Below are 72,089 nucleotides of genomic sequence, written 5' to 3'. Positions count from 1 at the left end.
TTTCGTAAAATAGATATTTGTCTACTGCCGCGCACCGTAATTACACTTTGGGTGCGCCACAGTTTCCACGGAGATCCACGTAACACAACAGCGAGTGGAAATGGAGGAGCTACTGAACGTGATGATGTCATGTGACTGAGAAAAGCCTAAAAACTTACTGGTCCTCCTGTTTTTTCAATTTCAGTCCGAATGCAGGAGTTTTATCACTGATTAGAAGTTTAAAATATTTTTCACAGAAACTAATCCCGTCCGACTAGGGCCTTAGATGGTGAGACAGAGTGAAACTTCAGACTGGACGAGTCACCCCATCCTACTCTGCTTGTGTAACAGTGGTATAACAGTGCGATTGTGTTGTATTGTGTTGTTTCTGCAGTTGGAGGGGGTGCAGATGGAGGTCCGGGAGAGTAATGAAGCTCTGCGGGGGGCTCAGAACGAGCTCAGCGAGAGGCAGCGTTTCCTGCAGACTCTGGAGGTGGAACTGGAGAGCCTCCACAAGCAGGTGGGAACCATCAGGTTGAGTTTTTAAATGTACCTGAACTTCTAGAGCTCGTGGTCAGCAGCTCCTATAGAGTTACCGCTCAGCGCTCTCAGCACACTTAGCGTACTCACGAATTAACAGGGGAATTTAAAACGCTGCCCTTTTCCACGATCGGCCCGAACAAGTCCCCGAGTGTCCCCAGCTGCGTCCTACTTTACCAGTTTAAAGTGGAAAGAGAGTGCGCTCATTTAGTTCCTGCCCAGCTGAAAGAGCTGGGTCAAGCTGAAGAATGTGAAAGTGCAGCAGCTACAGCAGCCTGACTCTGAGCGAGGTGATAGTGCTCAGTGAGAGTACTGAATAATCCCTCAGTATCGCCTCTATCGGCCTCTGGATCAGCCTCTGTATCTGTAGCTGCAGTCTTTCCCAGGAGGGCTTGAGTTTCACCGCAGACACAAATCTGGCTCTCAGGATCTGGAGCTGTCCGTCCTGAACCCCGCCGGCTGAGTCCTGTTCTCCTGATTACAGTAAACAGATCAGGCTGCTGTAAATAACAGAAGAGAGCAGAATATGTACAGATCTGCCTCAATAACACTTTCAGTCCTGCACTGTAACTATATTTGGGCAAGAGGTTATGATCATTTACTTTTTTCATTAATCTTAATTGATTAAATTAAGTTTTATGACTGTAACTAGAGTTTATGAAATTCTATTTAAAGTCTTTTAACTTTTTTTGGCTTTTATATTAGTGTACATTTAGAGTTTAATAAAATTAAATCTGTGCGTTGTATCTTTTAACAAAAAATTTTTAATTATTACAATTATAAGCATAGCATCTTCACAACTGGTCCTGTAGGAGCACAATTATGACTATCATGAACAGCCCTGTCATGGGTGGTCCTGTAGTAGCATCTTCGTGATTAGTCCTTTAGTAGCAGCTTATTGATTGGTTCTGCAGTAGCATCTTCTTAGCTGTTCCTGTGGTAGCATCTTAATGATTGGTCCTGTAGTAGAACTTTCATGGCTGGTCCTGTAGCAGCATTTCAATAGTTGCTCCTGTAGTAGTATCTTCATGATTGGCTTTGTAATAGCACCATCATGAATAGTCCTGTAGTACCACTTTCATAGCTGACCCTGTAATAGCACCATCATGATTGGTCCTGTAGTGGCATCATCATGACCAGTATTGTAGTATCATCTTCTTGACCACCAGTCCTGTAGTAGCATCTTCATCACTGGTCTTATAGTAGCATCTTCATGACCAGTCCTGTAGAAGCATCTTCATCACTGATCCTACAGTAGCATAATAGCATCTTCATAACTGGTGCTGTAGTAGCACTTTCATGTGTGTTCCTGTAGTAAGATCATTACGGCCAGTCCTGTAGTGGCAACTTCATGACCAGTCCTGTAGCAGCATCTTCATAGCTGGTCCTGTAGAAACATTTCCATAGCTGGTCCTGTAGTAGCATTCCTATAACTAGTCCTATAGAAACATTTCAATAGCTGCTCCTGTAGAAACATTTCCATGGCTGGTCCTGTAGCAGCATCTTCATGACCAGTCCTGTAGTAGCATCTTAATTGTTGGTCCTATAGTAGCATCTTAATGATTGGTCCTATAAGAGCATCATCATGGTGTATCCTGTAGTAGCATCTTCATTGCTGGTCTTGTAAAAGCATCTTGATGACCAATCCTGTAGTAGCATTTTCATAGCTGGTCCTGTAGTAGCATCTTCATGACCAATACTTTAGTATCATCTTCATCACTGGTCCTGTAGTAGCATCCTCGTGGCTGGTTCTAAAAGAGCACCATTATGTCTAGTCCCGTAGAAGCAAAATTCTGATTATTCTTGTAGTAAAATCATCATGGCTCATCCTGAAATAGCATTATCTCGAATCATCCTGTAGTAGCATCATGACTGGTCCTGCAGTAAGACAATCATGTGGCATCGTCATGACTGATTCTCTAAAAGCATCATCATGGCCGTCCTGTAGTAGCACCATTATGGTGAGTCTTGTATCCACCATCATAACTCGTCCTGTAGTAGCACCTTTAACCCTGGTACTTCGGGAACTGACCCTGTCCTGCTGTCTGTCCTGCAGGTGGCGGCTCTGGAGGGTAATCTTGGTGAGACGGGTCAGAAGTACGCCCTGGAGATGGAGCGTCTGCAGGCCACCCTCAACCAGCTGGAGGAGGACCTGTCTCAGCTGCGGCTGGACATGCAGCGCAACAAGACCGACTACGAGCAGCTGCTGCGCATCAAACAGAACCTGGAGCTGGAGATCGCCACCTACAGGAGACTGCTGGAGGGGGAGGAGAGGTCAGTCCAGAGTTTTCAGAGTTTTTTTTTGTTTTATTCACTGATTTGTCCACTTTATTAGAAACCCATACCTTGCTGGTGCACAGTTTGAGACTGTAGCACATGTGCTAATGATGCACATGCACATTATCTAGTCCTTTACACATGGTCATTTTTTAATCATGCACCAATACACCAGTGTCAACTTGCTCTTATAGCCTACAACATTGCTGCCAGGCAGAAAATCCCTACATAAAATATATCTAAGATATATACATAAGAAATGGTAGCCCATGGGGAAATGACTACACACTGACAGCGATTATCAGTAAGTCATCTAGTAATAAGTGAATGAATCTATAAATATGGGTTTCTAATAAACGTGAGTGTATATACTATACAGCTCTGGAAAAAATGAAGATACCACTTTAGTTTTTTTCATATTTATAGGTTTATGTTTGAGAAAAATGAACATTGTTGTTTTATTTTATAAACATTTCTCCCAAATTCCAAATAAAAATATTGTCATTTAGAGCATTTATCTGCAGAAAATGAGAAATGTATAAAACAACAAAAAAGATGCAGAGCTTCCAGACCTCAAATAATGCAAAGAAACCAAGTTCATATTCATAAAGTTTTAAGAGTTCAGAAATCAATATTTGGTGGAATAACCCTGGTGGTTTTTAATCTCCTCCACTTACACACTGCTTTTGGATAACTCTATGACACTCCTGGTGCAAAAATTCAAGAAGTTTCAGTTCAGTTTGGTTTGATGGCTTGTGATCATCCATCTCCCTCTTGATTATATTCCAGAGGTTTTCAATTTGGTAAAATAAAAGAAACTCATCATTTTATGTGCTCTCTTATTTTTTTCTCCAGAGCTGTACATTTATTTAGCAAATATCAGTTATCAAACATGTGAAACGTATACATTTATTTAACTTTTTTCACTTTTGCAGTGTTAAGGAAATCCCACCACCCCCAAAGAGTGAGTATGGTTTGATGTATAAACACCCATATCAACAGATTTGCAGATTTTGCAGTGATGAATATGATAACTATTATTATAGTTGCAAAAATAGTTGCACCCAGAAGGAAGTGTCAGACTGTAATGCTATTCAGAAGCACCTGGACATGACATAGCATCTGTAGTGTCCACTGGTTGCCGGACCTTATTAACCCTCCTGTTATTTGTCAGAAACTGGGTAATTTCCTGGGTAAATTTGACCTGGTGCATGTTTAATTATACAATTAATATCCAAAATATTAATTATCCAAAATAATAATTATTAAAAAAAATCCAAACAAGCAGTGTGAATATTTTATTACTAACTACACTGCTAATTATCCTATGAATATTTAGTACAATGGTGTTTCTTACCTCTAAAAGTTTATGGTTTAATCAGAATAATCACTTGTTTTTCAAAAAAGAAAAAAACATGTACAAACTTTTTTTAATGTTTCACTACTTTACTACTTTTGAAAAACCAACATATTATACATAATAGCTTTACATAACATTAATTTTCATTTTAGTTTTTGTTTATTGCAGGGGGTCATATGTTGATTACACTAATTAAGACAAGCAAAAGAAGTTTTGTACTGAAAAAATACTTTTAACTATTTTTCCTAGAGCTTGAAACTTTTAAACCCGTAACATAACAGGAGGGTTAAATTAACATTGGGCTGTCAAGAAACCAAGAGTGGTCATTTTTCACCAAGACAAAAGTGGGACTCATTGCTGAAGATGACCTGGTGTCTTCTGTGTCACTCTGTAACAGTCTGGCACAACTTCCCACCAAGTTTCATTTCTGCCGGTTGATTTCTTCTTGGTGCAACTATTATTTAATTTTTTTTGAGAATGAGTGTACATTACAAAAACAACCGTACAACTATACAAAGCTCTCACATGAAGCTAACACACTGTTAGCTAATGCAACAAGCAGTGGGCATGGTAGAGCTGATGATGTAATGTACTTAAACTGCATTACTTTTCACTTAGATAAGCTTTGTGAGTTTAATGAATGGCCTATCTCTCACGCTTTAGACCCACCCTGCTTCCTCTACACCGCTACACCATGAAATACACACTGCACTGACCAGTGATTCATACTGGAATCCAACTGAACTGAAGCATAAAAGAAAAGCTGACTGGATGGTTTAAATAGGTTGTAATGATTGATCTGGTCTGTTGGATGCAGTATGAATTATTTTATTACAGTGTATATAGAGAGATTTCTCCGGGTCCTCAGGCTGATTGACCTTTATGCTGTAAAGCAGGGCTGTGGCTGTAAACTAATAAACTAATGGCAGATTAAACTCTGCTAACAGAGCAACACCTCCCACAACACTGCAGCACAGCCCTGGCAACGCAACGCTGCATGTGTGTGTGTGTGTGTGTGTGTGTGTGTGTGTTTGCATGTGCATGCTGGTGTGAGGAAAATCACAAATAAAAAATGAATAAAAAAATCTTATTCCCTCTCTCTTTCCTTCATACACTCTATATCTCTTTATATATCTTCCTCCTTCTTGTTCTATCTATCTATCTATCTATCTATCTATCTATCTATCTATCTATACTATCTATACATGTTATAAAATTTCTATATTTCTCACTCTTTCATATTCCATATATCACTATATCTATCTTTCTCTCCTTAATATTCCCTATATCTCTCTATCTCTCTTCTTCTAATTCCATATCTCTCTCTCCTTCATGTTGCCTCTCTTTTCCCTATATATATATTCCCTACTTCTTTATCTTCTTGTCATATTCTCTATATCTCTCTATCTCTCTTTCCTTTATATTCCTCACATCTCTCTATCTATATCTCTCCTTCCTTTTTTATCTATCTATCTCAATCTGTCTCTCTCTCCTTCATTCTCTATATCTCTCTTTCCTTTATATTCCTCATATCTCTCTATCTCTCTTTCCTTTATATTCCTTATGTCTCTCTATCTGTATCTATCCTTCCTTTTTTATCTATCTAATTCTATCTGTCTCTTTCTCTCCTTCGTTCTCCATATCTTTATATCTCTTTTATTGTTCCTATATCTCTATCTCTCTCTCATGTGTTCTTTATTCTCCCTAAATATCTCTCTCATGTATGTATCTATCTACATTGAAACTCATTGCTGTGTTTATTACAGCTAAATCATACAGTAAATACATTTTAAATTATGTATAAAATTATTACTGAAGAACACAGTTCCCTATGAGTTCAGCTGCCACCTGTATGTTTAACCCTAACATTTGAAGAAAAAAAACGTGTGGTTTCCCAAGAATTTACTGCTGTGTTGTAAAAAAGCAACACTTTGTTAGAGTTGAACCTCTATTTTGGGTAAATATTACCTAAATTGACCAAAAAACTAAAATCACACATAAACTATTGGCCGCTGACATCTTTAATTTGTGTAGTGGCCGTAGGTTATTATAGTTATTTGGGCTTACATTTATACATGTAAATTCCTGGGGACAGAAATAGTACCCAGCACTGGCATAAAGTTATCCAAAAGCAGTGTGTAAGACTGGTGGAGGAGAACATGATGCCAAGATGCATGAAAAAAACTGTGATTTAAAACCAGAATTATCCCACCAAATATTGATTTCTGAACTCTTAAAACTTGATGAATATGAACTTGTTTTCTTTGCATTATTTGAGATCTGAAAGCTCTGACTCTTTTTTTTTGTTTATTATTTCAGCCATTTCTCATTTTCTGCAAATAAATGCTCTAAATTACAATACATCTCTCTGTCTCATTTATTCTCCCTATATCTCTCTCTACCTCTCCTTCGTTCTCCATCAATCTCATTTATCTCTCATTCGTTCTATATCTCTCACACTTTCACTCTTTTTTCTCCTCTCTTTATTTCTCACTACACACACTCATCTCTTTCAATTTTGCTCATTTTTGCTCTCGTCCTCTCTCTCACTTGTTAACTCTCTCTGTCTTTTTCTCCCTCCCTCCTTCTATCTGTCCATCTCTCAGAGGAGCCTGACGTCCGCACCAGGAAGATTGTGAAAGTGGTCACTCAGACCATGATCAATGGGAAGGTTGTGGACGAGTCCAGTGAGGTCGAGCAGATTGAGGAGACCAAGAAGTAAAATCGGAGCGTTTCAGCGCAGAAAGAAAGCCCCCATTGTCCGTTAGGGACCACACTAGCCCCGGGCCCCTGAGTTACTCTCAGATTTCTGTTTCACCGCTGAAGCCTTTCAGACAGATCAGCTTTCTGCTCCTTTTCTCAAGCTGCACAAAAAGGCCACATTTCCACACAGCGGCCGGAGGCGGGCGATCAGCGCCGCGCTGGAGAGAACTCCTCCCTTTGTTCCTCTTTAGCGGCTTTATCAAAAGGAACATCTTGGCTTTTCTCTTCATGTTTACAGTATTGTTTTCCTGTAGAAACTGGGGGCGATGAATGTAGTCATTCTGTAAACGTCTGCTTTTTGAATAAATGATTGGTAGTTTAGAGGATGTCAATGAAAAAACCAATAAAGTAATTTAGTCAAAATAAACATTTGTGAGTATTTTTATTTAAACCATCATGTTCATTTTGATAAAAGGGCCAGTCCTCCGAATGGGAGCCACCAAATTAGCTTGTTGTAACTTTTCCAAATTAAACTTATTTTTTTATCGTTTTTCAACTCTGAATCTAATAACACACAAATTTAACTTTTAATAACATGTACTGGTCAATCTCATCATTTTTTACTGTCTGGGGATGGTTAATAAAATAAAAAGGTCAATTTGAAATATAAAATATTACACACAGACTTTCAATGCAATGAAAAAATATTAAATATCTTAGTTAATTAAATGTTTTTTGCTATATAGATTTTATAGCAGAATATAGCAGAGTCTTCTTTTCTGGCATTACAGACAGAAAACAGCATTCTTACATTTCTTCCTTCACTGGAACATTTGTCACTGGTTAATTTATTTGTAAGTTTGGAACAAAACAAAACAAACAAAAAGTAATTTTACAAGGAGTTGTCATGAAAGGGTGCAGGGAAGTCGTGGAGGCAGACGTAAACACAGATAAGAAATAAATAATTTATTAAATAAATAACAAAGATAAACAAAGAAACAAATAAAACACGTAACAAAGATAATAAACCAAAATAAACGAGGGAGACTAGAGAACATAAACAAACTAGAGATAATCATAATAATAAACAAACAGGAAATATATACAAGGAGCTAAACTTAGAAATAAACACAAAGCAGGGGTATATACAGGGAGCTAGGGAACACAGAGCTAAACAAGAAACTAGAAAAAAACAAACAAGAAATAAACAGAGGTAAACACTGAGCAAATAAACGACTAGAGAGAAGAGAGAAGAGGAAAGACAAAACATCAGGGGAAGGTGAAAAGACAGACGAAGGACAAGTGACAGGAGGGCTATTTATAATAACATGAAACACACTAGAAGTGGAAACACCTGGGGAAAGGGGCGGAGCTACAAATGAGACACGTGGTGGAAAACTACTGAGACAGGAGACACAGAGGGGCACAGGTCACGTAGGGAAAACACACAGAGACATGAGACAAGACCAGGACGTGACAGGAGTGCTCATATTTTTGTATTCTGCATCTGACAGTGTTACAAAAGTTTGTCCTGTTGGAGCAGCCTGCTCAATTTTATCATAATCATTAAAACAAATACAGAGACTCATAAAACAAGTAACAGGATGAACAAAAGGCTTGAAACAACATTTGCATCACTGAAACTGAATTTCATAATGAAAGATTTCATCTCTAAAGGGCATCAATATTCATGTGAACCTCTCTCAGCTTGTTCTTCTCTGGACCGGTAGTTGTAATCTGTAATTAGCAGCACTTGTGTGTACAGTTGTGTACAGATGTTAGAAGGTGCTGATGATTTCTGCCCTGTATTAACAGGCTTAATCCAATAATTTAACAAATCCCTCCAAAAATTCTAGATCCTTACAGACAGCGGTGATACACACTAATATTATGCAACATTCCTCGAGCTAAAGGGTAATTATTCACTTCTTACCTAAATACAGTACCAGTCAAAAACTTGGACACACTTCTTCTCATGCAATGTCTTTTTTTTCTTTAATGATTTTTTCCATCGGAAATTTTATATATTTATACATATTTAATCTGAATATATTTTCTACTATAGATTCTTCTATAAAAGTATCAGATGTATCTTTGAGTTCAGATCTGCAGACTCTTGGTATTTCAATCTCAGTGTCTTCATGAGGGAGAGTCACCTGGAATAGTTTCTTCAGCGTCTTAAAGGAAGGAGTTCCTGGAGGTGCTGAACAATAGTTACTGCTTTTCCTTCATGCTGTGAAGCGCCAGCTCATCCCAATTAAATCACCTCAAATCACCATCTCAGTTCATCAGGTTTAGATCAGGGGATTAATGTGGAGGTATAACACTTTTTACTGTTTACTATGTAATTCCATATGTGTCCCTTAATGGTTTTCATCTCTTTAATAGTAGTGTTCAGTTTCTGCTACGGAACTAATGTGAAATTTAACTAATGTGAGTGTCAAACCGGAGGTCAAGATAAGTCAGGTAGTTTTATTGTCAATACTGCATATATATACATGACATACAGAGAATTGAAACTATGTGCTGATTGCTGAAAACATGAGTTCACTGAGCTCATGTTTGTAGAAGCAGTCCCAGCATGCCTAGCTGAGATGGGAATTGGCCTAAGATGTTTGTTCCAAATCATCGGATACTGAGTATACTGTGAGAATTGCATGTGGCAAGTCCCCGGATGCTTTCTGTACATACATCTATTGATGCATCATCAGTGATGTTCCTGTATTCATAGGGCATTTCGGGTCTTTCAACATCATACACCCTCCCCTAGGTGACCCAGCTGGGTTGATCAGACTGCAGTTTGTGTCCATAAGGCTAGCTAGCTACCACTGCTCCATGGTTCTCCACTCTTGAGCCACAGCCATCTTGAGGCCCTCTCTGCCGCATCGGTGGTCTTGCGGATGGCTCTCCTGTTTTTTCTCTCCCACAATGTCTAATCTGCTTAAGGCTCTGGTCAGAGAACATGCTGCAAAACCTCTGCAACCAACCTCTACTGGGAGGCACCTCACCCTCCATCCAGCCTGCTGACAGTCACTAAGCAGTCCAGCGTATTTTAAGAGCTTCCTCTCAAATGCTTCTTTCAAGCGGCATGACTTGCTTGGTCGACTCAGACACAAGGACAATATCTGGTCGAAGGGTGCTAACAGCGATGTGGCTGGGAAATTTTAGCTGTCGTTCAAGGTCCACCAGCAAACTGCTTTGCCCACTCAAGTCCAATGCTAATGGCTTCAGCAATGCTCTTAAGGACTTGATCATGCCTCCACCGGTATCGCCCTTCTCCAAGTGCCGTAGTGCAGCAGCTGAGGATATGCTCTTGGGTGCCTCTCTTGGAGCACAAGGGACATGCTGGTGTTTCTGCTATGCCCCATGTGTGCAGGTTAAATGGGCTTGGCAGCACATCATATACTGCCTGAATGAGGAACTTGATGCGGTGAGGCTCGGCTTGCCCGGATGCTAAGTATAATTTGGGAATTGGCCTAAGGTGCATGTGGCAAATCCCCGGATGCTGAGTATAATATGGGAATTAGCCCATATAATATGGGAATTAGCCAAATCCCCAAATACATTCTGCCCAATTCAACTCGATTAGCCAGTGACTGGAACATGAGTTATATTGATATATAATTTGGATGCAAGAGCAAATACTTTTAGCAATACATTGTGCATGTTTCTTACATTTTGTCAAATTTAATAATGAAGAGACCAATAATAATGCTATCTAGTAAAGCTTGTTGTTTTCCCGACAGCAGTAAAACACAGAATGATTGTTTGGAAGAAGAGTGATGACTTTTTCTCCGCAAATTCTTCACTCTTCTTTTCCTGAGCAGCTGTTTTTCCAGACGCTGCAATGACGGGTCTGAGACTGGGAATAATGGCCCGCCTGGGCAGAGCGCTTTAAACTGGCGGGGTCTCCTTCACTTCCGTATACTTTAGCCAGACGTCTCTTTACCTTTACAGCAGGGCAGGTACAGGTATGGTATGTTTGAGGGCGGAGATGCTAATTAGTGGCTGGGCTGTAAGTTAAACAGCTGAGAGGGGAGGTTGCGTCTGTTTTTCTTTTTGTGTTTGTGTGGGAAAAGCTTCTGAGTGAAAACCTGAGACACCTGAGCAGAAATTTTACTGTTAGAGAGCAGCAGTAAATAATAAATAGCAGGAAATGCCAACATATTAACACTTACTCTATATTTAAGTGTAACTGTTAAGATTTTAAAAAGACAGTCTGTCGATTTTGGCAATTCAAGGATTTAGAGACCTAACTGCAGCTCTGCAAAAAAAAAAAAAAGAATAAATAAAAGAGCACTTAAAAAAATCAAAGTTTCTTTAATTTTACCAAATTGAAAATGGATGGATGGATGATCACAATTACATAAAACCAAGCTGAACCGGTTGAATTTTTGCACCAGGCATGTAAAGAATAAAGTTATCCAAAAGCAGTGTGTAAGACTGGTGGAGGAGAACATGCCTAGATGCATGAAAACTGTTATTCCACCAAATATTAATTTCTGAACTCTTAAAACTTTACGAATATGAACTTGTTTTCTTTGCATTATTTGAGGTCTGAAAGCTCTGCATCTTTTTTTTTTGTTTATTATTTCAGCCATTTCTCATTTTCTGCAAATAAATGCTCTAAATGACAATATTTTTATTTGGATTTTGGGAGAAATGTTGTCTGTAGTTTATAGAATAAAACAACAATGTTCATTTTACTGAAACATAAACCATTAAATAGCAAAATCAGAGAAACTGTTTCAGAAACTGAAGTGGACTGTAAATGGAAAATACATTAAGCTAAGATAATGTAATAGCTGTTATTTGTTGGTGATTTCGCTGAAAAATCTGCAATTGGGGGCCACAAATCAGATAGCTTGGAGCTTAGAGCTGCATGTGTCAACACCCCGGCTGTAGAGTATAATACGACAATCAGTCTAAGCCTGAGGCACATGTTGCAAATCCCCGATTGCTGGGTATAATATAGAAATTGGCCTGATCTGCATGTGGCAAATCCCTGGTTGCTGAGTTTTATTAGGAAATTTGCCTAAAACACATGTTGCAGCACCCCGGTTGCTGAGTATAGTACATTCTGCCAAATTCCGCATGCGGATGCAAAGTCTCCGCAAATCCTTTCATGCGTCAGCTAAACTCGGGCTGATTTTTAATGCTATCTACACATAAACACACAAAACACAGTGGAAGGACTAAGTGGTATAGGGCAAGGGGATAAATGTGTGGGTTTGGGCCGGAGAGTCAGTAGAAGTGAAGATAGCCAACACCCCTCATACCAAACACTCCAGCAGTCTAGACGACACTGAAACTCCTGGATAAATATTGTTCTCCTGAAGCTCTAAGCCTTTAAACATCACGCTGACTCCACTGTCTCAGTGTTTTCTCAGCCCACAGCCGTCGTCTTACAAAAGTTCAGTCCACCCACAGCCAGGATCAGCACGGACACGTACCGCACACGCAAACGCAACTTAAAGAAATGCGCTTCAGTATCACACGCAGATTTTACTGCAGAACAGATGTTTGGAAATGCACTGACTCAGCGTTAATCTGAAGGAAGTGACTCATCTGTGTTTATTATTATATATGTATGTATAACGGATTAGAGTAATTCATTTGTTAAGGGGGTCATTATCAGTATGTCTCCTTCTTATTTACAAAATATTACTGCTTTCAGTTTCTGTTTGCTATAGCATCCTGTAGCATCTGTTTTTTTTTATTCCACCTGACAGAATATAAATGCTGCACTGTTTAAGGTGGAACAAGAATATAGCTATACCTAGCTAAAGCTAATTTATTTGTTAAGGGGAACATTATCAGTATAATGCTTGATTTTGTGTTGCTCTAAAACTGTTTTAAATTCATATAAATTTACATTATAACACTTTCACACTGTAAGACCGGATAAGTTGAATTTACTTAAAAAATTAAGGAAATTGGTTGCCTTAAAAAGTTAAGTAATGGGTAATGAAAACTTAAGTTAGCATAACTTAGCTTAACAAACAAAAAAAGTTTATGTAATATTTTTATTTTTGTTAAACTGTAAGACCGGACAAGTTGAGTTTACTTAACTTTTTTAAGGCAGCCGGTTTCCTCAATATTTTTAAGTAATGGAAAATGAAAACTTGAGTTAGCATAAATTAAAACATTTATTACAACTAAAGGAGAACTCGATTTATTTCTATTTAATTCTAAGGTAGCCCAGGGGGAATCACTACACACTGATTGTGAGTGTTAGTCAGAAACTGTTGGACACACCCAGTATGCAAATAGATTGTGACAGAAGCCAATGGAAAAGAAGCTGTAAATGACAACAGACTAAACTCAGTTATTATAAGTTGGTTCAACTCAAAGATCTCAGTTTGAATAGTACAGTATATGTGCCCACAAATGTTCAACTAACTCAAAATAGTTGAGTATTGTTTAGAAATATCCAATTTTATGTAAAACAGATTTAAATCATTTGAGTTCAAACAACGAATGGGTTTTCAGTGTAGAATAATGTTAACCATCAATTCATAGAACTTTCTGAAATATCAAAGAAAATATAATATAATTTCACTTAATTTCTTTTCTTATGTTTCTCCGCTTGCAGTGACAGGATGGACTCATGCATGACTGAAAATAAAACATGAAAATATAAAGTGATTAGGCTGAAAAAGTGAAGTGTTATAAATATGATAAATCCAAATAGTTCAAATAAAGAAAGAATGGGTACATTTTTCACTTTGATTTTGATAATGAGCCATTATAATAGTAATAAAATTTACACTAAATAAATCAATGAGGCATGGTCAGATTAATTAAGCTTACAATTATGTTGGTGTTAGTCAAACTAAAAGAAATACAATTAATATTAGATCATAAATAGATAATAAAGATAATAAAGATAATTCTTGCATAAAGTGCATGTTCTTTGGTTAATTTTGTTATTTTTAATGCAAAAATATATTTTATGTATGTTTTAACCAGAATTAACAATTATAATACAAAAAATAACTGAATTATGGTGAAACTTGTCTTTTTGTTACAAAGCATTTAATGAATATAAATTCCACAAAGCTGAATCAAGGTTAGAGATCTTCTCTCTTACTACACTGTGTTACGCTTGCTGCTGGTAAACATGTTTTTTTTTTATATTAATCCCCGTGTGAACAGAGAACGATGGCTGAGTCAACACCACAAACTTGTGATTCGAGGACTGTGGCAGAAGCATGTATGTGGAGGATGTTTGTGATTAAATCAGGCTCTCCTATTGGATGCCTGAGTATTACTGGAAGGTACAGATCAATAGTGTGGGGAGGGTGGACAAAGCTGGGCAATATAACTATTTTTCATCATATCGTGATACATTTTCTTAATGTATCAACAATATGCTATTTTAGGCATATTGAGAATATAGTTAATGCTTAAATAACACTGACCAAACAGCAAATTTCATAAGAGAAAGGACCCTATTTTAGCGATTTATAGCACACCAGTCAATTGCAGAAATGTTGGGTGTCTTTAGTATCATAGGAGAGCAAAAACGGTAACACTTTCTATGAATGTCATCTCTATAAGACTCTATAAACATATTCATAACTCATTATAAAACATTCATAAAGCATTATAAACATGGCTATACATATTTATAAAACTCTATAATTCATCATAGCCATGTTTATAATGCATCATGAACTGTGATTATAATGCATTAATAGCTGTGTTTATAACATGTTATACGTCAATACCAAGAAACTCAGTCCCAGCTTGTAGACTTGTATCATGACTAAAACAGCTTCCAACTTATAAACACACCATCAATAATCCTATAAATATATTTTTAACCACTCATGAATTATACTTGTCTTTAATATAATATTATAGTCAATTATAATGTATTATAACAGGTCTTTGTACACTCTAAGTAAAGTGACATACATTTTCATTGCAGGACTGGATTGTTAACGATAAATATATATTATTTTAACATGTATATCATAAGCATAGCATATAATGTATTATAATCACAAGTCATAATGCTTAATAAACATGGCTATAGTGGGTTATGCATTTTAATAAATATTTATAGAAAGTGTTACCGCAAAAACTACGCCTTGTTCAGCTCAAAATGTGCAAGTCAAACACTTATTCTCTTAATTAATTATGGGTGTGGTTCATTTTGGGCGTAACGTGAAATAAACCAATCAGTCTGTCATTTGCTCATTATTACCTTTAAGAGGCAGGTGAGCTCTGACTTTGGCACGTTCATATCTTAACAGCGCGGCGCTTTTGTGCGTCTCAGTAGAGAATACTGACCTGTGATGAAACCACGGCTCATTTAAGGAAACAGTAATGTTATTTTATTCTTCATTTTGTTTATTGTTGAGGTAAAAGTTGGGTTTGAGCTCTGCAGTGCGTCCGTGTATAATGAGTGATGGTGTACACAGGGGGCTGGGAGCTCCTATAGGACTGCTGTCAGGGTTTTAATCAGTCAGTGGAGCTCCTGTTTTTTCTGCCACTAAAATAAAAACCTGCCAGAAATGTACCTGAACACACCTCACTTCCAGACCACCACGCCCATCAGTGTAGATATATTCCTGAACTTTAAATGACGCTATTTTAACTGTTGGCTCTTGATGGGGGTGTAAGATAGCAATGAGCATCACGACGCGCCTTGCGCAGGGTTTAGGATACTACTCAAAGTGTTATTAATCTGTGAACTGTTGTTTTTAAGGATAGTGTATATCAAGATATACATTATGCATCTTGAAAATGTTTTTTTTTTTTTTTTTTTTTTTTAGGAACAGTACAGCCTTTAGCAAAAATCTGTCTAGTTCATACTTAAAATGCATTTTAACATATTTATGCAAATCAGGGTATCTGTCACGCCCTGCTCTGTTTCCCTGTGCTTTGTCTGTTTCCCAGTGTGTTTCCCCAGTATTTTTCCGTCACGTGTCTGCAATTTGTAGCTCCGCCCCCTCGTTACCTGTCTTCCCAGGTGTTCACTGTTTCCTGTTTGTATAAATAGCCCTCTTTGTCTGTGTTTATTCGTCGGTCTTTGCACCTTCCTCTGTCTTTCCACGTTTTTGCTATAGTTATTTCTACGTTCCTAGGTTATTTGTATTTATACTCTCTTGTTTATTTTCTAGTTACCTGTTTATCACGTATATTTCCTTGTTTATTTTGTTTATTTCCCTTGTATATTTCCCTAGCCCTGTTTAGTTATTTATTTGTCTAGTTTAGCTCTTTGTTATTTCCCCTGTTTGTTTATGTATAAAAAATGTCCTCGTTTACTCCTTATTTGTTTGTTTGTTTGTTTATTTGTTATTTAATAAATCTGTTTGTCTTACCCGCTTTTCTGTCCGCCTCCCATCTGCTCCTTCGTTACAGTATCTGCAGGTATCTTAAAATTAAATTCAACTTCATAAGCTGTTACCACTTTAAGACAAAATTAAGACCACTTATACAATGACAAAACGCATGGCAAAAGCACACAACACTGAAATTAAATTAAACTCACTGACTTTACAGTAAACTTTTAATTCCTGCAATTTTTCAACAAATCAATAAAAATGATTTTCGTACACTAAAAATATCAGGTCCAGTGCAAAATTGTAGTTTTCTGACCCCCAAGCCTGTAGTCTACAGTTTCCCCATGCACACAGTTCTACTCTAGAATTACAGAGATACTGTATATCTAAAATTACAATATACACTCAGACAGACCGTGTGAGTACAGAAGAGTTTAGATAGAACAAAGGCGCCACCGTCTGTTCAGACCTTAAATTACAGCCAGTTTCCCTTTAATTCACCACTTTTTTTTGCATTTTCAGTAAAGAGTGAGGTTTATATTCACTCTGTAGAGCTGGAAGTTTCACCTGCAGCATTAACGTCCATGTATTTATATTATTGTTCCAGAGAGTAGCTCATCTGTTATTGTTTTGCTTCATATTCTAGAATAAACTAAAAAAAACAAGCATTTCTGAGTGTGTATCATAAATATTTGTGTCTTTACAACTTAATGCTCATCTGATTTTTAAACTCTACTTGTCTTTTATACTGGGGGAAAAAAGAGACAGAGAGAGTTTTATTACTAAATGCGAGTTTTATTACTGAAAGCAGAGATATGCAGAGAAGTGAAATTCAGATTCCAGTATTTTGATCTCTCCCCATTTAAACAGGTAAGAAACTTGTCAAAAATACTGTATTTCAAATGACACATTAATAATTATAAAATTTACACTACATAAATTAATTGATATGACCAAATTAACTGAGTTCAAAATTATGTTGGTGTTACTTAAACAAGAAAACCCTAATAATATTAAATAATAAATAGATAATAAAGATAATATTCAATAACAAATATATGTTACAGTTAAAAATCTTGTAATTCTTGCTAAAAGTTATGTATAGGAATCAATATGTATCACTATATATTTAGTGGATTTTTCAATACAGAATCAAATAAAATCATAATTAAATTATGGTGACATTTAATTATTTCTTACAACCCATTAATGAAATATAAGTTCCACATAAGATGAATGTTAGAGATCCTGGTCCAGCATTATTGTTATATCATAAAATGCCATGAAAAACTTCAGAAGACTAGAAAAGTACACTGAATTGAATAATAATAATAAAATAATAATAATAAACTTTATTTTTTAAAGCACTTTAAAATGCAGCTCAAAGTGCTGTGCATACTGGGAGAATAAAATCTGAATAAAAAGGCAAAAAAGGAAAAGAAAAGAAACAGTAAAAGTAAAGTAAAATTTAACAATTAAGATAAGACAATAGAAAATAGCAAAAAATAAAAAAATATTAAAACTGTAAAAAGGGCATATAAAATAATAATATAAATTAAATTACAAAAGGATGTAACTGTAATATATTAGAATATGGAAGTAAACGGAAATGAATGGTACTAAACTTACCTGCTTTTTGTTTGTTGGTTTGTTTGTTTTTACAGTTGTTTGCTACAGTAAACAGGTTTTAGGCAGTAGAGATGCTAACATTACAGCTACTGTGATGTTTTAAAGATGTTATAACTGGAGTTTTAAAGCTTTAACATTATGTCTACAGTGCTGAATTTGATATTGAGGAAATTAGTATATGTTTAGTATTTGATAGTAATAATATAGTAAAATAATAATAATAATAAGCATTTATTACTAGGATTTTCCTCAAATACTTTAAATTAACCCATTTATTTTGTCTGTCAGGCTGCAATTCAGTACATCACCACACGATGGCGCCTCCTTCCTGTATTATATTACCTAATTCACTGTTACTGTCCTTCAGACTAATTAAATAAATCATATTCTTACAGATTATTCACTTAATCACCGTACTTTTGATTACAAAAGTATACATTTTTAAATAAATAAGCCATTCCAGTGACTTATTTTTATACGTGATGCACAAATGTGGAATTCTGGGCCGATGTAGATACTGTATATGGTGAGCTGTTTTAAATGAGTTTATCATATTTTTATTGCTTATTTTTTATTCTTATGTTTTTTTTATATTTTGATTCTAATGTTGTTATTTCATTATTATTATTCATTTTGTCATTTTTTATCCTTTTATTTTACTTTTACTATTATTGTCTTTTTCTTCATTTTATATTCATTTCATAAATTACATATAAATATATATTAAAATGATTAAGCTGAGAAAATATAATTTCTGTTTAGTCTGAAGTCATAAAAATATAAATCTAAAAAAAAGTTTTAAAAAATATTATTATTTATTTTTATTGTTATAAAAACTAATTATTTTTTGAGGGCCAAAATGTACAATATTCTTAGAATAACCCTGATGCAAAACGTTGCTTTAATTGTATTAAATTATGGCATAATTATTTTTTATTAACATTAATTTGAGCGCATTTTGGTGATTTGTTGGTTTACGCAATGCTGAAATTGACCGGGACTCGCTGCGTGTGTGTAAGCGCGCGCTCTGCCCCCACGCCTCAAAAAGCGGCTCGTTCCGGCTTCGCCTCCTCACGCCTGCGTATCCTTACTCCGCCCAACAAAATAGAACCTCGGGAAACACCCCAAAAAACTTAATGAAACGACCTTTGATTGGTAGTTTTGATTATTTCGCCATATATTGTTCCTTTATAATCAAAACCTGATGCTCTTTAAAGATTCTGCGGCGCGTAGCGTGTGTGTGTGTGCGCGGGCGGAGGGATACTGGTTTAGGCGCTTCTCCGCTTCACGAGCCAACGGGAGCGGCGCGCGGAGGGAGCGCGTGCAGAAGTCAGCGAGCGGACTGAGCGCGCGCGCCTGCAGCGTCTGCAGCGGGTGCACTGTGTTTGTGTGTGTCTGCAGGAATTCCTTTGATCTAAGAAGTGGATATAGAGTAACTGTGCACATCATGATATGATGAAGATGATGGTGATGAGGCTCATGAAGATAATGAGGATGAGTCACTACTGTCACTGTGTTTAGGGGTAAGTGAAAGTTCTCAGTGATAGTGCTGCTGGTGGTCCTGAAGATGAGTGCACACTGGGCTGTGCACTAATATTAATAATGTAGGACTGACTTAAATTAGTGAGTGCACGTGCATGCAGGCCTATGTATATGTGTGTATTTATGTATATTAGTGGTTTCAGGCATGAAAAATTGTGATTAGTCGCGATTAATCACACTTTTTCTCTATTTAAGACTTAAGCTTTTTATAGTGGATGATGAAATGTCAATAAAATAATCACTACTACATTAGCAAATGAGCTCAGTCACTTTAAAAAAAGAATTGTATTAATCATGGCAATATTCTGTGATTAATCCCAATTAATCATGATAAATCAAACTTCTCCTCTTCTTAAAACTTAAGCTTTTAATCATGGATGTTGAAATGTGAATACAATAAATAATATTTCGTTGGCAAGTGGGCTTAGTCACTTAAAAAAAATTGTATTAATCAAAACAATATTCTGTCATTAATAATAATTAATCGTGATTAATTACACTTTTCCTCTTCTTTAAACTTAAGCTTTTAATAATGGATGTTTAAATGTAAATAAAATAAACAAGAATAGGTTGGTAACATGGAATTATATTTATAGTAATGAGCTCAGTCACTTACAAAAATAGTAATTGTAATAATCACAACAATATTCTGTGATTAATTGCGATTAATCACACATTTCTTATGCTTTTTTGTTTATTTATATCTTTTTAACCTTAAACAAAAATTCCAGCTGAGTTTAAAAAATAAATACTTTAATGCATAAATATGCAAAATTAGGAAGGATTAAAAAGCAGCAAAAGACATTTTAATATAAATAAAAAGTAATCTACCTTCTGAACTAAACTTCTGAGCAGTATCTAACTTGTTTTAAAAGTTTCAAGAAGTGGTTGTAAAACTTCTTTGCCTAGTTAAAGTATGAAGAATTAGATTGTACTGCTCTGTGGATCTGAATAAACATCTGTTTGTCGGTAAATGTGAAAAGTGTTGACCAGAGCTTTGTGGGCACATCATGTTCCACTTTTAAAAAGTATTTGTTCCCCAGAGGACGGTCTGCAGGTTCTGAAAGGAAAAAAGCTAAAAAAATAAAAAATAAAAATAAAAAACTTCATTCATATTTCACAGGCACTGTATTTTACATAAAGTGAATCATAATAAGTAAAGGAGGAAATGCCCTTTCATAGCAAAACCTCTCCCAGTGTACTGAGTTTTCTTTCACTTTCACATTCTTAATTATTTTCTGACAGATTTCAGTGGTTCTATAAACATGATGAAGGTAGAATTTCAGTTTTAGGAACTAAAAAAAATCCACAAATCCACAAATGATGTTTTTAGCATGCATTTCAGCTATTTGTTCAGATATTATTCAGATATTTGTTAAAATCTCACTAAATCCTGGTTTTAGGGCCTTAACTCTTTGTGTAGAGGAGTACAGGACAAAATTAAATTAAATACGTTTTATTATTTTTTTTTGTGTCAAGCTCAGACTTTTAAAATCCTGCCAGTAGAAAGCTTTAATTTGATGGTTTTAGCTGTAAAAAAAAGGTAAAAGAATATCTGGCAAGCAAAAGTATTTATTCATAATAGCAAGCAGGCAGGTAGAGTCAGAACTTGCAGGTTTAATTAGTTAATTAGTTTTATTACCAAATAAATAGTTATATATTATATATTATTTTTTCATTATATGGAAAAAAATGATGAGCATTACCGGTACTTTTTACTCTTGGTATCACTTTTACTCAGACTAGTTGTTAGCCACCTCTTAACATAGCTGTTTTTAGCTAAGGAATAATACAGTACTGCTGTGGTTAATTATTGCTAAATTAATAACCAAAATTGCACTGCTGACGTAAATGTATGATTGAATAAGGGTATGCTATACCTTATCGTACGCAATAATATTGTCAACATTTTTTAACAAGGTGAATAATATTATACCCTGAAATATGGTGTCATATCACCCACCCCTAATTATCACATCAGGGTTCTACTTTTTACTGTTTTATCAAAAGAAAAAAAAATCCCATTATATATCTACTAGAGACAGATTATATCTGAGCAGTTCTCTGTTAGGACTCTGTTAAGTTAGTTCTCTGTTAGGACTTGATTTTTTTAGTTTTACATAAGTTCATTTGTTTTTTGTGAATGTGCCAAAATAGTAGCACATTAATAGCAGACTAAGGTGCTGGCACTATGATCGGGAGATCGCTGGTTCGAGTCCTGTTCATGCAGCTTGCCATCAGCTGATGTATCAGAACCGAGTCACTGCACTTTCCTCTGAGTTGTAGCGCTGTGATGCTCTAAAAGAGCTCAAAAAGAGGCGGAGTCTGACTTCACATGTGTCAGAGGAGGCGTGTGCTAGTCTTCTTTACCCTCCTGGTGTTGGAGCATCACTAGTGATAGGGGTAGTCCTAATGAGTGGGTTGGATAATTGGCCTTGTAAATTGGGGAAAATTGGGATAGAAAAAAGAAAGTTTAATAAAAAGTGTACAATTTTATAAAACCGGTAAAACTTATTTTAGCTATTTAGTATTTGGCTTTCTGACAAATGTTTCATTTTCTTTGATTTGGGTTTTGGACAAAAAAAATAATTTAGTTGCATCCCAACTTGAAAGTCTGCCTCAGACAAACACACACACACACACACACATGGCCTAAGAATTTGAGTGATGGTTTGCCCTTTTGAAGGGTGGGATTCTCAGCAGTTCATGTGGGGCAAAGATAATTACCAGCAACCTGAGAAAGCTTATTCTGAGCTGTAAGGAAAATATAAACAGTGTAAGAAAGTTTACCCAGAGCTTCAGAGCAGAGCAGAGGATAGCCTGTATAACATTCAGTTACTTAACATTTGTAAACATTTACTTTACAATCTGAAAATATATGTCTAAAATACACTATATGTTCAAAAGTGTTGGGACACTTGCTCATTTATTAAAATAGTTTATCCTGTTTTGTTTAAGCAACTGTCTCTGCTGTCTGGGGAGAAAGATTTCTACTATATTTTGATATCCAGTAGGTCTCTGAGTAGTTTATGATGCTAAAACTCTTCCTCAGCCTCCATTGTCTGCAGCAGCTAGCAAAGGAAAATATTCAGAAAAACGAGTCGATCAGGAAAAGCACTGTGTCTACATCAACCCATGAATTAGTATTCATGGCCCCGCCCACCTCTGTTCTGGACCGGCAACAGGCAGAGCTGAAGCCCCCTGGGGTGGATTTTTACTCTCTGGACCTGGACTACCCACCTCTGAGTGTCAGTAACTATAGGTTTAAATAGGATCTCCGGTGGATTTGGCGTTATACAGAGACTCTAAGACTGGGTCAGTGTCTGAACTGCACTTAGCAGGACATTATTACACATGTTGTAAAGTAACATATGACATGGCAAAGACTGTTAATAGTGTAAAAATGTTTTTATTTTAAAACGTTTCTAACTGTTGTTCATCTTGCTGCCTCCTGGTGTCGCAGTTCTGTTAGCCAATCACAGGCGATTTGTTTGCATGTGTGAATATTCATGACCAAGAGCCAAAATCCTATTGTTTTCCTCACCCACTCCTCTACTGCACTAAAGCAGAGTTATTCCAGATCACCGGTTCTCACAAAAAACAGCTCACACGGAATTCATTCATACTAGAGACACAACTTAACATTTTTAAATGAATGAAAAAGAGATTTTTTAACAGTTTTCTGCTTGAGTTAATGGTGATATATATGGCAGGCCTGACGGGTGCAGTGTATATTTGTGTGTACATTGGTTAGTCAGTGTGTGTTAGAGTCGGGGGTGTTGGGGGGCTACAGGGACAGCATGTTCCTACACTGTGGTCACGATCCGATTGCAATCCACCTAAAGAGCCAATCTGAAAATGCAGAGACCCCCACTCCGGCACCCGGTACCCTCAGCATTCCCGGGGCTCAGGTTCTCCACCGGCCAGGGGGTGAAGCTGTCAGCAGGGGGGGGGTGTCTGTCTCGGTATATGTCATGCTTTCTCTGCGTCATCTTGAGGCATAAATATAGGTGTGTGTATTAACCATTTAAGATCTTCATATAAGCAGTTATATCTGTTTTTCATTTCATTAATGTTGGGATTTATCTGTATAGTTTATTAGTTAAACTCCGGTTTGAATCACGGCCCAATTCTGGGACAAATAATTGGCTCACATGTGCCAACACCCCGGTTGCTGAGTATAATATGGAATCGGCCTGTGCCACATGTGTCAACAGCCCCATTTGTCAACTATAAGATGGGCATTGCATCCTGGTTGCAGAGTATAATACATGTGTTTTATACATAGAGTATAATACATGTGTATAATCAGTTAACCCGAGCCACTTTTTCCAACACCCCAGTCCCTAAGTATAATCTGGCAATTGGAATCTAGGCCCAATTCTGGCCCAAATAACTGGCTCACGTGCGCCAACACCCCGGTTGCTGAGTATAATATGGATTCAGCCCTCTGTCAACAGCCCCATTTTTCAACTATAAAATGGGTATCAGCCCAAGCCACATGTGACAATATCCTGGGTTGCCGAGAATATTATGGCATATGGAATATTTTGCTGAGTATAATATGGATTCAGCCTGGGCCACCCATTTGTCAACTATAAATATGGGAATTGGTCCCCATATTGTTGCCAGCACCCTGGATGCAGAGTAAAATACAGCGGCAAACCCGTGGCACTTGTTTCAACACCCCAGTTCCTGAGTGTTATATAGCAATTGATCTGAGCCAAATGTGACAATACCCCGGTTGCTGAGTATAATACGTCAGTCAGTTCTGCATTGGCCTATATTGAGTCTCGTACAATCCTGCCATACATCAGCTGAGCTTTGCTGCAGAAAGCATATTAAAAGTATATAAATATATAAAAAGATAGCTGACAAACCCACAGACTCCACCACTTTTTTCTTTGACACATATATACAGTATATTGTCCTACTCTTAAACTCAATGGATTTGATAACTACCTGCTCCTGCTCCTTAACATGACACTGAAATTCAGTGATGGCACCTACTTAACATTACAGGTGTTAATTGAACGCTGTAGGTGTTAATTTATCAATATCTGTGTTAATGCATCACTGCAGGTGTTAATTTAATATAGGGATGTTGTTGCCCCCAATCCCAGGCCAGTAATACAGCTTAAGTACTGAGCTGTGGAGCAGTGGAGACATTCACTCCAACAAAAGCAGGATACATTCCTTTTAACAGCCTCAATTTCATAAAAAAAAAACAATGTAATAAGTTTGTGTCCCAATACATTTTTCTATATAGTGTAGTTTTATCATTTTTTCATGAAGAATGAACCAATAGAAATGTTTAAAAATTACTTAAAATTAGTTTTTTTTTTCACTTTGCTTTCTATTAGAAGCTAAAAAGATTTATCAACATTTTGGAAATACATGAGTTGCAATTAAAGCCAGTGTATATTTGCACATTTTTTCACAGATTTCTACATACAGTATGTCTCCTCACTGCATTTAGTTCACCATGCTTTAAGCTGCATGCACCGCGGTCACAAGACAATGTACTATCACTTCCTGTTTGTTTGCCGGCACTGCATTTCTGAGTGGTTTGTTGTTTTTGCTCTTTTTCCATTGCATCCTCTGGTATCTACAGTAATACTGCCTTCATCAGCAGTGTGGCTTCAGACTGTACACAAGTACATTTAAAAATGTAGAATATCATTGAGATGAAAGTTTATTTTTATGTTAGTTATTCAGTTCACAATTTGGAACTTAAATTTCAAACTTGGATTTCATTTTCCAGCAGGAATTGGCACACTGCCAAAAGTACCACTTGGTTTTATGTAATATTCAAATTTTCTGATTTGGATACAGATTTTCTGGTTGTTTTTCATTGGCTGTAATCATAATCATCAACAATAAAAGAAATAAACACCTAAAATAGAATACTCTGTGTGTAATACATAGGCCTGTCATCATAAGATCACAGTCATATGAAAAAGTTTGGGCACTCCTATTAATCTTAATCATTTTTAGTTCTAAATATTTGGTTGTTTGTAACAGCCATTTCAGTTTGATATATCTAATAACTGATGGACACAGTAATATTTCAGGATTGAAATGAGGTTTATTGTACTAACAGAAAATGTGCAATATGCATTAAACCAAAATTTGACTGGTGCAAAAGTATGGGCACCCTTATCATTTTATTGATTTGAATATTCCTAACTACTTTTTACTGACTTACTGAAGCACAAAATTAGTTTAGTTTAGAAGTAGAACTTCATAGCCAGGTGTATCCAATCATGAGAAAAGGTATTTAAGGTGGCCAATTGCAAGTTGTTCTCCTATTTGAATCTCCTCTGAAGAGTGGCATCATGGGCTCATCAAAACAACTCTCAAATGATCTAAAAACAAAGATTGTTCAACATAGTTGTTCAGGGGAAGGATACAAAAAGTTGTCTCAGAGATTTAACCTGTCAGTTTCCACTGTGAGGAACATAGTAAGGAAATGGAAGACCACAGGGACAGTTCTTGTTAAGCCCAGAAGTGGCAGGCCAAGAAAAATATCAGAAAGGCAGAGAAGAAGAATGGTGAGAACAGTCAAGGACAATCCACAGACCACCTCCAAAGAGCTGCAGCATCATCTTGCTGCAGATGGTGTCACTGTGCATCGGTCAACAATACAGCGCACTTTGCACAAGGAGAAGCTGTATGGGAGAGTGATGCGAAAGAAGCCATTTCTGCAAGCACGCCACAGAGTCGCCTGAGGTGTGCTTTTGCAGAAATGGCTTCTTTCGCATCACTCTCCCATACAGCTTCTCCTTGTGCAAAGTGCGCTGTATTGTTGACCGATGCACAGTACAGTACAATACTTTCTGTATCCTTCCCCTGAACAACTATGTTGAACAATCTTTGTTTTTAGATCATTTGAGAGTTGTTTTGATGAGCCCATGATGCCACTCTTCAGAGGAGATTCAAATAGGAGAACAAATTGCAATTGGCCACCTCAAATACCTTTTCTCATGATTGGATACACCTGGCTATGAAGTTTAAAGCTCAATGAGGTTACCAAACCAATTTTGTGCTTCAGTAAGTCAGTAAAAAGTAGTTAGGAGTATTCAAATCAATAAAATGATAAGGGTGCCCATACTTTTGCACCGGTCAAATTTTGGTTTAATGCATATTGCACATTTTCTGTTAGTACAATAAACCTCATTTCAATCCTGAAATATTACTGTGTCCATCAGTTATTAGATATATCAAACTGAAATGGCTGTTACAAACAACCAAATATTTAGAACTAAAAATGATTAAGATTAATAGGGGTGCCCAAACTTTTTCATATGATTGTAATTGCAATATTATTGTGCATATCTATCTGAAAGATCCTGAAAAGACTTTGCAAATTGTCTTTAGATGTAAGTGTGAGATGATAGATGTCAGTGTTAGACTTTAGTTTACATTTCTTTCTTTTAAAAGTCTTTTCCACATTCTCTACTGCAGAGATTTTTAATTGGGGAATGGGTTGCATTCCCCAAGGGGGTCCTGATCTAGTCCTAAGTGCGTCACAAGTCTGATGATAATTAAGGGTGTTTTTCTGTACAATGTGCAGAGAATCAGATCTGAACTTTATCCAGCGTTGCCCTTTCTCTAAATCAGGTTACTGCGTTACTGTGTGTGTGTGTGTGTGTGTGTGTGTGTGTGTGAAGTGTGTCCACACATTCAAGCTTGCTGAAAAATTGACAACTTTTTGGAAGGTGTAACGAAAAAAATCATCTTTATGCAGAAAAGTGATAAATGGAATTGCATAGTCGATTCAAGGCTCAAAAAAGGTTGTGTGTGAAAACAAACCAGACCAGAATCGGTCCTGGTTCTGGTCCACAGTACCTCCAGGTAGTCTTCTGGGCTCTGCTGAAATTAATTCACGGTAAGTCGACTGACGAGTCACTGAGTAGGAAAAGCTTTGTTGAGCTATGTTTAGAAGTTTACGCCATTCGTTATTTGGAGTTCTTCATTCTCGTGTAGACAGTTGGCAAATATTTTTAGTAACAGCTGGAATTCATGCATTTCCACAGAATTAATTTTGCAATATCTATTCATTCATGCTGGACAATCGACTTACCATGACATAATTTCCTCAGGGTTATGTGTGTATGAACATTGTTTTTAATAAATTGTCTGTGCACTTTCAAAGTTCTGAGTGTCTTGTTTTAAATGTCAGGGCTCTCAGAATTTTACCAGTGAAGCCAAAGCATTTTAAGCAATGTGTTAAACATAAGCTGTTATATGTGCTGTATTTCACATTTACATTTACGGCATACAACTGACTCTCTTTCTATTACAGCCAATGTAGTGTTAGGAGTCTTGCCCAAGGAGTCATATTGGTGTAGCGCAGCATGGTCATGCAGACCGGAGCCGTTTCTCAATAAGGAGTAAAAAAGTTTGGACTCCTGTACTTGGCCATAACAGACTTTAAACGTACTTGAATATGTCACCCGGGAATGGTGGGCCACTTGACAAAAAGTTCATATTTGCATATTTGTTATCATGTTTCACTACAAGCCAAGTATATACAGGGGTTGGACTATAAAACTGAAACCCCTGTCATTTTAGTGTGGGAGGTTTCATGGCTAATTTGGAGCAACCTGGTGGCCAATCTTCATTAATTGCACATTGCACCAGTAAGAGCAGAGTGTGAAGGTTCAATTAGCAGGGTAAGAGCACAGTTCTGCTCTAAATATTGCAATGCACACAACATTATGGGTGACATACCAGAGTTCAAAAGAGGACAAATTGTTGGTGCACGTCTTGCTGGTGCATCTGTGACCAAGACAGCAAGTCTTTGTGATGTATCAAGAGCCACGGTATCCAGGGTAATGTCAGCATACCAGCAAGAAAGACCAACCACATTACACTGTGGACGCTGTAAGAGGAAGCTGTCTGAAAGGGATGTTCGGGTTGTTTTTGGATTGTATCTAAAAAACATAAAACCACGGCTGCCCAAGTCACGGCAGAATTCATAGTGCACCTCAACTCTCCTGTTTCCACCAGAACTGTCCGTCACCACAATACATTATTGTGCTCTAAAACTAGGTGTTTCAGTTTAATTGTTCAACCCCTGTATATATATATTTTTTTCTCTCTTTATCCTGGTTAATGTTCCTCTGTCAGCCTATAGGGGTCAGTATGGAGCCCTGCACTCAGCCCCACTCTAACCCAGAAGAAGCAGCTGGCCTTTAGTTAGTGAGCACGCTGGGGTCACATGTGTGTAAGAGTGGATAAGAGAGTGTGAAAGTGAGTGTGAGTGGGTGAATCCTCCTGATGTTAATTTTAGCAGCAGCGGGGATAAACATGCGTGTGTCCGGTGTTGCGGGTCTGCGGTGCGGCGGCGTGACGGTGAGTTTCCCCTCAGGATGCGGTTAAATTCACCCAGAGAGCAGAATAGCTATAAGAAAACACCGGCAGCTAACTTTTACTGTAATTATTCGGTCCACCTTAAATCCTGCTGTTCAACAGATAGGCGCGTGAGTGCGGCTGAGGTGCGGTACTAGTGTAAAATTTAAGGTGGAACGCAGTATTCGAAAAAGAGGCTTGTATTGACCAGCAGGCCTGACCCAGTGAATTATTTTCGTTTTTTTTTTTTTTTTGCTTTTAAATTGCGTTTAATGTAGTTTTAAGATTTAATTCGTTCTGGATTATAAATATTTTATTACTTTTATTATTTAGCTGTGTCCAGTTGCTTCTTATGTTACTTACCACGTTAAGAACACGTGGTCATTCATTCATTAATATAATCATACTTTTGCTTTATATATACAGTTTAGTTTTTTCATATTTTTCTCTCGAGTTTTCTTGCTTTCGTTTTTTCTTTTTTCTTTCTCTATATTCGCATTTTCTCAATTTTTATTCTACTATTAGTGTTCATTTGACTTATATGCTCTTAGGAGCCACGTGCTCATCTTTTATACACTTATCCTTTTTTCCTTTTTCTTTAGTCCTAGTTTTGTAATTTTATAGCTTTTCCCTTCTATTCCACTTGTCTTTTTAATCTCTTTACTCTTTGAAACCTGTTATAAGTGAGTTTGTAGGTATGCTAACCTATTTTTTTATATTTCTTGTTTTCTTATGATGCACAAGATCATGCAATAATAGCTTTTAGCTAGAGATGTAGACATTTAGTGCACTAATTTTATGTTTAGTATAAAGCCTTTTGAGGTTTAGCTTAGCTAACTGAGCCTAGCCACGTGGCACAAGGCCTGTGCTGATCCAGCCTCCCAGTCTAGTAAAACAACTAATTATAATATCGCTTGAAATCAATGACAAAAAAGAACGTTTCCAAAATGGTGATTTTTACAGCTAAAGGCAAACATGTTAACTTTTATATGTAAGCCAATGTAAAAGTTTTTTTTTTCTAATTCATTTTAGAGCACTTTTATTGATCTGTACAGACAGTAAACACAGCAGCTACAGGTTTCAAACATTGAAGAAAGCCACAAAAAGGCAGAATTGGAGATACTTACTCTCTCATGAGATTAACCTTAACCAGTACCATGTGTGGGCTGGAGGGGTATAAAACCCACAGTAATGAGCTGTGGATCAGTGGAAACTCTTATTGCTGAATGCAATCAAATCCTAACAGCAAGTTTGTTTTAAACTCCTACCCTTTTTCCTCTCCGCAGGCATGTGCGCGGCCCCGAGGTGCAGGGTACATCGCCCCCTGTAGGTGACAGGATGCCCGTGCAGGCAGCTCAGTGGACAGAGTTCCTGTCCTGCCCGATCTGCTATAATGAATTCGACGCCAGTAACCACAAGCCCATCAGCCTGGGCTGCTCCCACACCGTCTGCAAGACCTGCCTGCACAAACTCCACCGCAAGGCCTGCCCCTTCGACCAGACCTCCATCAGCACCGACATCGACCTGCTGCCCGTCAACTGTGCCCTGCTGCTGCTTGTGGGAGCTCAGGTGAGCAGAATTCGCTTTACAGCACACCTTCAGCTCATACAGTCCCTTAGTGCTGGAGTTGTGTCGAATTCAGCACCCCCGCCAGGAAAAGCACCCCCTCCCGGACTGTATTTCCAAGTGAAGAGTAACTGTTCATTATACCTTGGGTGTATTGACAAATATCTTTCAGTTATGATTACTTAACTTAGTATCTATAATTACATAATCATTGTGTGAAACCTTGTATTTTATATACATTTATACAGAAGACTAATCAATACTCACATTGTACTTTATATACATTTATATAGAGGATTAACCAATAACCACAATATATATTCTTTACACATATAGTAAAACATTGTTTGATCAGGCATGTGACTAACACAGACTCTATTATGACAAATTAACCCACATGATACATAAGGCATTTACTAACACATAGGATCTATTGTATGGCGGACTAACCACGCGTTATTAACACATTAACATAATATTTGAAATCTATTGTGTGACTTGCGTAGCTCATACTTGAAGCATTTCGTTCACTGCATGACCCTAACTAACGGCCATCAATCATCGGCTGGTACACTCTGTATGAACTCGACTGGTACACTCGGTACGAGACTAAATTGCTACAGAGGAGGCTCTTGGATCAGGCCTGCAGCGACTTCAAAGCGGGGGGTGACGCACACTCGCACAGATAATGCCACGATTTTCAATTCTGGAAGAACACAGTCAAGGTCAGACACTAGTGGTCCGGTCAGACACATGAAACTTGAGTACTAACACGTGAAATTATGCATATTAACATGAGCTAATCGTTAGCAACGCCTCATCAGCAGGTTTCACGTCATTTGGGGTATAAAACATGGAGTCAGATCAGAGGGGGTCAGAACTTATGCTGGGACGGCTGTTAAACTGTCTTTCTGTGTGTATGGTTCTCCTGAGCTCAGTAATAAATGCTTGGTTTGCTTTCAACTTCACTCCACCTGTCTGCGACTCTCTCTATCAAACGAACACGCAGGGGAGTTGTACCCCGGATGAGGGGTGGGTGGAAACCATCTTTCATTTTCTTTTTTACAACACAAGTAAAGGTAACGCGCTTTTATCAAGAAGACTATGCGTATGCGCTGCCGAGAGGGGGTGCTTTTTATGGCAGGGGTGCAGATTTCAGCACTAATATGCCATATTGTATCGTATGCCAAAATATCGCCAACGTTTTTGAATATGGTGAACGATATTATACCCTAAAATATGGTGCCATATCACCCCCCCCCCCCCCCCCCCCCAATTATCACATCAGGGTACTATTTTATTTATTTATTTAGTTATTTTTTACTTACTGTTTTAAATTTAAATAAAAAATATTTTAAATATGCAATATTATTTTAGGACCATATTGCCCACCCCAGGTCAACATGAAGCCTGCAGTATTGAGCTATAGATACTTGTTGCAATCAAATCCATACAGCAGTTTATTTTAAACTCCCCTTTTTTCTGCAGGCATATTATTTTAGGAACGTATCGCCTACCCCCACTCCAGTCCCATTTCCACACAGACAGCAACATTTTCTTATTCTTCATTTGGTTAAAACGCTAAACTCATGACTCACAACACTGGGGGTCTATGGTGGTCCTCACCTTTTCAGTGTAGGGGAGTATTTCCAGCCCTCTGCTTCAGGGGGGTTTATGGGAGGGGGTGGAATAAAGGGGTATTCTGGGAGAGTGGGAGGGGAGGGGGCTTCAGGTGGAAAGTTTGTCACCCATATGAAACTACTCCTTAGCCATTGAAAAAAAAAAAGTGTAACTAAACAGTGTCAAAATTTTGAAGAGCTTAAACCAGGTTAGGATCTTATTAGGTCATATTTTAAATTGAAATGCATTTCATTGCTGTAATTGAGAAACCAGTTCTACATAAGAACTAATTTCTACATTGGTTTACTATATAATAGTAACACACAAACTGTCCTTTACACTGTTTCAACATTTTCTGATGAATTAACCACTAGAAATTCTCCAGTATTACCTGAAAAAACTGTTCTTACATTGACTTTAATTGAAAAGTTAAGATTTAATATAATATACAGCTCTGGAAAAAAAAGATGAGTTTCTTTGATTTTACCAAATTGAAAACCTCTGGAATATAATCAAGAGGAAGATGGATGATCACAAGCCATCAAACCAAACACCAAAAGCAGTGTGTAAGAACATGATGCCAAGATGCATGAAAAAAACAGTGATTAAAAACCAGGGTTTTTCCCCCAAATATTGATTTCTGAACTCTTTAAACTTTATGAATATGAACTTTTTTTCTTTGTATTATTTGAGGTCTGAAAGCTCTGCATCTTTTGTAATTTCAGCCATTTTTCTCTCATTGTCATGCACTAAATGACAATATTTTTATTTGGAATTTGGGAGAAATGTTGTCTGTAGTTTATAGAATAAAACAACAATGTTCATTGTACTCAAACACAAACCTATAAATAGCAAAATCAGAGAAACTTATTCAGAAAGTGAAGTGGTCTGATTTTTTTTTTCCAGAACTGTTTGTTTTTCATTAGAAAGTAACTGTAGTGTGTGTTTGCAGTTGTGAAGTGCATCGTTACAGTGATGTTCCTCTTGTTCTCCGCAGGTTCCTGAAGGTCAGAGTGTGTGTGTGGGCAGCTCTGAGGACACAGAGCATTATGATGTGTGTAGAACGTGTGTGGAGGAGCTGGCTCTCTACCTCAAACCTATTAGCGGAGGAAAAGGTAGTTTTTTCTGTGCGCTATTGAGAATTTGGCGCGTTATAGTGGCCTTTGGTTGTCGAGTTTCAGTGGCCGCGTGTGCAGAATTGTGTTTCCTGTTTTCCGCTGCCTGCGGTCGGCGTTTTGTGCGTCACAGATGGTGCTCGCTGAAGATAAAGCGCTCTAAAGCCAGATGTGGAGCGTGTGGTCACCTCCAAACTTCACTATGAAGCGCTTAAACACTGCACCAGTCTCTTAGTTAAACTTACTAATAAAAAAAAAAAATCTGTCTATAAATGGTAAAGATTAGGTTGTATTTTAGTTAAGCATGATTTAAAAACACCTACAGTTCTCTTACAGTCTAATCTAATCACTAAATTAAATATGTAGTTTACACAGCTAGTAACTACTAGTGAAATGCTTTGATAACTGCCAAATAAAGTGACTGACAAAAAAAAATAAAATGTATTCATATAGATAATGCAATTCATTTTATATATATTTTTTAATCTTAAACAGCTCAAAAAGTTAACATTAGCTGTTATTCTCATGTGTAAAACAGCAGAGCTTCATGTGAAGATTCGGTTTCATTTTCACCAGAATCGTAGGAGCTATGCATTATTTGAGCTCGCTGATGCTAAAAAATAAAGTTATTAGGCCATACCGTTTTTCGCACTATAAGGCGCATCTAAATCCTTCATTTTCCCAAAAAGCATTTCCAAAAGTGAGCCTTATAATCCGTTGTCTCTTTATGCATGAATTTTGCCAGTTATATACAGCGTTATACAGGAGTTTTCAGTTAAGTTTCTCCAGCACTAAGCCTGGAGCAGTATTAGCATAAGCTGCTAACCACCAATTGTTAGCTTTTTGTTTTTTTAGTGTTTAGAGGCGAGTGTTATTATACTGTAGCCTGCTGCATATGGTGTGTGCTACTTTATATAGTGTTTATTTTACTTGCACATTTTTACTAAGTAGTTATTTTTTCTTTTTGCACTAAACATTATTTATACTAAAAAGTTTTATAGATTTTTGTATATAGTTTTCTTTGTGTGTCCTGATTTAAAATACTGAAAGGTATAGGCTGCTCTGAGTGTCAGGCTTTTAGTATCTACATGTATCCTAGAGGTGTGATTATCAAGAAAAATAAATCCGCCTGATGCTGTTTCTCCATGTATTTTATCAAAGTAATAATTAATAAGCCATGTAATGAACTCAAATCATCAATATTCTTATGTTTTCAACTCATAAACGCACTAGTCTGACCAGAAAATTAATCTTAGGTGTGAATATATTAAGTCTATACCATCAAAATTAGTAAAAAAAAAATTGAGCAAAACATGATCAGTTCCAGGAAAATAGAATAATTCTGCTTCCTTTTACATTTTAAATGATTATATTTTTGAGCAGTCGTATGTCTTCTAGAGTAAAAGAGATCAGGGCATGTGTCTGTCTGAAATAATTACTGTGTTATAAGACCTAAAAGAAGAACTGGAAACAAAAACAGAAAAAACACACCAAAACAGCCTAGAGTTCAAAGAGTTAATGTTCTCTTCAGTGTGTTACAGGGAGGAGGTGTGGGTATTCAGTGTGTTTAGTTTGGTGTTCAGTGATGATTACTCTTAGGGCAGATTCTGAGTGGGGGAACACTGATTCTCTCACCTGATCTGAATAACGAGTTTAAGAGTCTGAGAGCACCAGAAACTCCCTGCACTGAGAGAGTCAACCTCTTTCGACATTTCGAAATTCTTTTTGACATATATTATCCTGAATTCAAAGTCCTAGTTCCAAAATTATAGAATTATTATTTTAACCCAGTCAGATTTTAGTTATTAGGTGTAATGGAAATGTAGGAGGCTAAAAAAAAAGGCAGAAGTAAATTGTAGACTTGGTAGCTGATGCATAATCGTGCAGAGCTTTTATAATCTGTTGTTTTTTTATTATTTTTTTTTTTACTTAGCTTTACTTAACTTAGTTACCTAAAAACTATGGTACCGGTCTCATGATCCTCATTTTATTTTTATAAGGACAATATATTTAAACGATAATTCAGTTAAAGCCACTGGCGTAGGTTAGGGATAAAATAATAGTAGTATAATATACATGTAAGCCCTTTTAAAAAGCAACAAATGTTTAAAAAATTTAAAATTTCTGTTTCACTACACTCAAACAGTCTCAGCAGGCATGCCAAAAATCTTATTTTTATTCAGAGTAATTTTATTCTGTCTTTTTACTTTTTCTTTACTTTTTTTTTTAAATAAAAGAAATAGTGGAAATGGTGTTCATAGGTGTGTTCAGAATGGTAGTAATAGCATTAATCCTTTCAGACTATTTATTTAATTAATTGGATTTATTGTTTATAGATTTTTATATTTGAATATTAGTCTTTCTTTTGTGTGAATTAAAAACAGAAATCGTAGTTGTTAATTTGGGTAGTAATTGTTTAATTTTAGTATTGGTAATAATAATAATAATAATAATAATAATAATAAATAATAATAAATCTCCCTGTTTTCTCTGTTTGTGAAGGTGTGGTGAGTCTGAGTCCAAGCACGCTCAGTAGGCCGATGCAGAGGAAGCTGGTGACGCTGGTGAACTGTCAGCTGGTGGAGGAGGAGGGCCGGACGCGGGCGGTGAGGGCGGCTCGGTCTCTAGGGGAGAGAACAGTCACCGAGCTCATCCTGCAGCACCAGAACCCCACGCAGCTCTCCGCCAACCTGTGGGCTGCAGTCAGGGCTCGCGGCTGCCAGTTTCTTGGACCTGGTGAGTCCCGGTTACCTGCTGCATATAGAGTTCTGTGTGCTGAACCTTTTTAGAGACTTTTTTTTGTCTCCAAAAAGTGCAGAAGAGGGGGAAAAAGTGCTATAAAGCTTAATTAAAGGTTAAAGCCCTCCTTCTACAAACAGAAAGCAGAAATAGTTAATAGAGAATAGAGAAAATACTCAAGAGGACACCATATTTACCATTTTCTTTGGACTGTAAGGTGCACTTAATGAATGAATTCTTATGTATGAATGCTACCAGTCAGGTATTGAGGAGCAGTAAAGCCACTCTGCTGAAGTACAGTGTTATTAGCATTAGCCGTTAACCGCAGCGCAATATATTTGACTCTAGTCTGCGTGTTTACTGTGTTTAAAACAAGCTACATGGGATGAACCGCTAGCTTATATCGCCCTGGGTTACTGGAAAACTGGTGTGGTTAGCAGCTAATGCTAATGCTGCTGCACCCAGCCTTAGTGCTGAATACGCTTCACTGAAAACTCACCCATAGACAAAATATATGGGAATCTAAGCTTACTGTAAATAAACAGAAGTGCTTTACTTACCCAAATAAACAGTTTACAGGAAAGAAATCTGTGTAGTTTAACATCCAGCACTTGTTTGACTTTAAAAGATGAAAGAATTACAATTTAATTTACTTAGGCTCTTCCCCCAGCTTTACCATTAGAAGGAAAACATGGAGACATCCTTGTTCACTTCGATGTAGCATCCTTACTAGTGTCGCTTAATGCGCCTTATAATCCGCTGCAGTTTATGTATGAAAATAAGAGTACAAAATAGACGTTAATTTGTAATGCGCCATATAGTCTAGTGCTTTTAGTTTTCTACGTTCTCACTTCACCAAAGTTACATAGTGCAGTAGAAGTGTTCCAAGCCATGATTGATGTTATTCCCCCTATTTAAAAAAAATGCTTTTATTTTGAGTTAAATATGCTATATAATGTTTTAATTGGTGCCATTTTTGGTTCCACAAAAATATGCGTAGCATTTGTTTGCCAAAATGTTCTTGACACTTGATTAATTTCAAGTACACACTTATGCAACCAAATAAATAAATTGTATTTTATTTTATTTATTTCAGCAATGCAGGAGGATGCTCTGAAGCTGGTGCTGCTGGCGCTGGAGGACGGCTCCGCCCTCTCCCGGAAGGTTCTGGTTCTGTTCGTGGTTCAGAAGTTGGAAGCTCGCTTCCCACAAGCTTCCAAAACCAGCATCGGCCACGTGGTTCAGCTCCTGTACCGTGCCTCCTGCTTTAAGGTGTGTTCCAGTGTGAAGTTTGTTTTATTACAGAAGTATTGGGGAAAACCTGCTAATCATAGTTTCTTTTGAAATAAAATAGTTTTTTTTTAAGAGTTTATCCTGTTTTTTTGGAGTTAACAGTCCTCCATTGCTGTGAGGATTTGGTAGTATTCAGCAGCAAGAGTTTAAGTGATTGTGTTGCAGGAGGATGATTGCCACCTTACCTCATCTTTTACCTTCCTAACTCATCCTGAGTAACAAGTACTAATGGAGCTCCATCAGTCCAGAGAACACAGTTCCACTGCTCAACAGTAAATACTATAGCTAATAAAGATCTGAGTAGTTTTGGGTTACAATTAGACTACAATTTACCTTTTTTTTCTGCTTTTGTGTTGAACACGGTGCATGCAAAACCTTGTATTTCAGTTTTTATTTAAGGAAAACTGTAAAATATGAATCTCTTCAGCCTATAAGTGCATTATTGTACAAAGTAAATGAGTTATTTAATGGTAAAGCTCTGTATATGTTGTATAATGATATTGTTCCACACTTAATCTACTGTATTAAAGAATGGAGAAAAGCGTATAAAACAATTAGAAATTCTATTCTTGTTCTACAGAAAAAGGCTGTAAGAATTATCACCAGAAAACATTAGTCATCCATCAAATACACTGTTTTATCAGTTGAAATTATTGGAATTCTATGATTTAGTTGACTTTTATATTTTATTGTTTATGTATAAGGCTCATAAAAATACATTAAGTTAAAACATCCATTTAAATTTAGTAAAGAGTTGTTATAATCTTAAGGGGATAGAGATGTTTGTAAAAGCTAAATTTCGAACTAGTCTAAAGGAGCTGTGTACTGCAATTCAAGAAATAAGTCTATGGAATAATTTGGAGAGTGATATTAAAAATGCTTGATCAGGGTGTGTGTTTAAAAGAAAGAAAAAGCTGGTCTGTATAAAAACATGAAATACTATAATGTGTAACTATATAAAATGTTGTTTGAGAAGAATTACATTTTTAGATAGATTGGGTAGTTTGAGAAAGATGAGGTGAGGTGGTGATTATCCAATATCCTGGCAGCACTAATGTTCCTGTAGCTGATTGCAATCAAATTCTCAAAGCTGTCATTCCAAATCCAGTAGAATGATGGAATACACTTGATTTAATGTTCTGTTCCAGAGTGTGTTACAGAGAGGAGGTGTTCAGTGTTTAGTTTGGTGTTCAGTGATGATTACTCTTAGGGCAGATTCTGAGTGGGAGAACACCGATTCTCTCACCTGATCTGAATAACGAGTTAAGAGTCTGAGAACACCAGAAACACCCTCGACTGAGAGCTTCAACCTCTCTCAAATCCAAATACCCAGTCCCAAAAATTATATTTATTTGTTTGTTTATTTATTATTTATTAGGCGTAATGGAATTGTAGGGCAGAAAAGTGAATTGTAGTAGCAGTCCTATTCAGTCCCTATTAATTCAGTCCATATTAAATATTTTCTATAGTTTTGGGGACTCAACCTCCATTAAAATGTCATTTTTTAAACCAAAACCGAACAGAACTGCTTTAGAAATAAAATTAATTATTTTCTTTAGCTTTCTGACTGCTGCCTCTGTGCTTTTTTAAGGTTTGCTGGTTTATGTGGATAATGGTGTTTGTTAGTTCTGTTGAGTTGATGTGCTAATAGGGGCTAAGTGATGCACTCTGGAGAGGGGTATCCGCTTAGTGGTGTTAAGCCTTTCAGGGTTTTTCTTACACAGTCAACTCCGTATTTTTTTTGCAATGATATTCTGGGCATTTTATTCATTTCAAGAACATACTAATGCAACAAAATAAACATTTATTTTTTTATTTTTAGTGTGTTTGCTTAAACACTGCAACAAAAGCCAGTGTTAGCAGCAGGCTACAGGCAGATAACTCGCCTCTAAACGAAGAAAGAGCTAGTGCTTAGCACTGTGGTTAGCAGCTACTGCTCCAGTTTTGGTGCTGGAGAAACTTCACTGAAACTCCTGTGTAACTCTGTACTTCAGTGGAGTGGCTTTACTGCTCCTTAATACCTGACTGGTAGAATTTATACATAAGGAGCACCAGATTATAAGGAGCTCTGACCATTTTTGGGAAAATTAAACTATTTTAAGTGCACCTTATAATGCGAAAAATACAGTATATAGTGCAAGGCTATTTACACTGATAACCCAACATTTGTCACTTCCATATAAATTCACCTTTTGCCTCTTCTCCCCTCCCTGTCCTCTTCCTCCTCCTCAGGTAACGAAGCGTGATGAAGACTCCTCTCTGATGCAGCTGAAGGAGGAGTTCCGGACATACGAGGCTTTGCGGCGTGAGCACGACGCTCAGATTGTTCACATTGCCATGGAGGCGGGGCTTCGGATCTCTCCAGAGCAGTGGTCCTCTCTGCTGTACGGAGACCTTGTCCACAAGTCCCACATGCAGTCAATCATAGACAAGGTACCGCCCCCAATCTTTCATCTTCTTTAGTTTTGAAGAATCAACCCCATTTAAAAATGCATTTTTTAGTGTAGAACATTTTATATTTTACAGTGTGAACACAACCAGACAAAGCTGCTTATCTTGAAATAAAATCCATTAATCCATTAATTTAAATACGATTACTTGAGCTTTCTGACTGCCTCCTCTGTGCTTTTGGTGGATAAAAAATGAGCTCTGCAATGTTTGGTGGTTTATTTTGCTGTGCGTTGCTGTGCTAATTGCTACTCACTATAGAGTCCTATATGCAGTCAATCATTGGCAAGGTACTGCCCCCCACCTTTCATTTTTTAGGAATCAGTTTTTAGGAATCAACCTCATTAAAAATGCAATTTTTATTACAGAACCAAACTTGTATTTTTTGCATTGTGAATACCACCAGAAAGAGCTGCTTATCTAAAAATAAAATTGTTTTTAATGGGATTCCTTTGACTTTCTGTCGGCCTCCTCTGTAAGTTTGGCAGTTAAACGTGCTCTGTAATGTTTGTAGTTGATGTGATAATAGCTACTCACTATAGAGTCCCTTTTGCAGTCAATCATAGACAAGGTACCACCCCCTACCTTTTCCTTTTCTCTAGTTTTGAGCAATCAACCATATTATCGATTATCAAAAATGATTAAGGCCATGTTCATTTATTGTACAATAAATCGATATTGCAATTATTGTAAAGCGTAGTTGCAGCCCTAGTGAATAACAGTACTAGCACGCAGTTGCTGTGCTAATAGCTACTCACTATAAAGCATGAGTCTCTTCTATACGGAGACCTCATCCACATGTCCACATGCTGTCAGTCATAGACCAGGTACCACTTTTCATACGGACTGTTTAAACTCCTCACACACTCCTACTCTATTCAGAGCAGATGACTCTGCTGAGGATTCGTTTATGTGGATTTTATAGTGGCTGATGATTCATTTATTCAGTAATGATTCATTAAAGCTGCTGTTGAAGCCTCTTTGTTCTCGAGGCAGTTATGGGGGCTTTGTTTGTCACAATAGTGATTTCTCTCGTCTTTCTCAGGGCTTTAGAACACTTCCACACTTTTTGTTTCCTCGTAAATCCTCCACGTCTGGTGTTCAGTGATGATTACTCATAGGGCAGATTCTGAGCGGGAGAACACCTGATGATTCTCTCACCTGATCTGAGTATTGAGTTTTAGTCTGAGGACACCATTAACCACCATTTTGTCACTATGATTTTTATTTTATTATTTTCATTTATTTATTTATTCATGAGTGCTTTATTTAACCAGTGTATACACATTTGAGAATATAAATCTTTTACAATAGAGTCCTGGCCAAAACAGAAGCTCAGGAGAAAACGGTCAATTGTATAAAACCACACTAACACACTGATAAAATGTAACTATAAGAAAAATTAGCTTTTTTTCATCTAGTTAGAACAGTGGGTATAACACTGCCCTCTAGTGAACAGGGTTTAAACACAACACAAAATGAACCACTGTCTGCCACTAGTCTTTGCATTTTTTTAAATAATCAGTTTACAAGTAGTGTTTTGGAAAATCAATACATTTTATTGAGAAACAAAATATCAAAATGCTTTTAATGTTTTTGTATGCCCGTCCAAAACACCTAGGCATGCATGTAAATATTCTATAATTTGAATAATCTGTCAAATCTGTGACCATTAAATTAATTCTGTGAAACTTTATTTTGTACAGATCAGACTTTTGTTAACTCCTCAAACTCTTTTTTTTCTTATGCAACTAAGAAAAACTGTGGGGTCAAATATATTGTAGCATATAAAATTTCTCCATCTGTTTCTAACTTTTTTTTATTTTCTAGAATATAATAATTTAAAATGATAAAATTTAATGTATAGTCATTATTGTTTCAGATACCCTTTATAATACAGACCAACCATGTCACAATGTGTATCTACTTGTCCATTTACATACATACATTTGTTTTCTTGTTTTGTCAGCTCCAGTCCCCAGAATCCTTTGCGAAAAGTGTCCAGGAGCTGACCATAGTCCTGCAGAGAACCGGTGATCCAGCGAACCTCAACAGCTTACGGGCTCCCTTGGAGCTGCTGGCTGCTCTTGACCATAACCCAGGTAGGAATGAGCTAAATTACAGTGTTATTAAAAAAAATAAGAATGTAGCTACGGCATGTACATATTGCATATTTGTATTAAGTTAATAAATATATATATATATATATATATATATATATATATATATATATATATATATATATATATATATATATATATATATATATATATATATATAGTGTGTCTATACATGCCTATACATGCCAGTTGTTATATTATAAATGCTCAGTGAAGTTTGTCCAGCGCTAAGGCTGGGTGCAGCAGCATTAGCATTAAGACGCTAACAGCAGCGCTAACTCTTAAAACAAGCTACGTGGGATGAATCGCTAGCTAATATCACCCTGCCTTACCGGAACACTCAGGGTTTCTTAGTGTAGCGCTGTTGGGCGGCATGTACTAGCTGCTATTGCTAAAGCTGCTGCACCCAGCCTTAGTAGAAATCTGGAAATCTAAGCTTACTGTAAATAAACAGAAGTGCTTTTCCCAAATAAACAATTTTCAGGAGAAAAATCTGTGTAGATTAAAATCACGCATCTTGAGTTTTTTTTTTTTTTCCTTTTTTCCAAGAATTACAGATTTACAACAAAACCTGAATGGTGGTCAAACATGGTGACCCCCCCCCCCCCCCCCCCCCCCCCTTATAGCCTTATAGTCCAGTGCACTTTATAAAAATTGACGTTTATTTAAGTGCACCTTTTATAATACGAAAAATACGGCATTCACACACTCGCAGTACGAGTGTAAGGATGCTCACTGATCACTCTCCTCTGTCTGTGTGTGTGTTGTAGATGCAGCCGCCCCCTCCTGGGAGGAGCTGGAGAATGTGATGTTGGGGGTGAAAGTTGTGGTCCACGGCCTGGTAGAATTCATCCAAAACTTCAGCAAAAAGAGTCACGAAGCATTTCAGGTAATTCATTACCATCATTTCTAAAAAACAGCACTAAGGGGTGCCGAGTGGTCCAGCAGACTAAGGCGCTGCCATTATGATCAGAAGAGGAGATCGCCGGTTAAAATCCCAGTCATGCAGCTGCCAGAGTCCAGAGAGAGTACAGTTGGTCTTGCTCTCTCTGTGTGGGTACAGTAGATGATGCTCTCTCTTTCCCCCTCATCACTCCTAGGGTGATGTTGATCACCAAAGGCTGCGTCTGTGAGCTGATGTAGTGCTGTGCGTTATGACAATAAATATCATGGGGACGATAGAAGGTCAGTAGCACGATAGACACTTTTCTATCGTCCCCACAATATTTATTTTCATAACGCACAGCACTACATCAGCTCACAGATGCAGCCTTTGGTGATCCACATCACCCTATCGTTTCTACAGTAACTTCATCAATTATTCATGCTAATATATGAAGTAGGTTACGATGAAATGTATTGGCATGGTCACTTTGCATAAATTCGATTTATATAAGTGATGATAAAGTAATCTTCTCAAAAAAAAGCTTAATAATGTAGTTTTGCGACACGACTCTGCTTTACATTATTTGACGGACACTTTTAAAAATGTTAATTGAGTTTATTTTGATATCTCAATTTAAATACATGTATAGTTTTGAAAAAATTAGCTACTGCATCTACATCATTTGTTTTTATTTGAGATGTGTGTGTGTGTGTGTGTGTATATATATTGCTGAACTAAAAGGTAGTAATTCTCATTTGTAAAAGTTTGGTTTAATGTCACTTTGGAAAGAAGTTGGAAAAAAAGTAAGCGATGATTTTGTCATTTTTCGAAGAATAACTGAAAACATACTTAAATGTGGTATATTATGATATATATCGTTATCGCGATATAAAAAAATCCGAATCGTGATGCCCAGCGCTAAACTGATGTATCAAAACCGAGTCTCTGCGCTTTCCTTCGAGCGTTAAGCGCTGTGATGCTACTTTGCAAAAAGATCCAAAAAGAGGCGCAGTCTGGCTTCACATGTGTCGGAGGAGGCGTGTTCTAGTCTTCTTAACCCTCCTGGTGTTGGAGCATCACTAGTGATGGGGGGTCCTAATGATTGGGTTGGGTAATTGGCCGTGTAAATTGGGGAGAAAATGGGATAATAGAAATATTTTAGAAATAAAATGGTGAAAAACAGCACTTCTACTGTAGTGAATTCAGTGATTTTACAGATTTAAACACTGTGAAATCTGTGTGTCTGGTTTCTAGTCTCAGCCCAACAGCAAGTATAAGACCAGCATGTGCAGAGACCTCCGTCAGCAGGGCAGCTGCCCACGCGGTGCCAACTGCACCTTCGCCCACACCCAAGACGAGCTGGAGAAGTGAGTGTAACACACACACACACACACACACACACACACACCAAACAAGCTGCACTCACTAGTGCACTGGATACATGCCTGTGCTGTTAGAGGGTGGGAGGATAAAGAGAAACACACACGCACACACACACGTCAGGGTCGAGGATTGACCCGAATGACACACATTCAGGTACAGAATGAACATCAGTGTCATGTTATACACACACACACACACACACACACGCAGTGTGCAGGGTCCTGTATGATGCACAGAAGGAGAGGGAAGTGTCTTTCTGTTCCTCATTCTTATTCATGCTCACCCACTCAAACACCCACACCACATTTTACACACACAATACACACACTATATATACACACACACACACACTACAGCACACAGATCCCCAGATTCTCACTGCCTCTCCTTCCAGTAATCTTAATGACTGTCATTTTTCATCTGCCCCTGTCTGTTTTTCTTTTTTCTTTGTTTTTCTCTCCATCTTTTTCTGCTTTTTCTTTGTCCTTCTGCCTCATTGTCTTTTTCTTACCTTTCTTCATCTTTTATCTTAAAGACTCTCTTGCTCTTTTGCTTTTTCTGCTTTTTCTTTTTTTCCTTTTTTCTCTTTTCTCTTCTCTCTATTTTTCATCATTCTGTAGCTTTCTTTCTGTATTTCTTCCATTTTAACTCAATTTGTTGTCTTTTTTTCTCTCCTTGTCATTCAGTTTCTTTCTTCATCTTATCTAGTCTGTCTTTAATATTTTCTTTTCTTTTTTTCCATTTTTCTTGTTCTTTATCTTATCTTCTGTATTAATTTCTCCTCAATTTCTTTATTTCTGAAACATTATTTTTTGTTTAGGACAAGCACATACATATTGTGACGTGTTTGGTCTGCATTATAAAGTTTATAAACAACAAAGATTATTTGTCTGGTTCTGCTGGTTTATTTTAGTTTTAACTGTCTCTCTGTTCTGTGTTTCAGGTACAGGATGAGGAATAAGAAGGTGGTAGGAGGAGCGAGACCGTCTCCGGTGCCGCAGGTCTCTGTGTTGCTGAACTCCGGCTCGGTTAATCCTTCGCTGTGCTCTGTGGACGGGGTTCCAGTGTGTCTCCAGAACCTGGAGTCTGAGGAACCCTGTTCAGAGGAGTCGTCTCCCACTCGCCTCGTCCCCAGAGGAGGAGAACCGGAGCACGAGGACGGGCTGCTGAACCGTCCCAATGGGGCCAGCGGACTTCCTGCTGCCAGCCAAGACCAGTGAGACCCTCCTCTAACCAGAAATAGACAGTGTGTAAAAACACGAGTGTATTAAGAAAAGACTTAATGATCGAGTAAAAGCGCTAAACTAGGTTCAGTATTAACTTGGACATTAACTCTATGTTCAGCAGCAGCAGCTTTCACCACCTTAAATTCAACACACAGGAACATCTTTATATGACTGACTATCTATACCCCTGTCGATCTCCTTCTACCCAGCTCTCTACCTGTCGTTCTGTGTTTTTCTACCTCTCTGTCGGTTTGTCTCTCTATTTCTGTGTGTCTATCTGTCTGTATGTCTCTCTGACTTTCTGTCTAGCTCTCTATCTCTATCTGTCTCTCTGACTAGCTCTATCTGTCTATCTGTCTCTCTCTATCTCACTCTCTCTATCTCTATCTGTCTGTCTCTTTTTATCTGTCTCTGTCTAGCTCTATCTATCTCTCTTTTTATCTGTCTCTCTGTCTAGCTCTGTCTGTCTCTCTCTATATATAATCTGTCTATCACTCTGTCTCTGTGCCTGTTCGGCACATGAATGATATGGAAATTAATCTAAACATATTAAAATATGTTTTTTTTTTTTTTTTTGCTATGAACATGAAATAATAGATAGTGTAACACATTTTTTTTTGGTGTTCAGTGATGATTACTCTTAGGGCAGATTCTGAGTGGGGGAACGTCTGATTCTCTCACCTGATCTGAATAACGAGTTAAAGAGTCTGAGAACACCAGAAACTCCCTGCACTGAGAGCCCAATCAGAAACTGTTTAAAAAAGAAAATGTTTTTGGAATTGAAACTAATAGTGTAGGAAAAGTGGAATCTGGTAAGTTTCAGATTGGTGAAATAATGCTGTTCCTCTGAAGTGTAAAGCTACTTCCAGTTCCTCAGCAGCTTTTAATCTTTTACTAGGTTGCAGTGATAAGTTTTGGATGAACACACTCTGTATTAAGTAGAAAGCTAGATATAAATCAGTCATGGCTTCAAATCGTTTTATTTTTTTGTTTAAACTAAATTGGACCGATTCACTGTTTCCCCAGTGGTCTTTAAAACTTTGTGCATGTGCCATACTAGTACAGGGTAATCACACAAATTACTCTAATGAAGGTCTCATTAAGAGAGACAATGTATCTGTAGGTGTAGAAATGATTTACAGCTACTAAATGTTGCTTCCATCCTGAGTCCAACAGCTGCTCTGCAGTTCATGCTCAGGTCCAGGAGGTGAAAAAAGGACCGGTGGTTTGCTTTTGCTGTTTATTGCAGCTATAGCTGCACAGCTGCATCAAGAGATATGCAGTGTGGGTACGAGAGAAACACGTAGCGCTAATGCTAATGCGTAAAAGCAAAAAGACAAAGCATGAATTCAGATTTGACCATTCACATTGATGTTGCATGTTCATAGATTAGATACGTGTCCATTTTAGTCTGATTATCAAATTATTAAAATTTAACTCTCTTGTTCTCAGGAAAACTGCTTCTCCTCCAAAGACTCCAGCAAGTCCAAATCAGACCCCGGTGGTTCTGGGGCCACATCCTGCTGCAGCTCCTGCAGAGAGCGAGGCAGCTCCGCCCAAACGGGTCCAGTTCCCGCACAGAGCTCATCCTGAAGTTTACTTCCCCGACCAGCGCAGCCCATACGACCTGCCACCTTGCCCTGCTTCCAGTGAGTGTATATACACACACACACACACACACACATACACCTGATCCATATCTCAGTATAGAGTGGTATGGAGTGCTCAGTACAGTGTAGTTATAGGCTGATTTGGATGCAGTTACACACCATGATTCAGTATATCACAATACAGCTCTGGAAAAAAATAAGAGACCATTTTAGTTTCTGAATCAGTTTTTTTTTTAAACTAAAGACATTTCTCTCAAATTCCAACTAAAAATATTGTCATTTAGAGCATTTATTTGCAGAAAATGAGAAATGGCTGAAATAACAAAAAAAAAGATGCGGAGCTTTCAGACCTCAAATAATGCAAAAAAGATTTTAAGAGTTCAGAAATTATTCCAATCTTTATTGGAATAACCCTGGTTTTTAATCACAGCATCTTGGCATCATGTTCTCCTCCACCAGTCTTACACACTGCTTTTGGACAACTTTATGCTGCTTTACTCCTGGTGCAAAAATTCAAGCAGTTCAGTTTGGTTTGATGGCTTGTGATTATCCATCTTCCTCTTGATTATATTCCAGAGGTTTTCAATTTGGTGAAATCAAATGAACTCTTCATTTTTTTTAAAGTGGTCTCATTTATTTTTTCCCCAGAGCTGTATATTGTGTTGTATAAAAGAGGATATATTGTGATTATGTCAATTTAAAGAAAAAGTCTAAACTAGTTCTCTCTTGTATAGTATAGATAGTAGGGATTTAAAAATACCTCTGTAGATGTTCAATCAACTCCAATTTTTATTTGTGTAAAAGTACTGGGTTTAAAGCTACTTAAAGTATAAAAGTAATGTAAAGTGGGGGAGGGGGATTATCATGACAATACTATATTGATATTCTCTTACATCCCTACTGCACACTGATTAATCTTTAGACATCGCTAATTTAGAAAAGCAGCTAATTTTCTAATTTTTAGTTACTTGACCGTATATTTATCTCTGTCTCTATCTCTCTAATCTATGGCTAACTATTTATCTAGCTTTCTGTCTGTCTCTCTCTCTCTTTCTCTATTCTTTTTATATATCTGTCTCTCCGTCTCTCTATATTTCTTGCTATCTATTTATCTGTTTCTTTATCTATCTATATGTATTTCTCTCTCTCTCTCTCTCTATCTCTATCTCTCTCTCTCTGCCTTGCAATATCTCTCTATGGCTATCTATCTCTATCTATCTTTATCTATCTCTCTTTCCATCTATCTGTCTCTATCTATAAAGTAGAGAGTACTGTCTGGTTGGAGTATCACAGTGTTCAGTGTTTAGTTTGGTGTTCAGTGATGATTACTCTTAGGGCAGATTCTGAGTGGGGGAACACTGATTCTCTCACCTGATCTGAATAACGAGTTAAGAGTCTGAGAGCACCAGAAACTATTTGTTTAAAAAGAAGCTAATTTTCAGTTACTCAACTCACCCGTTTTCTTCTTTTTCTTTACCTTTTCTTTTTTCTTAATGTAGGTAATTACTACTCTTCCATGGTAAATCCCCACAAATCCTGCATGACCCGCTTTTCTCGCTCAAGTCCTGCCTTTGACTCATCGGCCCCGCCCCCTCTGGCTCCACCCTATCTGGAACCGCCCCCTTCCATCCCGTCCAGGGACCGATTGGGCCCCAGCCACTTTCCTCCAGCGTACAGCCCCATACACCACCCCCACCCTCACGCTCACGGGGTCTACGCCCCGGTTTACGACAGCCGGCGGGTCTGGAGGCCTCAGCTGTACCACCGGCAGGACGGCAGGAGTAACTCCCTCCCTCCTGAAGTCCTGCACTCCTCCATCTACCAGCCTCCTCTCAGAGAGCGCTTCAACTCTCTTGACAGCCCGTACTGCAGCGCCGCCGACCGCAGAGCTGCACTGCACAGGGTAAGACACAGTTCCAGCAGGTCCTTAAGTCTTAAAATGTCTTAGATTTAAAAAAAAAAATATATATATATATATATATATATATATTAGTCAGGGTAATTAAGGTTTTCAGACGTGCGTTTAATGCCAGTAGACAGGGCGCATGCTAACTAGCTACAATACTAGGGAAAAAAGTAAGGTTAGTGGAGAGCTAGCTAACATAGCTCACCGGTAATGTTACTATACTATCTGATATACTAATATAATCACATTAGTGACGAGTTGGCTACATTACCGTGGAGAGAACTAAGGTTTGCATAGAGCTAGATTACATAGTATAGGAACATTAGCGGTGAGCTAGCTAACATATAGCTAACAGATAACATAGCGACGAATTAGCTCAGTTATCGGGGAGAGGAGTAAGGTTACTGGCGAGCTAGCTAACATAGAAATGTTAGCGGCAAGCTAGCTTCGTTTCCTGGGGAGAGAACTAAGGTTAGCAGTGAGCTAGCTAACATTGTAACGTTAATGACTAGTTATCTCCGTTACCGGGGAGAGAACTAAGGTTAGCGGCGAGCTAGCTAGCATAAAAACGTTAGCAGCGAGTTAGCTCCGTTACCGGGGAGAGAACTAAGGTGAGCGGCGAGCTAGCTAACATAGTAAGGTTAGCAGCAGGTTATCTAGCTACATTACTGAGGAGAGAACTAAGGTTAGCAGAGAGCTAGATTACATAGTATAGTAACATTAGCGGTGAGCTAGCTAACATGCTATGGATTTTATATGGCAGTCTGTAGGTAGTTGTTCATTTAAATCAGTCTTAAATTATTACATTTATTGATTTGTTTGAAATTAAAGTCCACAAAACACTGTGGATTATATTCGAATTCTATCTCATTACACTCTTGTCCAATAAATTATATAATGAGAATATTAAATTCTTAATTTTCAAATTCAGCATTACATAAATGATTGTATTGTTTTTGGTTAAATATTTGGGTCGGTTTTATACAACTTTCAGTAGAACTGTTAAACTGTTAAAATTAGCATTTCTAATTTATGCAGATTTTTGTACGTTTTATGTACGAGTTAATTTCTGTTTGTTTTGTTGGACTAAGATTTCTTGTAAAGGATGCGTGTGGTTAGCAGTTGTGTGAAGTGGTTTCTGTGGGAGTAATGGTGGCTGTGTGTGTGTGGGTGTGTGGGTGGGTGTGTGTGTGTGTTGTGCAGGAATCGTATGGGCGTGCAGCGCTCGGCTGTGAGGATTTCTACAGACTGAAACAGGAGCAGTGGACTCATCAGCACAGCAACCACAACAGAGCACAGCCTTCACCTGTGTGCACTGTGGATCTCTGCCCAGAGGTAGGACATGTGGACGTATTGAAGTGTCATGTTTTGCAACATTGTAAGATTAGGTGTTCACCAGATATTTGAGAACTGTAATATTCCACCAAAAATGGCAAATTATTTATGCCAAATAATTCCTAATTAATTTTAGGTTATATTGCAATTGAGCTAAATAGTTGTCAGGGTTTATTAAAACACCAACGTTTGTCAACTTGTCACTAACTTTGCAAGTAGTCCAACTCTGGAAAAACCTTTTTTGGACTGTATGGGCCAACTATGAACTACACAAGTGATTTTTTAATACGTTTTTGATCACACACCCTGTACATCCCCCAGTGCCCCTCCCAAACTACCCCTCCCTTTTTCAAATTCAAGCTGAGGGTGAAGTCAGTTAAAATCAGGCTTTAGTTACCCATGAGTAATAAAGAGAATTAGTACATGCCTATTCCTTCGCATTTTGAGACGCACACTGTGTACTTTTCCTATCGTTACGATAGCGAAGACGCACTGACGCACCCTAAATCAAGCTGCATGGCGTATAACTCACCTATAGATTGATAAAATGGCGCCCATAGTGTACATCAGAACCATGGGATCCAAACTATATCCATCCATGTTTTCCCTTAAAGTTTTATGAAAAATATCATTTTTGCTATTTGCAATGTATGTTATTGTATACCATATTGCAGTACTGCAATATTGTATTGGCAGGTTCTTACACAGCCCTTGTGTACAATAGTATTTTTGGAAATCGCTCATAACTGTGCACTTTTTGAACAATTTACTGCCTGCATCGTTTACACAGCAACAGTGCTTGAATAGCAAATGAGTTGTGATCAGGTAAGTTTGTGGCGTATTGCTATCTTGTTCCCGTAACGGGCAGGTCAGTTTCCTCTGCTGAGAAGCGCTGGATACGTCCAATTAGCTGCACTGTTAAAATAGCAATCCGCCAAAGTCAGAGCTCACCTGACTCTTAAAGGGAATGATTTGGAAGTTGGTTTATTCCATGTTACGCCCCAAAAACACCTATAATAATTAAGAGAATTAGTGCATGCCTATTCCTTTGCGTTTCGTGTCGCGCAAGGTGCACTTTTCACGTCATTACGAAAGCAAAGACACACTGGCGCACTAAATCAAGCTCCGCAGTGCACTGCTTACCTATAGATGAAAAAATAGGGCCCACAGTGTACACCAAAACAGTGGGATGGAATTATTATCCATATGGAAAGTTTAATTTATTTCTTTTTTGCTATTTGCGATATACATTATTGTATCCCATATTGCAATACTGCAATATTGAATTAGCAGATTCGTACACAGCACTTGTGTGCACAAGTATTTTTGGGAATCAGTCATATCTGTGCACTTTTTTGAACAGTTGAGAAGTATTAATTTTTGGCATTTGACACCACAGCACACTTCCTCCTCCTCCCTCACTGCTGCTGTATAAAGCTATTTAAAGTGGAGCTGTTGCTCAGCAACTGATAAGTGTGTGTGTGTGTGTGTTTGGCAGCAGAGGCTGATGCTGGCTGACTCATTCTTCGCTGCTATTCTCTTCATGGCAGCCTGTAGAGTTGTAGTGGGTGTGAAAAAGTGAGAAAGTGAAAGATGATCATCTTTAATTCACATTATTTCTCTGTTTTCTCTTTCTAATTCTTATTTTCTCAGCATGTGGAGAGCGGGGGGTGTGTGAGCTGTAAGTGTGGGGGTGGAGAGGTGTCCCGGTACACTCCCTGGTCCCGGGGCTCAGTCGGGCCCTTTGACTCGGAGCCGATTGGCTCCGCCCACTCCTGTTCCCAACATGCTGTAAGTCATGTAAGTTCATGTAAATCGGCCTCACATAATATTTCAGCTCTAATAATTAACCTTCATGGATTAAAGTCCTCACTTTACTGGTTAAAATAGTATTTTTTTAGCTTAAAAACGCGAAGCTGAGCTCTGATGAAGCATAAACCTTGTTGGCTCTTGCTGCCAATTGTTTCCCATTTTTCACACTAAGATGCACTTAATATCCTTTAATTTCCCAAAAAATCAGGTGAGAAATCTGTGTAGGTTAACATCAAGCTCTTAATTGACTTTTTTTTAAAGTGTTTTTTTTTATTTTTTATTACAGTTTTAATAAACTTAGTAAAGATAGGAACTTAGGAAGAGAGGAACTTTTTCTTTGAGCTGTGGATCGATTGGTCAATTATATTTTTTCTCTTTTTTTGAGTGAATAATAAAACAGCTGTTTGCTGCTGTTTTTCTAGTTTGCTTGAACAACAAAAAAAAAAACTCAATACGACGAGGAACAGCAGCAGGAGCTCCTCAGATAAAGTGCTGTTCTCATTTCTCTCCAGGCAGGACAGAGCTGAGCTTCCAGTGTGTAAGCTGGTTCTGTTAACTGGCTAATGCTAGCTAGCTTTTTAGGGAGTAACGGGAGATCACTGATCCTCTTCCTGTTCTGCAGGAAGTGGAGGGAGCAGGAAAGCACTGGCTGCACATTTTTGAGCCGTACCGGCGGGTGAAGGAGGAGGACCCCATAATCCCGTTTGGAGAGGGACCCATTATCTCTAAATGGGGCGCTATTTCCAGAGCTTCTCGCACCGAATACCACACCACTGAACCGGTCCAGGCCACGGCGGCTCAGAGCAGAACCAGCACCACTCCCATCAACTTCAGAGGTACGGATATTTACATTGGGGTTTCACAGCATTGCACAGAGTTTTCTGTGCTCAGTCACTCTGAACCTGATAAGAGTCTGGTGTTCAGTGATGATTACTCTTAGGGCAGATTCTGAGTGGGGGAACACTGATTCTCTCACCTGATCTGAATAACGAGTTTAAGAGTCTGAGAAACACCAGAAAATAAAGTCAGCTTTCTGTTATACTATTAATCTAGCCCTCTTTTGGAATCTACAAATTATTGTTTATTGCTTAAGGTCAGTGCAGTGTGCCTGCTGAGGGGAAATAACAGGAGTATCAGATGTGAATTACTGTGTATGTGGCGTCCCTTGAACACTGTTAAAGGCCATTAGTCCCAATTCATCAAGTTTTAGGAATTATGTTGTTTCACAGGGTCTTTACTAAACTTAGTTAGCTCATCTCGGGGACGAGAAGAAGTTTTCTCTGAGTTGTGGTCGATTGGTCAATTATATTTTTTCTCTTTTTTTGAGTGAATAATAAAACAGCTGTTTGCTGCTGTTTTTCTAGTTTGCTTGAACAACAAAAAAAAAAAAACTCAATACGACGAGGAACAGCAGCAGGAGCTCCTCAGATAAAGTGCTGTTCTCATTTCTCTCCAGGCAGGACAGAGCTGAGCTTTCAGTGTGTTAGCTGGACCCTGAAGGGTCCTGTACTGAAGGGTCCTGATCAATACTTGAATTAATCCTCCTATAGAGTAAAAGGCTGTAAGTTGCATGCCATGCCAGTTTTATTTAGCTATGCCTTTTCCCTTTCTTTTCTGCAGATTATGGCTCTCACATGGAGCAGGGCGAGTGCCGATGGGGTCCATGCGGTTTTGACTCCAGCCGCTCCAGTTTCCTAGAAAGGTAACAAATTAATATGCATCGCACTTTTATTTTAATCCATATTAAGGGTTGTAATAATGAGGCAGTTTATTTTCATTTTTTTTGAGCTGAGGGTGGAGTCAGCATTAGAATTAAAGGGGCACTAAGCCCCCTGATTCTTGCTAAGTTAGTTCAGCAAACATGTACCATCCTAACAGTGTACAGCTTGGCGAGACCTGTAAAGCTAAGCTAAATTAAGTAAACAAAAAACATTTTAGACAAGTCAAACGAGTGCTTGATGTTAATCTACACAGATTTATCTGTGTAAACTGTTCATTTGGGTGAGTTAAGCACTTCTGTGTATTTACAGTTATCTTAGATTCCCAAATTTCTCCAGCAAACAGGCTGGAGCATTAGCATTAGCAGCTAATGCCACCCGACAGTGCTACAGTGAGGAACCCTCAGTGTTCCAGTAAACCAGGGTAATACTAGCTAGCGGTTTTTCCAGCAGTGCTAGCTGCGGTTGGCAGCAGTCTACAGTCTACAGTCTGATAAAACTCACCCGAAAGGCCAAAGAGCTAATGCTTAGTGCTGTTAGCAACTAATGCTGCTGTAGAACTAAACTCCTGTATAAATCTGTACTTCAGTGGAGTGGCTTTACTGCTCCTTAATACCTGACTGATAGAATTCATACATAAGGAGCAACGGATTATAAGGAGAACTGATGATTTTTGGGGAAATTAAAGGATTTTAAGTGCGCATTAGTGCAGACAATACGGCAAATATTACTGAACTGTGTTCCTGTATGTAAATTTAATATTGATTTTAAAGCTAATGTCAAATTGCTTTGAATGAAAGGAGGCATGTCCAGTTTTGACGTATAATGTACCTGGAGAAGTTGAACCTATTTTCTAAACCTATGTTCCTCTGCCAGTTCTTAAAATAGATCCTGACTCAGTGAGTGTCATCGTTTTGGTGTCTGTGTGCATCAGATGGATCACTGTTATTGATTTGATCAGTTCCTGGAACTCGTGTGGAATTGTGTCCTTTCTCAGTAACTCTGATTTTAGTTCAGTGTTTAGTTTGGTGTTCAGTGATGATTACTCTTAGGGCAGATTCTGAGTGGGGGAACACTGATTCTCTCACCTGATCTGAATAACGAGTTTAAGAGTCTGAGAACACCAGAATATAAAGAACTACAGGACAGTTCTGTGTCTTGTGGTGTTGATTTCAGCAGTAATAGTGATTTTTGTGTGTGTTTGTGTGTGTTTGTGTGTGTTTGTGTGTGTTTGTGTGTGTTTGTGTGTGTTTGTGTGTGTTTGTGTGTGTTTGTGTGTGTTTGTGTGTGTTTGTGTGTGTTTGTGTTTGTGTGTGTTTGTGTGTGTTTGTGTGTGTTTGTGTGTGTTTGTGTGTTTGTGTGTTTGTGTGTGTGTTTGTGTGTGTGTGTTTGTGTGTGTGTGTGTGTGTGTTTGTGTGTGTGTGTTTGTGTGTGTGTGTTTGTGTGTTTGTGTGTGTGTGTTTGTGTGTGTGTGTTTGTGTGTGTGTGTTTGTGTGTGTGTGTTTGTGTGTGTGTGTTTGTGTGTGTGTGTTTGTGTGTTTGTTTGTGTGTTTGTTTGTGTGTTTGTTTGTGTGTTTGTTTGTGTGTTTGTTTGTGTGTTTGTTTGTGTGTTTGTTTGTGTGTTTGTTTGTGTGTTTGTTTGTGTGTTTGTTTGTGTGTTTGTTTGTGTGTTTGTTTGTGTGTTTGTTTGTGTGTTTGTTTGTTTGTGTGTGTGTGTAAAGTGAGCGCAGGCGCAGCTCCTTCAGCAGCGCGGCTAAGAGAGGAGTGGAGCTGCTGGTGCGAGATGGTACTGAGAGTGAACCGGACCGAGACATCGAGCTGGAGCTTTCTGCTCTGGATCTAGAGGAGCCAGAACCACCGGAGCACCAGCCAGAGGTACAAACTGCTGCTAAAGCTGCTGATAGAGCTCATCTTTACATGATACTGTATCAAGTAGAGATGCACCAAAATTACAGCTATCGATTATTTTAGTAATCGAGTACTCTACTGAAAAATCGATTTGATTAATCGAGTAATTGGATAAAACATAAAATAAGAGATTTCATACAAAATAAGAAATTTCACTTAATAATGAATAATCAAATGGTTTAATTTTTAAATTCACAACATACATTTCCACATTGCAAACACAAATAAATAAAAGACAAAATAGACATAAATACCACAAGAAATAACTTAATTATTAATGATTTAATAAATTAAGTTAAATTATTTAAACTTAGGATTTCTTGTAAGTATTAAATACAGGGCATTAATTAATAATAAAGGCATAAACATTGGCTTTTTTATGTGGTGCAGCTTAGCTTCTCAACAACGGATCTCAACGACAGATCTGCCAGTGTTGGATACATGTGGAATAATGTTTATATATATATATATATATATATATATATATATATATATATATATATATATATATATATATATATATATATATATATATATATTACACGTTTTACACTACTCGGATCTAATTAATTGACATAACTAAGACGAAATAATATAAAACAGTATGTTCATGGCCATGTAGGCCAGAGTTACTTTAACATGTAGTTATTTATCAACTCCGCAGCGCTGTGTTTACTGATTACATAAAGTCTGTATTAAATCTAGAACTTGTCTCCATTTTAATAAACCAACCACACCCATTATTACTATTACTATTATTATTATTATTATTATTATTATTACAGTATTAATAATAATCAGCGCTCCACAGCGCTGTTATGTTAAGGTACACTGATGTTAATCTCATTGATTTGACATAAGTTAAATTTACCTGCTTTCCGCTCCAAAAACCTCCGCCTTCTCTACCTATAAAAATCAACCAATTTTTGAATCGAGGAACTCGAATTACTCAATCGTTTCAGCCCTAACCAACATCAAACATCAAACTGAAGCCAAACATAAATTAAACATTTAGCCGACTTTTCATAACATTCTGAAGCAGCTGCAGCAATATATATTTAACAAAAATAACTCTCACTCTGAAGTGGATCGTTTTTTTTGTCATTTTTGCAGTATTTTACAGACTATAAGGCACACTATTAATGAAAGTCATAAGTGCTGGATGTTAATCTACACAGTTTGAGTAAAGTGCTTCCATTTAATTACAGTAAGCTTAGATTTTTCCAATCTTGTTTTAACACTGTAAACAAGCAGACTATGATCTGATACTCACCACTGAATGGCGAAAAGAGCTGGTGCTGCAATTAGCTGCTAATGCTAATACTGCTCTAATCTGTACTTCAATGGAGTGTATTTTCTGCTCCTTAATACTTTACTGGCAGAATTCATAGATAAGAAGCACCGGATTATAAAGTTTTTTTTGGGAAAATTCATGTATTTTTTTATTTTATTTCATGTGCGTTATAATGAGAAACTTATGAGTTTGAGCTTTTTTAATTATTAAGAGAATAAAATATACTGTCGTAAATTGTATTAAATCCCAGATTGCAAATATGTTTTAAATTGACTTAATTTGTGGTATTCCTGTCATAAACCAACTTAACTCTTCTTTTATCATAAAATCATGAGTAAAATCATGTAATTGAAATTTACTCTGAAAAAGGCAGCCAGGCTTTATGCTAATGTGCTAATGCCTTAATTCTACTGCTAAGTTAATTCAGTTAGCATGTACCATCCTTGCCCTGTAGAACTTTTTTTTTTTTTTTTTTTTGCTTTTTATTTGAGTAGGACAAGTTAAAATAAATAGTTTTTAGATTAAGGGATAAAAAAAATGAACTTAAATCTGTCATTTGTCTGGTGTTCCCCTCTTCTGAGCTCCTCTGTGAGAGAAGAACACTTCAAGACTAATTATTCAGATTTTGCATTACTGTGGTCAAAAACTGAATTTTTGGTCTAGTTTTAGTTGCTTCTCTAGTAATGATACAGTTGTTTTTGTAAAAGTCAGTGTGTTTAGTTTGGTGTTCAGTGATGATTACTCTTAGGGCAGATTCTGAGTGGGGGAACACTGATTCTCTCACCTGATCTGAGTAACGAGTTAAGAGTCTGAGAACACCAGTAACACTGTGTTGGGTTTAGGGATTGAACAAATATTGGTTGGTTTGCTATGTTTTACTGGGTGGTATTTAAAAAAAAAAAAAAAAAAAAAAAAAAAAAAAGGCCTTACATTTATTTTCCTGTACATACAGATACCCTAGAAGAAGAACTCATGTTTGAACAGAACTTGAACAGAACTAGTTAAATCGACTACAGCACTCTAGGTTTAGTTCTACGTCAGATATTGTATTAGAAAAATTGTACCGCAAGGCTTCAAAAACTTCAAAAACCCCCTCCTTTTCTAACAGGTATCTCTGGAGGTCCGGTCTGGGACTCACCTTTCCAGTGTGTTCAGTGATCCGGCAGCGAGCTCACAACCTAACCCGCAGTTACCTGACCACATGCTGGACTCCCATTTGTTGAAGAAAATGGCTTTCAGGTTGGCTTTTTCTACAGATGTTGGGTTAAATGTTAGTGAAATCGGTTAATAGCTTATTATTTTGTTTAGTTTGGTGTTCAGTGATGATTACTCTTAGGGCAGATTCTGAGTGGGGGAACACTGATTCTCTCACCTGATCTGAATAACGAGTTAAGAGTCTGAGAACACCAGTAACACTGTGGTGAGTTAATGATCGTAATATTGGATTATCGGATAAAAATGAGTTGGTTTCTCTACTACGTAATTGCTACTAGGGCATCTGTGCTTTATATTTATAAAATGTGCTGTACAAGTCAAAGGTTTGGAGACACTCCTTGTCATTTAATGTTTCTTTATTCATTATTTTCTACATTTCATTTCATGTAGCGAATTCTTTTATCCAAAATGACATACAATAATGATGTACATTTAGCCATAGAGGACATAGAAGTTCAAGAATTTTTTTGACAGTGGGATAGAGAAGAAAAGGAGGGGGAGAATGAAGAGTAAATGAGGTGTTAGGAGTGTAAGTGCTCTTTTGAAGAGCTCTGTCTTTGGATCCTTAAATGTAGCGACCTCTATTTTCAACATTGAAGATTAATATTAAAATATGGATAATATAGATTAAAATAGATTAATACCTCGAAACTATGAACGCATGCAATTGTGAAGTAAATAAAGAGTGTTCAATATGGGTTTCATTTGCTCCTTCATAGTATGTCTTCAATATTTTTCTACAATTTAGTAAATAATACAAATAAAGAACAAATGAGAATGTGTCCAAGTTTTTGTATTATGGTAATACCGGGATTCTCTGTTAAAAGCAGTCTATTGTTTACTGGTAATGCACTTTTAAATGCATTTGTTTTTTTTGTTTATAGTTTCTATACATTCAGTATTCACTCACTATTCTCAGTGGTCAAGCTTTCTAAAGCGCTGACACTATGATCGAGAGGAGAGCGCTGGTTCGAATCCTGGTCATGCAGCTCACCATGAGCTGCTGGAGCCCTGAGAGAGCACAGTTGTTCTTGCTCTCTCTGGGTGGGTACAGTAGATGGCGCTGTTTCTTTCCTCTCATCACTCCTAGGGTGATGTGGATCAGCACAAGGCTGCATCTGTGAGCTGATGTATCAGAACCGAGTCTGTGCGTTTTCCTCCGAGCGTTAGCCCTGTGATGCTACTCGGTAATGCTACAGCATCAGCAGCAGTTCAAAAAGAGGCGGAGTCTGACTTCACATGTATCGGAGGAGGCGTGTGCTAGTCTTCTTAACCCTCCTAGTGTTGGAGCATCACTAGTGATAGGGGGAGGATTAATGAGTGAGTTGGGTAATTGGCTGTGTAATTTGAGGAGAATATAGTACATAATATATAGAGGCAAGAATATTATTATTGCGAATGGTGTCGTGGAATTATAGGGCCATGTAACCTGAAATGATGCATCACCTGCTTTAGAAGAAGGTTAGAAGGTCTAGCTTTGCATTGTTTTAGTCTCTCACTCTGTAATAATGATCTGTGCTCATGTTGCAGGAAGTCGCTCTGCTCTGGGGGTCTAAATGGTGGAAATCTGGTAATGAAATCTAGCTCAGTGCGGCTCAGCGACCCTACGGGAGGCAGCCCAGGCCAGGAGATGCTTCTTAACGGGAGATGAGAGAACGTACAGATCCCATCTGGATCAAATCTTCATGCCAAAAGGCCACTGTAATCATTAGATCCTAATTATGTTTATTCTTTTTATTTTTTATTTTATTATTTTTTTTCTTCAAAAAGATATTAACACACCATCCGAATGTCCTCCAGCAAACACAATCTTTATGTATGTATGTATTAAGCTCACATTTAGCCTATAGATGTTCAGGGAAAGAGCCTACCGTATTTTTCGGACTATAAGGCGCACTTAAAAACTTTTAATTTTCACAAAAATTGACAGTGCGTCTTATAATACGGTGCGCCTTTTGTATGGATTTTACTCGTCAGGTTGTAAGGAGCAGTAAACACACACTCCGTGCAGCGTTAGAGAGTTTCAGTGCTATACAGAGTCCAGAGCCGTGCAGCTCCGAGGCTGAGCAGCAATAGCATTAGCTAGATGCTAACCGCTAAGCTAGCTAGCTTATTCACTGAGATCAGTATTATCTAAATTTTACTCGTCAGGTTGTAAGGAGCAGTAAACACACACTCCGTGCAGCGTTATACAGAGTTTCAGTGCTATACAGAGTCCAGAACCGTGCAGCTCCGAGGCTGGAGCAGCAAATAGCATTAGCTAGCTTATTCACTGTTCAGAGATCAGTATTATCTAAATTTTACCCGTCAGGTGTAAGGAGCAATAAACACACACTCCGTGCAGAGCCGTGCCGCTCCGAGGCTGGAGCAGCAATAAATAGCATTAGCTAGATGCTAACCGCTTAGCTAGCTAGCTTTTTCACTGTTCAGAGATCAGTATTTTCTAAATTTAGCACTTTTAATACTGCTGGAGCAGTATTATTAGAGTTAGATGCTAATCGCTAAGCGTTCACCGTTCAGAGGTGAGTTATCGGCCTGTAAGTCTGTGCTGCTTTGCCTGGCTAGCATTAGCTAGATGCTAAGCGCTAACTCTCTCAGAGGTGAGTTTTATCAGCCTGTAATCTGCTTGTTTACCGTGTTAAAACAAGCTACGGGGGACGAATCGCTAGCTAATATCTCACTGTCTTACCAGAACACGCAGGATTACTCAGTGTAACGCTGTCGTTTAAGTTTGGGTTAACTTTACTAGTTTAGGTGACTAGCTAGCGTGCTAGCGGATAGCTATGCTAACGCTGGTGCAGCAAGCCTTAGTGGACATCTGGAAATCTAAGCTTACTGTAAATAAACTGAAGCACGTTACTCACCCAAATAAACAGTTTTCAGGAGAGGAATCTGTGTAGATTAATATCCAGCACTCGTTTGACTTTGAAAGAGCTAGATTTGTATACTGAGACGCTCCACCGGCAAGCGACCACCCCCGGTGGGGGAAGGGAAACATGGCGCCACCCCTGTTCACTTTGATATAGGCACCCTTTCTAGTGTCACTTAACGCGCCTTATAATGCGATGCGCCCTATGTATGGAAAAATAGCAGAAAATAGGCGTTCTTTGATAGTGCGTCTTATAATACGGTGCGCCTTATAGTCCGAAAAATACGGTAATCAATTTGATTGATTGTTTTTTTTTTTTTTTTTTTTTTTTTTTAATTGATTTCCGAAGGGAAATTTAGATGTAAATGTACATTACATCTACCCCAGTGTGTATTTCGCTATTTGCTGGATAACTTAAAGCTGGTGTTTCTTAGGTTTTCCCTAAACAGGCCATTTTTTTTTTTATTTTTTTTTTATTACAAATTATCTTCATAAGAGCCACCAGGGACTTGCAGTTTTTATTTTATTTTTAAATTCTTTTTAAATATTTGTGAATTTTCCCGTCATTATGCAAAGGTGTTCACGTTTACAACCCCATCTCAGGTCACCAAGCTGTTGGTGTCTCCCAATCCAAATCCACACCTATACCACTTTTAGCCATTATTCTTTTTTTATTTTTATTATTATTATTTTTTTTTTATTAAAGGAGAAATCTGGTGTGAAATGTGCTTGGGTTGTAGTGGAACATGATAATAAGTACAAACTTTTGTTGAATATCCCATCTCCCTTCACCCCCAGCATTCCCAAATACCTTCCTTACGAACAGGCTTTTCAATGCTAGTGATGGGGGCATATTTGACCAAAGTTTGTACGTGTATACATACACGTTTATACATTTTACACGGGTTTCTCCTTTAAAAAAAAAAAATACTGTATTTTATGGACTGTAAGCCGCAATGAACTTTGTTCTGGTCTGTTTTTTTTTTTAATACATAAGGTGTATCTGATTATAAAGCACATTTTAAGCTACAAGGAATGTTAAGTTAAGGAACAAGGGCGTCGCCATGTTTCTGGAGAAACTTTACCCTTAACTCTGTACTTCAGTGGAGTGTCTTTACTGCTCCTTAATACCTGACTGGTAGAATTTATATACAAGATTCACCGAATTATATTATAAGGAGCTCTGATTATTTTTGCAAAAATTGAGAGAGCAAAATAAGTTTTAGGTGCGCCTTATAGTGCAAAAAAATACGGAAGTAAATTCTTGCTTATAATGGCAGTGATTTTTATTTATATTTTTTTTCTGCATAAATTGAAGAAAAATCTACTGCATCAATTTCCTGCCGCTAGTTCTATACTATACTCTGTTTACAGTATGTATGTTGTATGTATGTGTTTGTATGAGGAATAAGCCAGGTGCTCAGTTGCATATGCATACGTCACAATGCAGCAGTATTATCTGCTAAATTAACATGCATTGAATGTATTCCGCTATTTTGCTTTTTATTATTCATTTCATTCGTGCATTGATCAGGTTGAACGATTTATTTCCCGTTTACTGTGTGAAGTTGTGTCTGGGAGGCGGTGTAGTGTATAGTTATGACGTATTATTGTAATATGGCAGCATTAATAATGTGTGCGTGCAGTGTGAACAATTTTGACCACATTAATTTACTGAAATTAACACCGCATAAACTAGTGCATCTCTAAAAATTAGAATGTCATAGAAAAGTTAGTTTATTTCAGTAATTTAGTTGAAAAATGTAAAAACTGAGTAAATAAAGTAACTTTTCAATGATATTTTAACTTTTTCAGATTCTCTAATAAATCTATTCTTTACTAATAGTCAGAGGACGTTATCTGAATATAGGCGTTGTTTTTATACAGGTGCCTGTATTATATCAGTTCAAACTCAACATCCAGCACTTTCTCTTTTTTGTTGGTTCTGTTTTCTAGACAGAGCTCAGCTACTCTCTGCAGCTTTTCCTATGTTTCGTATTCGACGTTTAGTAACAGGTTAAACGCAAGCTGCTAAACTCCGCCTCCTGCTTATTATGAGAGAACCTGATATGCATTTTTAATTTCCTCCCCTTTGTTCGTATGAAACGTTGCTAACTTCCGTGAAGTTGTTTGTTGAGTATTTTGTATCAGGAATCCTTTTCCTTCTGTGTTCAAATTGTTTGCTTGTTGGACAGCACTGTAACTTTTTGCAGGTAGTTAAGATCCTTCACATGTATCTGGTATTGATATTTGGGTCGATACCCAAAAACCCAATGTTGATATTGAGCAGTACTTGTGTAAAAAGTTTGATACTTAAGCTTTTGTCTCTCCTGCACGCACAGACTGCTACATTTTACCAAATTTAAAAAATGGAATAAAATCAAGAGGAAGATGGATGATCACAAGCCATCAAACCAAACTGAACTGCTTGAATTTTTGCAGCAGGAGTAAAGCAGCATAAAGTTATCCAAAAGCAGTGTGTAAGACTGGTGGAGGAGAACATAAACTGTGATTAAAAACCAGAGTTATTCCACCAAATATTAAAACTTTATGAATATAAACTTTTTTTTTTTTTTGTATTGCATTATTTGAGGTCTGAAAACTGAATGACAATATTTTTATTTGGAATTTGGGAGAAATGTTGTCTGTAGTTTATAGAATAAAATAAAAATGTTCATTTTACTCAAACATAAACCTATAAATAGCAAAATCGGAGAAACTCTCTTCATTTTGTTCCAGAGCTGTATATAAAAATAAAATGCTTGTTTTAGATGTAAAATCTGTAGTATAATGTGGAGTTAATTCCAAATTGCACTACACTTCACTTTATCTTTGCGTGAACGGAAGCATTTTTCAAAAAGGAAGTAGGAAATGCTTTAAAAAAGTCCCAGATACATGTGGATGTAGCTTAAATGGCTTGAAAAAGGTTAGAAATAATTCAATGGTCTTATTAATGACTTCTTCTATTAAGCTTGAATGGTCTGTGGTGTTGTTCTGCTGCAGTTTTGTGTAAATGACTCTATTTTCTATTTCCTTTGGTCTTTCTGTGGAAGGATGGCATGTTTTGGGGAAAGTCTGTTGAGTCAATTAAGGGGAAATGTCTCCTATTTATAATAGGATTTTTATATATGTGTTTATAATTGTGGATGCAGTGGGAGGAGGCGGAGCTGCTTTTAATGCTGTAATTTTCATTCTGTGTGAAACTGATCACTGGTCAGAATATAACACCTGAATGCCTTTTGCTTTTCTGTATGCACAAATAATACAATTCTTTACAAATTAAATAAAAAAGGATGCAGAGCTGATTGGTTGAGCATCAGCAGCAGCATTAAAACACATCTCAGCAATTAATGAAGACAAAGTTATTGTTTACAGTTTAGGGGCTCTTTTAAGGCCTAAAAATCTGATAACAGAATGTGATTTATGAGGCCTAGATTTTTCCCCAGTAAGCAGATATCTTAGTAAATGTGATACACTGATTTATTTCAGTTTTTCTGTTGCATTTCTTTTGTATCTAGCTCTCAAGCACTTGTTTTAAAAATTTAAGAATAAAATTAGACAAAATACCTGTTATTGATTTACATAAACCTGCAGTTTTCTATTATCTGGTTACTCAGCTGCAGGTGAACACAGATTACTCACAGGACACACGTATTTACTTATTATTTATTTAATTAAGTATTCTGCTGTTCCTCCAGTAGATTGTGTGTGTGTGTGTGTGTGTTCGTTATCGCTGCCTCTCTCCTTCCTTTTTTTCTACTGGGAAGAGAAGTTGTGGTGAAGCTACTGATTACAACTTCTGCACTGATTTATTTCATGTCTGTCTGTTTTTGCAGTCTATTGATAATGTGTACAGTCTTTATTTTTCTTTCTTTTTTCATTTTGCATTTTTTACCTGCTAATCTCAAGTGTGTTGAGAGTTCACAACCCGTTTTACCCTGATTACTATTTTTTTTTTTTTTACTTTTATTTCTGTTATGAATTGGTTTTCAGGGTTTTATATCCTTTTATCACTTTATTTTTATTTTTCTTCTGTCAGATTTTCTTTTTTGTTTCTGTGAACTTTTTACATTTCCTAAAGTACAGTTTTATATATAAGCTTAATATAAACTTGTCAAGCGTTCTTAAGTTTTATCCCCTCCACCTTATTTATTTTTTTCTTTTCTTTTTCTTTTAATTTTTTTTATTTTGTTAGTTTTAAACCCTGCTGTCTTTTTTTTGTTAGTTTTTAAGCTGGATCAGATTTGGGTTGCACACATGCATGATATTGTTAAATTTTTACAGTGTGTGTGTGTGAGATTGGATTGTGAGGTGTTAAATGCGAGTAAATATATATAAATATATATATTTTATTTTTTGTAAAGTTGTGATTCTACTGCCACCTGCTGTTGGTATCTTATGCATGCCGTGCCATGTGGCCTGACCTGGCGTTCCGCTTTCTCTCCGCCTGCCTGTTTTACTGGGTAATTCAGACCTGCTCTGTTCTTTCCACTGGAAAATGTCAATTATTTTGTATTTTTGAATTTTAAAAATTTGTGGAGCTGCAATAACTTGGGGCAGGCTTTTGATGGTCATGATGATAAACGCTTGCTCGTCACATGTACGACCGTGATCAGGAGCTGGTGGTGATGTTCTTGACTATTTTTACGTCTGTATTAGACATTTCCTTTGCAAATCTATTGTTCGATTTAATTGTAAATGTAATACGAGATGGTACACATCCGTCAGTTTATTATACAGCCTGAGCCATCGTATAGATGGACTTATCTGCACAGTTTTATGATCAGCTATATTTAAATAGAATAGAATATTTATCAGAGAATATAAAGTCTAGGATTATCTTTTGATGAAATGATATAAAATATGAAATGAAACTATTTTAATGTTTTGTTGTTTTGCTTTTTGAGAATTCCACTGATCAGATTTCCTCTCGTACTTGAGTTTGGTACATGTGTGGACATGTAGCTGCTGCAGAGTGAAGTCTGTAGTGTTTTTATTCTCCTCTGTTCTGCTTTTCGTACCTTGGCTGAGCTGATATGAGATACAGATCATAATGTGTAATTGCATGCTGAGGTAATAAAATCAATTTTATCAATAAATTTGAGTTTTTGCCTTTTTGTTTCTTCTGTACATGTTTATCAATCAACCTTTTTTTTCCACTCGTGGGGGGTGGGGGTCATTGAGGGTGACCCTCATTTACAGTGTGACCGAGCATTAACAACATCATCCCCAAATTTATTATCAAAAATAATAAAATAAAATGGTAAAAAAAATAATAAAATAAAAAGTACTTTTTTTTTTTATTTTGCTTAAGTTTCCTTTAGTGCAGCTTTAAATATAAGCTTAAAATAAACTTCTCAAGAGTTCTTGAGTTTTATCCCCTTTACCTTCCTTTTTTTCTTTTTAATTTTTTTTTCTTTTTATTATTTTTTGGGTTTTTTTGTTTGTTTTAAATTCCCTTTTTCTTTTCCATGGCTTACATTTTCTTAGTGCAGTTTTAAATATAAGCTTAATATAAACTTCTCAAGTGTTCTAAAGTTTTGTCTCCTCCACTTTCTTTTTTCTATTTCTTTATTTTATTTTAGCCTTTTTTTATATATAGTTTTTAGCTGTATAGCCCTGTTTTTTTTCTCATATTTACTAAAGTGCAGTTTTAAATAGAAGCGTAGTATAAACATTTAATAAAATATGTAAAACAGAAAATTCCAAAATACCATAAAAAGTAAAAAGTAAAAAATGTATAAAACATAAATAAGCAAAAAAGATAATAGTAAAAGTAAAATGTTAAAAATAAAAGTGATTAAATTAATAACTGAACTAAGAACATTAAAACATTAAAATAAAAAACATTAAGTAATAATTAATAAACAAAAATAAATACATTAAAATAAGAAAAAAGACAAGATAAACTAATAGTCATAAAAAAGAACCCTCTGGTGGGGAGCTACCAATCAAAAAAAGTTTATTTAAAAAGCACCTTTCAAAGTGCTTTACAGTCAAATTACAAAAACGTGTAACAATAAAAATGAAAATAAAATAAGAAAATAAGAATAATGCATGGATAAAACATGATTTAAACAAGATTAATACAAAAAAGTCAAATTAAAGATATGTGAAAGAATAATTGTAATTTGAGAAAATAGTGTAAGAACAATGTTAAAAGTAAATACAAGACATTAAAATTAAAATAATATTAAACTAATTAAAAATTATGTGGAATGTGGAAAGCACTGCAGCTAAACAGATGTTTATAAAAGGCTGTGGATCCTGGAATTCTTGTCTTTTACACTAACAGTTGGCTTTTTACAAAAATTCAATTTTAAATGACTGAATTTGTCTCAATATTTTTGTATATACAATATATACAAACATGCTTTTTTTATTTTCTCATTTTTTGACAACCTAGAAAATGTACATTTATTTCATTTTGGTACCACTTTAAAATACGTCTCTTTTTATATAAAGGGTTTATAAATAGTTTAAATAGGAATTTGTTAATGGTTATAAATTAAGTTGTAAATGCTTTAAAAACATTAATACGCTTAGTTTACAACACATACATAGAAAGAACAACAGTGACTATGACTTTAACATATGTAATAAAATAAATGTATAAAGTCAGTTTAGTCATTTAATATGTGTATTAAAGTTAAATGAATAAAGTTATTAATAGAAATGTTAATGATGACCGATGGAAAAGATAAATAAGATAAGTCGAGTCAAGAGTACAGGTACACAGAGTAGTGAATAGTTATCAGAGAGAATATACAGTTCTCTCTGAGATAAGCATAAGTAGTAAGATCTGAGGTTTAACAGTATAAATTAATGTGGAATCACTATTTGGTGCTCCACAGGACACTGTTGACCTTACTATTTGTTTTATAACTGCTTATTAATGGTTTATAACCTAATTAATAACCAACATTTCTCCCAAATTTCAAACAAAAATATTTAGAGCATAATTTAGAGCATTTATTTGCAGAAAATGAGAAATGACAAAAAAAAAAAAGATGCAGAGCTTTCAGACCTCAAATAATGCAAAGAAAACAAGTTCATATTCATAAAGAGATGTTAAGAGTTCAGAAATGATTCCAGTAATTGGAATATTTGGAATAACCTTGGTTTTTAAACACACTTTTTTTCATGCATCTTGGCATCATTTTCTCCTCCACCAGTCTTACACACTGCTTTTGGATAACTTTATGCTGCTTTACTCCTGGTGCAAAAATTCAAGCAGAAGTTAGCTTGGTTTGATGGCTTGTGATCATCCATCTTCCTCTTAATTATATTCTAGAGGTTTTCAATTTGGTAAAATAAAAATAAAAAACTCGTAATTTTTAAGTGGCCTCTTATTTTTATATGTAGCTTAATATAAACTTCTCAAGAGTTCTTGAGTTTTATCTCCTCCATCTTCCTTTTTTTCTTTTTCTTTTTTTTTCTTTTTATTAGTTTTTAGGGTTTTTTTGTTTGTTTGTTTTAAATTCCCTTTTTCTTTTCCATGGCCTAAATTTTTTAAAGTTTTAAATATAAGCTTAATATAAACTTCTCAAGTGTTCTGAAGTTTTATCCTGTCCACTTTCTTTTTTCTATTTCTTTATTTTGCTGCTTCACTCCTGGTGCAAAAATTCAAGCAGAAGTTAGTTTGGTTTGATGGCTTGTGATCATCCATCTTCCTCTTAATTATATTCTAGAGGTTTTCAATTTGGTAAAAAAAAAAAAAAACTCGTATTTTTTAAGTGGCCTCTTATTTTTATATGTATATGTATATGTATATATGTGTGTAAATGAGAGAGAGTGATGTATAGAGCCTTATGAGCCCGGCGCATGCGCAGTCTCCGCAGGTCTTGCTGTTGGTGTTTACGGCAGGCAGTTCTGCTGCTAATGCTGGGCGATGTTGTGTCAAATCTCTGTGGAATTAAAATAAAACAGCCTCTCCCGCGGAAACAGGTAAGGTATTTTAATTGTTTAATAACGTGTCTTTTATTCTGGGTTGGTTTGCTCAGCGCTTTGACTCGTTATTGTTTATTAGGAGCTGTTTTTGAGCGGCTGTGTGTGTGAGGGTGTTGTGTTAGCTGGGAAGCTAACTAGTTAGCTTAGCTCGCCTGCTAGCGTTTGCAGCCATGCAGAGATCCAGGGCTCATTTCTGCAGATTTTAATATCTAATTTAATTCAATAATTTAATAATTATGCGTATTTAAGTTGGGCAGTTGCAGTGTTGATGTTTAATTAAGCTGTCAGTGTGCGTGTTGTGTGCATTTATGAGCTAACTAGCTAGTTAACTAGCATTGCTGGAATAGCTAGACTTTAGCTTTAGCTTCTAGGATAGGCCACTTTATAACTTACTCATATTATCATGTGTTTGTTTTGTCTTTTTCCAGCTGATTTTTACTCAAAAACAAGCAAATAATAGCCCTGGTTACTTTTAAATGTCATTAAATGTGCGTCATCTGTCGTTAAGTAGTAGGTTTTTACCCTAATAGCAAAACACATTGAATAAAAAGGTCATTTAATGATGTTGCTGATTTAAAATTATTAAAACACTTTAAACAAAATTACTTTTTTATATGCATCAGTTATTATCAAAATACTGACATTAAATCAACATTTATTTAAAATCTTTAAATGGCTGGAGCTCAGAATGCTCAATTCATCACAATGTCTTTATGTCATATGAGGGTATGTGAGTAAACATTTTAACATTCAACACAACAATTTCATAACTTTTGCACATTGTTTTATTTATCATTTCACTGATTTTTTGCCACCAGTTATGTTCTAATACATATTTTGACATTTTTTCCCTCTTTGTATTAAGTGAGGTATTTTGTCTGTAGTTGAATGTATTGTTTAAGTAAATGTATAATAATTTATAGTTTATACATATCTATCTATCTATCTATCTATCTATCTATCTATCTATCTATCTATCTATCCAACATTGCTCTTTCATATGCATTAGTTATTATCAAAATACTGACACTAAATCAATGTTTATTCAAAAGCTTTAAATAGCTAGGTCTCTTTAATCTTACATTGTATGCGTATATATTTGTTTAATGGTGTGAATATGACTAAATGTTTTATGATTGAAATTTTGATGTAACACAAATAACCCAACAATTTTATAACTTCATAATTTCATGATGTCAATATTTTTTTCATCATTTTATCTAATGCCTATTTTAACATATTTGCCCTCTTAGTGTTAAGTGAGGTTTTTATATATTGTTGAATATATATAGTTATTTTTAGTTATTGCAATTTAAAGTTTATACATACTGCACTGCATATAGATACACGTATCTATAGTTGACTGTACTCTATCTATCTATCTATCTATCTATCTATCTATCTATCTATCTATCTATCTATCTATCTATCTATCTATCTGTCTATCCATCTATCCATCTATCTATATGTCACTTTACATCTTTATCTATCTATAATGCATATAAAACTCTTATGTTAATTCAATCTAAAATCGATCTGCAGGAATAAATCAGTTTTGACGTCAGAGATCACTGTTGTTTCAGTTCATGTTTTTGTTATCTGGGTAATTTAGTAAGTTATAGCTCACATAAAAGCCCCTGTCTGGTAGAACCTCTCCTCAGTGGATTCATAATGAGCTCATAACATCACATCATCACAAAACCCCTAAGAATGCAGGTTTACAACAAGGTCTGAGATCAAAACACACCAGAGCTCAGTTTCGTTTCTCACAGTCTCAGTGAATACAGCATGGGCATGGCCGTGCAGCGCTGACCGCACCTCACAGCACCATAAATGGCTGTGGTTTGTGAGCCTGGGCTGCATTCTGTGAACTGTTTAATAGAGTTTGATTGGATCATACTTCACAGCTGCAGTATACGGTATCAGCCCCGAGCAGCAGAGGCAGGCTAAGAGGTGTTTAACCCGTGTGCTCTCCACCCAGCTGTCTTTAGAGGGGCTTATGGAGGGTTTCACATGTGTAGATGCTCCCTGTAGATAAGGGATTTAACAATACACACACTTTCAGCTTCAGTATGTTTTTGATAGGGCTGCACAATATATCGTTTCAGCATTGTCATTGCGGTGTACAAAGGCATGATAATCACATTACAGGACATGCATTGTCATCATTTTTGCTTGATACAAAGTAAAATTTGCACTGTTCATATTTGAAGGGATGCACAGTGATATTGGAATTATATCAGTATTGATTTCAAACCAATATGCGTTGACATATTTATTGTATGTCAGAACAGGACCAAGCGATGCCTGCCAACACTGTCGATTATTTAAATTTGGGGATAGAAGAAACTTGGTCTGTGTCTCCAAAAGTGCTCAAACACAACAGATTACATATTTATTCATTAATTAATTTACTAGGGGTGGGCGATATGGCTCTAAAATAATATCACGATATTTCAGGGTACTTTTGCGATGACGATATACTTGGCAATATAGGAAAACTTCATGAATATAGTATAATAGTATAACAGTATAATCATAATGTGGCAAAATAAAAAATATAGAGTAGAATAATATAATGCAGCAAATAATATTGCAGAATATTTAGTGCATGCATATAAACTGCAAAATAAAACAATTATACAATAAATACAGTACAAAGCTTCACAGTAAATATTGGACTACTTTTAAGACAGAACATCCCTATTGTCACAATATGGATTTTTAATATCATGTTATTTCTGTCTCACGATATATTGTATACAATATAATATTGTCCACCCCTATAATTTACACATTTAAAAAACATGTGGGCATTTTAATGACTTTTAAGTCTCATGTTTAGCTGTTTTTCTGTTGTTTTTAGAGATAATCGTTGACTAATCGACTAATCACAAAAATGATCATCAGATTAGTTGACTACCAAAATAATCATTAGTTGCAGCCCTAATTGTCATGAAAATTTGCCTTGAAGGCATGGAAAATTCATGAAAAAAATCATGGAAATGTAGTGGTTAAAAACACATATAAACCAAGCTAGAAGTGAGGTAGACCCTTTCTTTATTGTTTTATTGATGTTTAAGTATAATTTGGTCTATAATGCAGCGACTATACTTCTTTACTACATTGTCTTTCACGCTCTGACTCATTCTCAAGAACGGCCTTATGTACACTAGCAGTGATCTGACTGTTATGAAGGCTAATATCTCACTTTATTGTTGGTCCAAAACAAAGTAGGCCTGTTTGACTGCCTGCGTGACCCGTTTTTAACACAATAGTATTGCACAGTTGGTGAATATTGTTTTTGTCAGGCTGGCAGGTATAATAACTTAATGGGCTTTTGCTCTGAAGGCGTTCACGCCCACACTTCAGCAGATCACGTGCCTGCACTTG

General features: G+C 36.8%; 3 protein-coding genes across 7 annotated transcripts in view; all 3 read left to right on the top strand.

Moving 5' to 3' along the window:
• The window catches only part of si:ch211-243g18.2 (uncharacterized protein LOC559906 homolog), a 30,114-nt gene extending 22,828 nt beyond the window's left edge, over window positions 1–7,286 (top strand). Inside the window, exons 6-9 of the mRNA XM_022680957.2 lie at window positions 374–499; window positions 2,576–2,793; window positions 3,732–3,760; window positions 6,763–7,286. Of these exons, the coding sequence (XP_022536678.1) occupies window positions 374–499; window positions 2,576–2,793; window positions 3,732–3,760; window positions 6,763–6,878 (489 nt within the window). The 3' untranslated portion in view covers window positions 6,879–7,286. The remainder of the gene's footprint in view (window positions 1–373; window positions 500–2,575; window positions 2,794–3,731; window positions 3,761–6,762) is intronic.
• Window positions 7,287–19,116: 11,830 nt separating this feature from the next.
• rc3h2 (ring finger and CCCH-type domains 2) lies at window positions 19,117–60,094 on the top strand. Of its 3 annotated transcripts, none has more exons than XM_022680954.2 (19): window positions 19,117–19,307; window positions 29,970–30,252; window positions 32,867–32,984; window positions 35,487–35,720; window positions 36,820–36,995; window positions 39,249–39,449; window positions 41,434–41,566; window positions 42,355–42,473; window positions 43,725–43,837; window positions 44,797–45,069; window positions 46,532–46,728; window positions 48,189–48,592; window positions 49,799–49,930; window positions 51,584–51,730; window positions 52,365–52,578; window positions 53,363–53,444; window positions 55,182–55,335; window positions 57,771–57,901; window positions 59,408–60,094. In XM_022680954.2, the coding sequence occupies exons 2-19, from the start codon at window positions 30,022–30,024 to the stop codon at window positions 59,526–59,528; spliced, it is 3,180 nt and encodes a 1,059-aa protein (XP_022536675.2). In that variant the 5' UTR covers window positions 19,117–19,307; window positions 29,970–30,021; the 3' UTR covers window positions 59,529–60,094. The 3 variants fall into 3 exon arrangements, with proteins under 3 accessions (XP_022536675.2, XP_049324511.1, XP_022536676.2); XM_049468554.1 differs by lacking the exon at window positions 19,117–19,307 and adding an exon at window positions 28,344–28,686 and having other exon boundaries at window positions 51,584–51,721; XM_022680955.2 differs by lacking the exon at window positions 19,117–19,307 and adding an exon at window positions 28,344–28,686.
• Window positions 60,095–68,589: 8,495 nt separating this feature from the next.
• LOC103040039 (rab GTPase-activating protein 1) overlaps window positions 68,590–72,089 on the top strand; it is a 177,277-nt gene continuing 173,777 nt past the window's right edge. For all 3 annotated transcript variants that reach the window (XM_022680953.2, XM_022680952.2, XM_022680951.2), the window contains exon 1: window positions 68,590–68,693. In XM_022680953.2, the coding sequence (XP_022536674.2) occupies window positions 68,628–68,693 (66 nt within the window). In that variant the 5' untranslated portion in view covers window positions 68,590–68,627. The remainder of the gene's footprint in view (window positions 68,694–72,089) is intronic.

This window comes from Astyanax mexicanus, chromosome 20 (genome assembly GCF_023375975.1).
Source record: "Astyanax mexicanus isolate ESR-SI-001 chromosome 20, AstMex3_surface, whole genome shotgun sequence".
Lineage (NCBI taxonomy): Eukaryota > Metazoa > Chordata > Actinopteri > Characiformes > Acestrorhamphidae > Astyanax > Astyanax mexicanus.
Note: the sequence above shows the minus strand (reverse complement) of the source record. Positions and strands in the feature narration are given on the sequence as shown.

What these genes read in the sequence shown, in the direction of transcription:
- rc3h2 (XM_022680954.2), top strand. Translation starts at nt 30,022, where the DNA reads ATGCCCGTGCAGGCAGCTCAGTGGACAGAGTTCCTGTCCTGCCCGATC. An exon ending in ACCTATTAGCGGAGGAAAAG is followed by an intron (nt 32,985 to 35,486) that starts GTAGTTTTTTCT and finishes CTGTTTGTGAAG; the next exon opens with GTGTGGTGAGTCTGAGTCCA. An exon ending in CTGTGGATCTCTGCCCAGAG is followed by an intron (nt 49,931 to 51,583) that starts GTAGGACATGTG and finishes TTATTTTCTCAG; the next exon opens with CATGTGGAGAGCGGGGGGTG.